Consider the following 55,709-nt stretch of genomic DNA (forward strand, 5'->3'; position numbering starts at 1 on the left):
TGAAAACAAGGACTTTAAAGAATAAGATAATATATCCACTCTGACAGTGATAGAATTGAACAGTACTATCAGTTCCTGTGTGACAGGAAGTGTTCTGGTGGTGGTGTGTTTGGCAAATGGCTGTGGGAAAAGATTTGAGTCCCCATGCATCACCTGCTATCTGATCCAAAACAAAAACAACATGTCCAAAAGCAGGAAAAATAGACTTCACTATGGTGCGTTGTGCAATATCGGTCGGAGGTAACGGTTTAAACTTGGTGTGTTAATATTTATAAACTGCTCTACTGATTTTATCAGAGTGATGAAAAGTACCGGTTAATATTTATGCCTTGTTTGAACTAAAAAGAGAAAATAAAGAGGGTTGTAAAAGACCTCAGATTACAATAAGAAGCAGTAATATAGTGTTTCCTCACATTACTGAAGATAACTTTTTTTGATGTTGTTGAGAATTTCATACTTCCTCCTATTATTTCCCTATGCTTCTGTTTTGAAACAGTAAAATTTTTACATAAGAAATCAGGCAAGTTTAGTGGAAATGCATGTGAAAGAAAAGTGTTTTGTATAAAATGACATGAGCCCTGGTAAATATTTTACAAAGCCTTTGAGGTTATATGGTGATTATTTTGTAATAAGGAATGACCATGAATTAATATACTGAAACCATGAGAAAATACAGTATATCTAGGCCACAAACTAAGGTCACCAATTGTGTAATTTAAGCCCACGACTTAATATGTTATGGAAAGTTACACTTAATTACTTAGCATGAAAAATCTGTTTGCTTTGAGAATTTGCTTAAGATGATGCAGGTTAATGGTATAACCATCTTGCAATGCCAGTAATGCCACTGTTACTTTATGAACCGTTCCAAGATTGAAGTATAACAGAATAATATCAGTCATCTCTTGATTTCTTGGTCTGGCGCATTTCAAAATACCAAAAACTGTTATCATGGGTTAAATTACAACTTCCAGAAAGTTAATTCGTGGCCTCAATGTGTAATCTGTTGCCACAACTATTTAACAAAAATAAACACCATGTCACCTCAGTGGCTCCAAAAGAATCTGATTTCTAATACTGTATCTTAATTTAGAAATTTAGATTTAAAGAATTATGATTTCAAACTGCATTTTAACTTTGAAAAAAAAAAAATCCTGATAAGTAAAAAAAAACTATATGTTTGATTTAGAGCTGAATTCTGATCAGAGATATATTTAGGTTTTAATGAACAAATATAAAAATCTGATTCATAGCTGTTAAAGCTGTTCTGAATCAGTAAAGAAACAATAAATCACTGTTAACTAGTCACATATATTAGAGAAAATGTGCTGTTTAGAGTTAATGAGGTTTACAAGCAAAGCAGTAGTTGTTTTAGTAGGTTAAACACTAAAGAACAGAGCGGTAGTACATACTATCTAATAATTTTTTTATTAACTTAGAGAAAAAAAAAGGCTGGTTAGAGGAATGATGTATATAGCTGCTATAACAAAAGTGATAACAGGAAATGAATTGTTTTGCGGTTCCACAACATTAGAAGAAACTATAAACGAATAAAAATACAACATACGGTCAAAAGATTGTAATCGTTGTTGTCATGTAAGAGGAATAAAACACTTTAAAACACATTACCATGTGTTTTATTCCTTACTTAAATAGTCTGATCTTTTGCTATTTACTCGTCCTTCTTTATTGGTTATGCATTGTCTTTTGTACTGCTGCCAAATAATAAGCATTATCTTTAGTGGAAAACAATATATTCATTTCAAGGAATGTAGGGTTCCTGAAACAGTTCTTGGTAATGCACTTAAGCTCAGCTACATTAAGAATATGACCCAACATATCTCTGTTTCTCATTACAGATGACTCAGCATTATTTTGAGCAGTCAGCAGGCCTCACTGAACTTCTACCACTATTTTATATCAGGTAATGGTATTGCCTCAGGTATTTCTGACACACATTACATGGCTCATAGCTATGTAATGTGTGTCATTTTCCCATGATCTTCAGTTTTGTCATCTGTTTTAGTAGATGTCTGAGGGATTTCGAGGTCTGCGGCAAAAAGCAGTCATTTTCTGACTAATAAATGGACACGATGAGGAGATTTAATGGTTTCAACAGATGAAGGTCAACATCTCTTTCATTTCTTTCATCTCTACCCCACATATTCATAGACACCACTTTTCCAGTGAGCTATTTAAAAACTGTGCTCATAATTACAAAGAATGAGGTAACATTTCTACAATAATGCTTCAAAAATCAGCAAAGGATTGCAATAATGAATTTCTTAATAACTTGTGATTAAATGTAACTGTTTCAGTAATCTAAGACGGATTATTTAAAACGACTACTCATCTATATTTCGTCTGTTATCTCTGTAAATATCCCTTTCCCATTATTCGTTTCTTATTATATTTCTCTGATGCACTCTTTCTATCTTCATTTTTTTTCCTTTCTTTACACTGCTTTCATTTGTACAAGTCTACCATGGACTGAGATGGAATTCAGAGGGTGAGGGTTTATTTCAGTCTTTATTTCTACATCAGTTATTATTTACATAGTTAAACAAAATATAAACAATTGCTCACAATAAAACAAAACAAAACATGATTGACATACTATTAACTTCAACAGAAAAAAAAAGAGGCCGGCGAAGAAAAGACTGTTTATAGCTGCTATAATGCTAGTAACTGGAACTAACTTTTTCGTTAAGTTATTTAATGTTCCACAGGATTAAATGTAACTATCAACAGTTAAAAGGATAAGAGTAAATCTGCTTCGATAAATCTGACCCCATTACACCACCCCATCGTTGAGTACTGTACTAGAAGAGCATTCTGTTAAATGTTTTATTTCTTACATAAGTGCTGGAATCAAAGCTTCTTGTTAGTAGATTCAGTCTTTTGGACACGCATTCATTTTTCACTTCCTAGTCTATTAATGGAACAGAGAAGAGAAATTGAGTCATCAGCATTATGAATTAAATGAATCATACGTTCATACATTGAATCATACAAGTTACAACCAAATCTAAATAGTGGAGTCATGTGCAATCATTTCCATATGTATAGGCTACTACAGAGTCACTGAGCTGAGGAGAAACAGAGTTTAGTGTGTGTGTGTGTGTGTGTGTGTGTGTGTGTGTGTGTGTTCAGAATTTACATCTTCCAACTGGTTGCTTGGTGAACTCATTACACCACCGCAGAATTCTTTTATGATGTGTGTATGTGTGTAAGAGAGAGAGAGAGAGAGAGAGAGAGAGAGAGAGAGAGAGAGAATAATAAATGGCTAAGTGATATACATATGCTTTACATTTAAGTAAAAAACATGTAGAATCAGCGACACAGACACAGACACACAACCAGACGTTCTATTAGTCATGGAAATCATCAATATGCACCAGTTCATTCCTAGACTTCCCACTCAAGAGTCATTAAAAGTGTTAGAACAGAGATGTCAGGAGGAATGTGCTGGAAGGTGGGATACAGAGGGACCACATATTACCAAGGCAAAGCAAGCTCACACACAAGTTATTTGTAAGACAAACCTAAATAATAATAATTTTAAAAAATTATCATTATTTGAAAAATAGTAAAGAATATTTCCCCCTCATTCTTAATATCTTAACTTATATGAACGTTTTATTTGTGATTGTAAAATTGTTTGTGATAATAAAGGAGCTATAAATAACCTATAAAAACTAACACTCTAACATAAATTTAATTATTGTTGTTCCTAATTTCATTCACAGGATACACAACTTTTGGAATTGACTATATATGAATTTATTACATTTGTAAAGTAGATCAACTTTCAGGGTGGATAGTAACAAAAAGACAGTACACTGATGATTGCAACGTAAATATTTATAATTGAACACATTTTTTAAGTATTATGTGAATATATATTTTAAAATCTCCAAGATGTTTGGATATCTGATTTGAAATGATGTATATACAGTAGCTTTTCTTTGTATTCAGGTTCATAATGAACAAAGTGAATTTAGTGTAAATGAATGAATACATACATTAATTAACTTGAAGAAGATTCCAGGAATCAACTGCAGTTTCTTCCTAAAAGTACTTTTTAAATGTACTTCTATTTTCTAGAACGTGTCCAGCGGAACAGGATGTTACAGCTGGACTTTTTCACTGAAATGTCCTGCTCCACTGGAAACTTGCACTATAAATATATATATAAATATAAATGTATATATAAATTACACTATGCATTGCACTACTTGCACTACACGTAAATTGTTTTGCTATATCCACTATCACTGCTGAGGTCCGAATCAAGTAGTAATATTTAAAGAATAAATTTGCAATATTTTGAGAAAACAAAAATCATAATATTGCAAAAAAAAGTTGCAATATTTTTGGGAATAATGTCCTAATGATATAACATAATGTTGCATAACAGAGCAACGAAAATAAAGAAATACTTCATTTAGAAATATTGGCACCAGATAATTATATTAGTATTTGAACTTTAAAACGACCATGCAAGAAATTGCATTTATTTAAAAGGAAGAACCACAGGAATCTTTAGGAAATTGTCTTTTTTGTTGAAGGAGAAATCACAGGCATTGGCCGTCTTCAAGGCTATCGATGGTAACATCTGCGGTATAACAGATAGAACTCCAGCACACCCAGTACAACAATTGAGTCCCCAATTTATCATACTAATCGTACATTGGGAGCTTGATACAGCGCACACCGGCATTCCTGCAGATGTATCTACCAAACCGTCTTGAAGGCGACCACTGCCTCAGATTTCTCCTTCAACAAAAGAAAAAATAACTTCACCAAATCCTCACCATACCTCATTTTAAGTCATGAACATTTTGCACATTTTATTGTATATCTTTATTGTATATTTATTTTATTGTATATCTTTATTGTATATCTTGGGTAAGTCTTTGAACACCTGGACTTGGGCAGTTTCTCCCATTCTGCCTTGCAGATCCTCTCAAACTCAATCAGAGGAGCATCTGTGAACTACCATCTTCGGGTGCCACAGATGTTCTATGGTGTTCAAGTCAGGGCTTTGGCTGGGCCGGTCAACGACATTCAGAGACTTGTCCCAAAGCCACTCCAGCAACGTCTTGGCTGCATGCTTCAGTTTGCTGTCATACTGAAAATTGAAACATCGCCCCAGTTATGAGGTTGTGTGGACTCTGGAGCAGATTTTCTTCAAAGGTCTCTCAGAATTTGAGTGCATTCATAAATTCCTCAATTCTGACCAATCTCCCCATCCCTCGTCCATAGCATGATGCTGCCACCACTATGCTTCACCATAGGCATGGTAGTAGTCAGCACCCGGTTTTAACTAGATATGGTGCTTGGTGTTCTGCCCCAAATGTTACTTTTCTGTCTCATCAGACCAGAGATTTTTTTTTCATGCTCTCAGAGTCCTGTAAATGCCTGCCATATGCCTTTTTCTCAGGAGTGGCTTCTGACTAGCTACTTTACTTTAGAAATGATTGATGCAGTATTTCTGAGAAGGTTGTCCTTCCAGACATATTCTCACATTGCTGCTAAGGTCTTCTGAAGGCTTTTGGGTTCTTGGTCACCTCCCTGGCCAAGGCCCTTCTAGCCCAGTTACTGAGTTTGGCCAGATGACTAGCTCTAGGAAGACTCTTCATGGTTCCAAACAGCTACCATTTCACAATGACGGAGCCCACTGTGCTTCTGGGAACATTCAAAGCATTAGAAATGGTTAGATACCCTTGCACAGATCCATGTCTTGATACAATTTGATCATGGAGGTTCCTACGGAAATTTCCTTGGACATTTTGGCTTGGTTTTTGGTCTGACATGCACTGTGAATTGTGGGATCTTATACACACAGATGTGTCTTTCTAAACCATGCCCAGTCTATTGAATTTGCCACAGGTGGACTCCATTGAAGTTCTAGAGACTATTGCAAGATAATCAAACCAAACAGGGTGCACCTGAACTCAATTTGGTGTGCCTTAGCCAAGGGACTGAATACTTTTATAAATTCAATTTAAAAATAATTTTTTCATAAACTCTGAAAAATTAAAAGCATGTTTTTGCATGTCATATTATATACAATAAAGTGTGCAAAAAAGGGTCTGGTTATTTTCTGAACCTAATGTTATATATTATATTTATATAATGTATTTTCTATCCCATATGACGCACACAGACAGTGTTTTTGCCTGTTGACGTTTAAGACAGTGCAAAGTCGCCCTCTGGTGTCACACTGCTGCCCTGTGCAAGGAACTAACAGAATTAAATACAGGAGGGGGAAAAACAGTCCTGTGGAGTTTATTGCATGTTTAATATCAAATTTAAAAAAAAACAACAAAAAAAAAAAACAATTAGGTCCACTACAGATGAAAACTATTAATCACATGAAAACTAAATTACATTTATAAAGCTAGCAGCATAACTTTAGTCCTTTTAATTCACTGTTGTTTACACATAAAAGAAAAATAAGAAAAAATAATTGTGTAATAAGGTGATATTAAACATCGAAAATTAAACAAGGCAACATTTTAATGAAACCAGTACACAGCTGTAAATAACTTGTGTAGATTTATTTGAGTCTCCCTGGTGCATAAACAATTATCAGAAATTTTGTGTTATATGTTTACAATATTTTTTCTTATTTATTAATAGGCTTCTGAAGTTGTATCTCCAGACATAAGGGTTTTAATATATCCATAGACTCGTTGCATGTATATATAATATTTATTTATACAGGGAAAACTCCATGACAGTTCATGTAAAATGTTGCCCTAAACACAAAGCAGAAGCACAAGGTGCCAAAATAATACTTCCTATAAAAGTTTAAAGGTTAAACAGAAACATCTATAAACTCAGGTGCCAGGGTGGAACAATGCAAGAAATTCCCAGTATGATGGGTGCATCTTTGAGTGGAACAGTTGGGTGTGTCCTTAAGCCCATTTATGAATTCAAAGATATTTCACTCTCATTTCCATACAGGCTCAAGGACACACCCATAGGTATTTCCATGATCAACATGATACAGCATGACACTGATTTATTATCCTACCCCAGCTAAGTGCTATGAAAAGTGTGACCATTATTTCATTTTCATTAAAGAAGCAAAGTCATCGTGTTGTAGCTATATTGCATAATGATTGCAAAGTGATTAAAATACATGATGATGCTTTATATTAAGATTTCCTTAACTGACATGAACCAAACCCTGAACGTCAGCATTAATACACCTTCAATAACATTATCAAAGCAAAAACCAAATAAGTCAACTAATCAACACCTACATTAACCAATGTTCACGCCATCAGTAAATAAAATTAAGGTAACAAATACAGACATAAACCAACATCTTAATACAGAGCTGCCAACACTGTTGAAAAAAAAAATCCAAGCAAGCAGAAAGAATTTGTATCAAAAACTAAATTTTATCACAATGTTTGTTAAAATGGCTTTTTTTTCCCCCAAATGTATGCCAAGCAACAGGAAAAATCAATGCACAATTCCAGTGATTTTTTTTTTTAAACAAACATCTGTTTAAAGTAAACAAACAAATTAATACACATGTTTACTTACTTTGTTAATAATACTTGTGCTGTATTATTGCTGAAGTTCAGGGTTTGTTAAATAATGCAGTCAATGGAACTGAACTATAATGTAAAGTCTCACCAAATAATATATAAACACACAAAATTACAAGAAAAAAAATTATCATTTATATACATGTGCACTGCACTTTAAAAAAACAACAACAACAAAAACAGTACAATGCTACTATGAGGTTAACTAAATCAGTGTAAATGTAAATCATTCAATATCTGGGCCTTTTTAAAGCAGGCAGAAAATTTGTGCTCAACTTTACTGGCGAATCAATACTCAGCTTTTATGAGCTATTTACAAAGAGTTACAATGCAGCATGCTTTGTTTTACTGTAAAAAATAAAAAAGCTCAGCAATTTTAGTACTCAGTCACTAGAAGAAGATTAGAAGAAATCTGCATATTTGTAAAGCTTGGAACTGATTGCTCAGAAGCAGGAAGGCAAAAATGCAGAAACATGAGGTAACTGAGGTAATATTAGATTCTTATGATGTACAATTTTTTTTAACAAAGCCAGGAGAAAACTGAACAAAGGATGCGAATTAAGATTACACAACGTATTTAAAATATTCAGACCATAACTGTTTAAAAACACTGGAAAAAAGAGTAAGTATTCTGTCCACAAAACTTTTCAAACTTTCATGGAAGTGGCAACAGGTCAACAGAATGAATGTCCTATGTTAGTCCAAAGTAAGATAAATGTCCAATGTAATCTTGAGATAAACAGACACTACCTAAAACGTAAATGGTAAGGTGCTTGGTACACTTAAAAGCATCCATGATAGCAATACTGTATTAACGTATTTTGCCTAATCACAAACACCAAACTACATTCACAAAAATAGAAAGTTAAAAGTTATGTTAAATTTACAAAGTTGAGCTTTGTGGCCTGGGAAAACCCTTCACATGGCAAAATGTAGATATTTTCTACTATGTATAGTTCTGAAATAGTTCTCTAGCATTTCTAGTTTTAAAGGTTATCTCCAAAAGCAGAGAGAAAATTTTGCTTGTATTTTCTCATTTGTAAGTCACTTTGGATAAAAGCATCTGCTAAATGAATAAATGTAAATGTAAATGTAAAAAAAGTACGCAAACCAGCATTTACAGATTTCATTGAGTCCAGTGAAAAACATCAGCACACTGATTGTCTAGCATTTAATTTAATAAGCGGTCATTAAGATATGACAATAATAAATCATAGATCAATGACAATAAATCACAATAACTATGTCTATTATACCTGCCTTAATTCATAGCCTAGAACCATTTTACAGTTGTGTTTGTTCATCTAACTCCTTATCTACCTAATGTTATCTTTGCTAGGCAAGTTTAGAAAGTTAATAAAAACTTTTCTAAATTTTATTAAATCTTAATATATTTAGGATTTGTCAAAATTGAGGCACCAAAGTGATGCGTAGAAAAACCCGATTTTAGTCACAAACCCACTTTCTATATTTCGTCATCCACATTGGCATCTGAAGGGTTTTTCCCAGACCACCACACATTTAAATAGACTCTAAATATAAAATGCTAAAATGGTAAAATGCTGAACCAATTCTATGGCAGAAGTATTTAAAAATCTGTATTTTTAAAAGTATTTTAAAAGTCTGATTTGTCCTTTCCATATTTTCATAAAAAGAGAAATGTTTACCTTCGTTATTTTATTATATCTTGCAGATCTCTTGGTTAAAGGAATACCTCCGGAGCGAAACTAAGGAAAAAAATGCCAGACACCAACCATGTCTTCATTGATTGACCACATTTGCGCTAGGGAAACTGAGGGAATGATTAGGGACATTCTTGGACATTAAATTTTTTCCATTTAGCTTTGTCTTTACACATCTGCTGTACCATAACACATGCAGGAGAAACGTCTCACAACTGATGTGATGAGGTTTGGACATGAAATCCCTGAGATCTGGAGATACTACAAAGTGGGACACACACACACACACACACACACACACACACACACACACACAAAACCAGCACTACAAAAGGCTCTGACTCTGAAAAGGCTGTTAGTGGTTTAAAAAACAAAAAACCAAGGGCTGTCCATTAATTAGCACTGAGAGCAATACAAAAAAGATGAGAGAGAGACAGAGAGAACGAGAGAGAAAGAAAGAGAGACGCTTGAATTGAAGAGCATTAGCACTGAGGCTCACACTGCAATTAATTACAATTGTAAAATTAACAGTGTGTATCATTAACAGGTAGATTTTTGAGGTACGTGTGGCTTGTTCCTACCAGGCATGGCCGATATAAAATGATCACAATATAAATTGTAACTGTTTTCCAATATGGTTTCCGATATCACAATTTTGTGGTTAAAAAAACGACTGCACGTTTACTTGTACCTGTTCTCATTGGGCAGCATTTTAATCAGCGCTATTGTCGCGTTCCCTTTAAGGCCCAGAGACACAATTTAAGCCGACGTGGTCTGCTCAGAGGGAGGCATGTAATGCTGCCTTCTAATCTAAAAATCTAAGCTTTATACAAATGTGTTAATACGTCTAAAACATTGTTTCTATTGTAACAATTTGCAAAATGGACTTGTATGATAGACGCTTCACATAAATGGATTTTAAAACGTGTAACTGTTGATAAGGTGAGGTTTTCTGTAAGGAGGAGCTTATTTAGCAGTTTGGAAGGAGTCTCCAGTGTAAGCGCTTTTGTAACAGTCCGAGGTAAAGCTGTAACTTTTCCAACAAGTCTTTAAGACATAAGGCTCTGCACTTTCTCTGTAATATGACAAGATGCATAAGTTTTAAAAAAAAAGGGAGGCTGGTAATGAGATGGCTGTTTATCGCTAGTATCTGTCAACTTGTTTCACTGACCTTACGCAACATGCAACATGTAACTATAAATGAAGAAGATGTAAGTCGCACCTTTCTTTTAAAAAAATAAACAATTGTCTCTGTCCGTTTGCCATCATATGGGCTGAAGTAATATTCCTCTAAGATAATTTTAGGTGTAATCCTTGCAAATACAAAAGTCTTCGCTACCTGTAGCTGTACTCTAACCAGCTGAGGCTAGTTCTGTTGTAAAGGATTGTACAAAATCCATCTGCACATCCAAAAATAAAAAAACCCACAACCGAACGATGCCTCGGTCTCCCCTTTAATCTAACGTCCACGTAGAACTGTGGGGGAGGTGATGGTGCAGTTTTCCCTCATTGTCTCACACATCAGGGATATTTGAAGCCTGCCTGAATGCTAAGGCCTGTAATAGATATTCTTATTTAAAAAAAAAACCCCAAAAAACCAATTGTTAGTATTGGCAAATTGTTGTGGTGTAAGACAAATAAAACACTTATATATTATCAGCACATGCCTGGTTTCTAATCGTGCTTAATTATTTTTTTTAATATAACAGTGTAGTGTAACAGTAGTTCACATTGGACGTCTTTAAAATAGGGCTGTACTAAGGATGAGTATTTCTATTAGCTGATATTGGACTAAACACTGTAATGATATAAAATTTTGCTCCAATTCACTAATCCATAGCAATGACCCAACACAAACAGTCTTAAAAAGACAGCTACATACTGCCTGTGATTTCCACATACAGATTGCAGGGAATTACAGTGTCCCTATTTATCGCTATTTATTTAAGTTCTAAGTTTCCTTAACATGATACTTTGCTATTAACTTTCTACTAATGCTGTGATTGTCTTTTGTTAGCAACAGTGGAGCCCTGGGTACACAATGCTTTGGGAACACAGGACTGACCTTTTAGTTACTGTATACAGTATCTGTATAATAACCTATGGTTGGTGCATTCCTACTTTAAACTTTCACCAACGCATATTTCAAAATTTCCAGATGTATGTGGGTCTGTGAGTGATCAACAGCAGTTTTCTAGTTAAACCTCAAGATAAAGCTTTTTATGAATGTTTTGAATCCTACAAACAAACCAAACTAAGGCCTGGTAGTGTCTCCATAGTGACAATACAGCAACCAGCAATCAATAAGGTAAAGGGTCTGAGAGAAAGCAACCAATTATATCAACTGCTCCTGTTTGCACTGGCCAATGAAAATGCTTCTTATCTGCCAGAGGAAATGTGTCTCCGTAGTAGTGTCTAACCTGGAGACCCATAGGAAGAAAGATTAGCCAATAAGCCAATTAGATGAGCCAATCACAGTGTGACTGGCCGAAATGACATGAAAGCCAAAATATATGAAGGCACCAAAAATAATTACTGAAATATTATAAGTACTGATAAACTGTCCAGAAAAATAAAATAACTACATAATTCTCTCTCTCTCTCTCTCTCACACACACACACACACTTGGATTGTCTTTGCAAAACTCATTGTTCTTCTACTAACTCCCCCCCCCCCCCCCCGAAGATCTACAACCTACCGTATCTATTTTTATCCATTATGAAATCCTAACTACATTCCTTCTGCAAACAAGAAAATAAAAAAGTCACCAAATACTAATAAAATAACCAATAACAAAATCAATCTTTAAAAAAAAGCATGCTTCATGAGAATATAATGATATTTTCCCTATGAATGTTACAGGCTATGTAGACAGCCTTGAGGAATGCAAGTTAGCAGGCTATGATAGCATAGCATGATAGCATAGCATACTGGCACCAAGTGTTCATTAACTGGCTCTAAAAATAGGTAAAATATTGGCACGGTTTTGTGTTTTGTTGCTGCATAGAATAAAACTGTGAGGTCTGCAGAAAATCACACAGTTCATACCTTTCTAATCCTGCGTTCACACTAGCAATGGTTCAACGCTCAATGGTTCGGATTTGTTTTATTCCGAACTCACACGGCGTAAGCGGCTCATCAGGACCTCACTCAATCCACACCTCAGCTGAGTAAAAACACTTATATTCCTGTACAGATGTCCTTCAGTTTGTATGATTGCTATACAGGATCATACAATATCATATAATAACAAAATGAGGGAATCTGCTCTATACATCACTGCTGTAGATACATAGCTACTTAAATATTTTTGCCACAGATGGCACTAATACAATGGACTATATTTAAAGTGTCCAAAAAACAAAAGAAGCAGACCTCACGATGCTAAGGAAGCGTAAAACAATGGCCACACAATGCAAAAGCTTGAGCTTGACACAACTTTAACGCACCTCTAGATTGAAACGCTGGCTAAAATAGAACTGAATGAGGTCTTGATGCGATGCTTGATGCAACACATGATGCAACATGTCAAGTGTGAAGGCAAACTAGTTCTGGCAATGGAAAACCAGAAATTCCAAATGACTGGTATGAGATATTTGCCACACATAATCATAGAGACAGTGTAGTCTGAATATCTTCTCAAATATCTACTTAGTCCCTATCTGCATTTCCTGTGAACCTCAGAGAAAGGTAAAGAAAAGAAAAAGGCAAAACATAAATTTGGAAAATTCACCAAAGAATTTGCCAAAAAGTCAACCAAACCCATCACTCATGTGTACCCCATATATATACATATTTAAAGTTTCTATTTAACACTAGTGAAGTTGGCTAGGCTCGTAAATGTTTTGTAAGTGTTGGGTTTGAGATTTTGTAGTATTATAAAAGGTCCTAATAATATCTGTCACATCTAGCTAGCATTTCTATTAAACAAAGTCTCAGAAAGAAAAGTTGATATTTTTAAAGATTTGATTAATAAGTGAGGAATACCTACAATGCACTACAACTGTGCATCAATTATAACACTGATTACAACAATGGCTTTGAGCAGAACCCACATTAGATGTTATGGAAGTCTGCATGAAAACCAGAAAGATTTAGAGAAAAGCCAGAGTAGGAAAAAACATTATTCCTTAAAATATATATATAAAAAGAGAGAAGGAAAACCTCTTCTGTTAAACGACAACTGTACTGTGGACACACTGGTTAAAAACCTAAAGCACACAATGTGGATACGTTGGATAAAAATTTAAAGGATTTTTCCTTTTACTCCAATTCAAAGGCAACTGCATTTCCTACTGACCAGTACTCGCTGTTCTTATGTGTGAGTCAGCGTTCCTTCTGGCTTCACCTGCGCGAAGCACATCGTTCAGATTTTCTTTCGGAGAAGCCATCAGGGACAAGTTCTAGACTGTCACAATCCCACAGCAAGCAGAGGGACGGGGGACTGTCGAGTCCAAGAGAGTGAAGTATCGACTCGCAGGTCTTTTCTATATAAGTGAAAGCACTGTGGTGATGAGCTTGGGCTGATTTTGATCCGGGGACGGGCACACACACACACACACACACACACACACACACTCTTCTGGTGAAGTGAATTCCTGCCGGGAGAGAGACAGAAAGAGACAGACAAATATAGAAAGAAAGAAATATTTACAGTATATCGGATGCAGCTACAATACAGATTAACATCAATTTTTGTAAAGGTAAATAATAAAAAACAGATAAAAAATTAGAGATGCATAGATGTATCGGTGCATCTCTAATATTTTATTTGTTTTTTACTATTTACAAGGCCATTTTAATAGCCAATTTTTCCCGCTATGGACCATCGTACAATAGTTTAAAAACATCCGATGATCAGGGCCGATAATATCCTGTCAATCAAAAGAACGCGGGAAAACACATCGATTTGGTGCTGTATGTAAAGATGATGTCTCTTGTGTGGAATGATGACAAAGCTGCAGTTTGTAAGCTCTGTAAGCTCTGCACTGCTAAAATTTTACACCGGACGCTGCAGCAGTGAAGCAGGAGTTTCGGCGTTGTGTCCGATTTTTTTTTTTTTGCCTAGCTGCTCACGCTGAATTAAAGGGCCAGTACACCGCTGAAAGCTTTAAATGAAGATGAGTTGACAAAAAAGTATATATTGCACAGAAAAATATATTTGTAGAGTAGTGTATTTCATATCCGGTTAATGTTAATATATAAAAAAGTTTATATTATATATTACCAGCTTGTTGTTCAATGATAAAGTAGAAATGCTTTTATTTGTGGTGAGTGAGTGTGAGACTAACAAGAGGTTTTTAAGAATTCAGTCAATTAATTCTGTTAATATGAATTAATAGCATTCAATAAGTTAAGAAATCTTCCTTTAATCTTCAGAATTTAGTTCATGTGTTAATGTTAATTAGAGTAATGTGTTTTCTGTTTGAGACCAGCTACTGTGAAACAACTTGTTGAAATGGAGAGAATAAAGTTTTTATTTGCATTTCTTTCAGAATTCTTTGAAATTAATTATTATTAATTTATAAGAAATCATAAAAGGCACAACTATCGGTATTGGCTGAGGAATTTAGTATCGTGCATCTCTAGAAAAAAATCTAAAGAAAGAGAGAAAGAGGTAAGGTTGGAAGGAGTGAGAAATAAATATGGAAGAATAAAAAAAACTGAAGTTAGAAATGTGAAAAAAGAGTAAACGAAAAGACAAAAATTGACAGAAGAGAAAGAAAGAAAGACAAGGAAAAGATAAAGACAGAAAGATACAGAAAGGAAAAAAAGGAAAATAGTATAAGAGATTCACATGGGAATGTGAAAAATCAGAAAGTGAATGCAACAAAAAAAAGAAAGAAAGAAAATGAGAGAAACAATTCTTGGTATTGGCCGAAAGAGAGAAATGAAAGAGTGAAAGAGGAAAGTGTGCACTTGCACTGTGTGTGTGAGCTGCTGATTAATCCTACTGTGACATCGCAATGGCAGATGGAATGCAAACTGACATTCTGTCACTGAAATGTATTTTTTTGCAAACTTGCTTAATTGTTTGTTTGTTTGTTGATTGGTTGGTTTACATACTTGCTTACTAATTTAGGGTCTGGCAGTAGCATTTATTTAACATTTATTGATGGAGTCTCCAGTGTCAGTGCTTTGTTGTAAAGCTGTAAATGTTGGCCTTACAAGTAAGTTTTCCACCACAGGAAAGTCTTCACAACAGATAATGTTTTTGCTTCATGTTTTCTCTGTAACAGGCTTTTTTTTTTTTTTTTTAATAACTTTAGAGTGCTATCAGTATCTCTGTTTCAGGTCAGGCCACATCACTCCACCCCATCTAATTAGTTTCCCACAGTATAATAACATACTCCCAAGTGTTTCATGTCTGGTTTAGTACATCTTCTATTTATCAGTATACCATCTGTTGTACCTTTGCTAAGTGTCTCTGCCCTCTCTCTCACCTTAGCGTGGTGCTTCTTGTGTTTCAGTGTCAGTGTATCCGGGCAGCACGTCTCCGTTGGTGCAGTTCTTCAGCATGCTGTGTGTGCTCGGGTCACATGTGTCGCTGTGTTTCCTATGAACACGCCTGAACACCAAGGGCACGAAGAACAGGACTATGCCCCCGACCAGAGGGGGAACACCAGCCAGGTAAAATGCCACGTTGTAATTCCCAAAGTGATCATGAAGAAGGCCTGAGAAAGAAAGAAGGGGGGTGGATTGGCAGAAAAGAAGAAAATTTGAGAGAAATTGGGAAATGATTCTAAATGTTTCTGAACATACTGCTTCACAATTGCCCAAACACAGGGTCTGGATCTATGTAGGAGTATTTATATACAGCCAATAGGAGATTCCTTGGATGGATGGATGGATGGAGAGATGGATGGATGGATGGATGGATGCATTGAAGGAAGGAAAGAAAGTCAAGGAAGGAAAAAAGAGAAAGGGAAGAAACAGAAAGAAAGATTGAGACAAGAAGAAGAAATGAGAAAAAACTGAGAAAATCACAAAAATGGGGAAAACAGAGAATGACAGAGCAAGATATAGTAAAGAAAGAAAGAAAGAGAAAAAGATTGAAAGACAGGAAAAGAAATGAGAAAGAAAACAGAAAAGCACCAAAAGGGGGAAAAAACAGAGAATGACAGAGCAAGAGATAGTGAAGAGGGAAAGAAAGACAGACAGAAAGAAAGATAGGCAGACAAGGAAAAGAAAGGAGAGTAAGAGATGAAAAAACAGAACATCAGAACATCAAATGCTCAAAGCCAAAAGATCGACAGCAGTGAAGAGAAAGAGTAGTTAAGAGTTATGAGGAGTGATGCTAATGGTTATTTAGGCTGAGTAAAGCTGCTAGTGTCAGTACTGTTAAAATGAGCACAACAACTCTCAACAGGGGGTGGAGCATCAACATGGAGAGGTGAGCTGATCTGTTAGCAGGGGGTTCAACTGGGCTGCCAAGTTTCGATAAACAACAACCAAACGAGAGCCAAACTAAATGAAAAACAAACTTTTCTCAGAAAGGTGACGCTTTGATCCATCCATCTGTTCATCTGTCTATTTATTTTTCCACCTGTCTGCCGGGCTGTCTATCCTCCTATCTATCAGTCTGTTAATCTGCCTATCTGTCTATCCATTCAGTTGTCTATTGTCTTTCACCCTTTTATCTATCTCTTTATCCTTCCAACTGTTCATCTGTCTAACTTTTCAACTTTTCATCCATCCTTTATCTTTATCCATCTGAGGATGTATTTTTCCATGTATATGTTCTTCTGTCTATCCGACATCTATCCACATTGTGCACACTATCCATCTGGCTGTCTTTCCATCTATTTATCCATCCATCCTTCTTTCTATGAATCTGTATATCCAACATTTTATCCATCTGTTTATTTATGTGTCTATTTTTCATCTATCCATTCTGTCTTTCTATGAATCTGGCTCTCCAACCTTTTAACCAGTTACCATTTCAAGTGTCTTTCCATCTTTCCTTCTACCTATGCATCCATCCTGTCTTTCCATGAATCTGTCTATTCACTAGTTTACAACTTTACCTGTTAATATGTTTGTCCATCCTGAATCTATCACTCTTTTATCCATCCCTTTATCCAGCTATCTGTTCATTTGTCTGTCTACCTTTTCCTCTTTCCATCCAAGTATTTTCTATCAATCTGTCTCTTTCTCCATTGTCTGTCCAACCATCAACTCACACATCTGTTCTATATGTTCACCACCTCTGATCATCTTCCAATTATCCACCAATCTTTCTTCCTATCTGTCAGAGCTCTCGTCTGGTTTCCCATTGAAGCTAAGCAGGGTTCAGCCTGGCCAGTACCTGGATGGGAGACCTCCTGGGGAAAACTTAGGTTGCTGCTGGAAGTGGTATTAGTGAGGGCCAAGCAGGGGGTGCTCACCCTGTGGTCTGTGTGGGGCCTAATGCCTCACTATAGTGACAGCAACACTATAATGTAAAAACAGCATGGCCTCTCAGATCAGACGTTAAAGGGAGGTCCTGACTCTCTGTGGTCATTAAAAATCCCAGGACACTTATCATAAAAGAGTAGGGGTATAACCCCGGTGTCCTGGTGAAATTCCCCCATAGGCCCGACCGCCTAATAATCCTCATCTCTGAATTGGCTACAATCACTCTCTCCTCTCCACTAATAGCTGGTGTGTGTTGGGCGTCCTGGTGCACTATAGCTGCGGTCGTATCATCCAGGTGGCTGCTGCACACTAGTGATGGTTGAGGAGATTCCCTCCCCCATACAATGTAAAGCTGCATTGAGTTTCTAGAAAAAAAATGCTATATAAATATAAGGAATTATTATTATTATCTGTCAATTCACCCAACTGTCCCTCATCTATACAGATACCTATCTGTCTGTCCAACCCACTGTCTATCTTTCTTATTGTGTAACATGCCATCTGCATATGCAGTGGGTCTAATAAGTTCTCAAATCAACTTTTTGATTTGAATCCTTGCGAGTCCTTGATTTGAGTCCTTTTTGACAAGTTGCCTCTCTGTTTGTTTTTTTGGCCAAACCAAACATAGAGCCAACTATTCACGGAAAAGCCACACAAAATTCCCAGAAGAGCCCTTACCGCTCCATATATTCTCCTAATGGTCCTGGAACTGGAGCAAATGTGATGCATAATGTTCTATAGCTGGCCAAAAGTGTGTATTTCCACACATGCTCTCTGTCTCTGTCTGTCTCTGTGTGTGTGTGTGTGTGTGTGTGTGTGTGTGTGTGTGTGGCCTGGCAACCAGAGGGTAACCGAGGACGGCACCACGTTGTGCCTGGATCTTAGCCTCAAACTAAAAATAAATAAATCTATGTCCTGTGAGCTGAAGACAGTGTGTGCATTAAGTTAATCTTTTGGGTCCACTCTTCATATGTGTAAAGGATACTTTAGGATCATCACAATTTATGTTTGGATAAATATGTACAAGAATTAAATTTTGCCACACACACACACACACACACACACACACACACACACACACACACACAAATAGACATTCCTTCCTACATGTCTGCTAATTGAATGTGTAATCCCTCCATTTTCTTGAAATGTTCAGTGACCTCAGCAACTATGTCATGTATGATCTCAAATGCATTGTAAAATCAAGGGCATTCAAGTTCCATGAATCTTATGAGCATATATAAGGGTTGAAATTATACCCCAATCTAAATGACCAGTTTGATTGGGGATAATCCATCCTAAGAGAGCACTAATGCAGCCTGAAGGTGGTGCATTTGTTAGTCAGCTCAAGTGGTAACCTTTCAACAGGCATATGATGTTTCTTCAAAAGAATCCATGGAGAAGCAACGGTGGACCTACTATTCTCCGAGCTCCCCAAGCCACCTCATATGGGGTCAGAAGGTAATATGAAAGATGTTAAGGATCCACTTGGGCCAAGCAGGTGGAGCAACTCAAGGAGATGTGCAAGTTAGACCAGGTTGATTCTCCTCAGATCTAGTTGCGGGAAGCTTTTGCAGCTGACAAAAAACACATTCAACCTCTGCACTGATCTGCATAATCTGTCCTGAACTTGAGGAAAGTGTCTTCTTCCCCAAATTAAGGCTGTTTAATCCTTCCACAAATGAAGGCAGTCCAAACTGTTGCTTTGAGACAGAAGCTTAAAAGCTGGATTTGAATTGGCCTTCTTCGCCTCCCAGACCAAAAACACCTCAAGATTCATGGGGGTTTCCTATCTCCAGGCCCAACACCAGTCAGATGCTCTGCCCATGCTTCCGGACTTCTTTGACAACACCCACTGCTGAAAGGTATTTTCTTGCCTATTCTAAGTGCTTCAGGGTGGATGAACTGGGACACAAGTGGACAAAGAAACTTTTATATTAATTATAGCGCCTCCAATATAACTAATCCTCCCCATATAGTAATGGCATCTGTCTCTCATACTAGTGAAACCATGGTATTTTTATATAATCTGTCTCCTAGCAGAAGAGCTGTGGACTCATGCAGTGGACCAAATGGTTCACGGCCACCCAGGGCCATGATGGCTGTAACCCTACGGATGAATGGACAAGGGGATGCCTGTAGCAGATATTTTCAAGGCTCTTTTGAAACATTATATTGCTTGGCTGTCAAGGCCTCATATGTGGCTTTGCCCCCTCTTTTGGGTCAGGGTTGTAATAGGACAATATGACCCCTAACCACCCCTTGGCTATGCAGAGCATGAATGCATCAAATAAATGGAAACGTTTGATTATGCATATAACCACCGCTCACTGAAGGATAGTAATAAGCAGTCATTGTTCACTAAACAGCAACCTGCTGAACTGATGAACAGTGGTGGAGATGGGGTATATAGTTGACACAACCCCTACATCACCTTATGTCATTTACCTTACAGGTGTGAATAGATGTGTTTTCAGCCAAACATGCAGAGATGTGCCATTCCATATCTTGTTCCTCTCCTTTACGAAACTGAGCTTAGATGCGTTACCAAAAGTATGTGAACACCTGACCCTAACACCCATATGAGGGTATTCCAGAAACTGTTGTCACAAAGTTGTAAGCATACAATTGTCTAGAATATCTCTGTATGCTGTGTCATAAAGATTTCCTTTCACTAAATCTAAGGGGCCCAAACCTGTTCCAGCATGACAATGGCTCAGTGAACAAAGTAAGGTCCATAAAGATATAGTTTACCAAGGCTGGAACTCGAGTGGCCTGCACAGAGACCTGAGCTCAACCCCACGGAACACCTTTGGGATAAATTGGAAAAGCAATTCTGCACCAGTGGACACATCTTGCTGGACATCATTGTCCAGCCTCTTGTGGTCTTGTGGCTGAATGGGCAAATCCCCACAGCCACAGTCAAAACTCTATGAGCCACAGTCCAAACCTAAGAATGGAGGCTCTTATAGCAGCAAAGGGGGAGCAACTCAATATTAATGCCCATGGTTTTGCAATGGGATGTTCAATACTCAGGTGTCCATATACTGTTCATATAGTTTATATTTCCCACATCTTGTTTCTAGAGTTTCTGATTTTGACCTAGTAACTTCATTCCATAGTCTTCCAGTACCATATTCCAAAGGCTTATTGCTAGTTTCTGGTTTTAACTGAGTGTCCGAATTCCTTAGTTGCTTGCTCAGCGGAGATTCCTAGATTTCTGGTTTCTAGTCCATATTTCACTAGTACCTAGGTTCCCCAGTCTTGTTTCTGGTCTTTCTGTCTTTGAACTACTGACCTTGTTACATACTTCCCTAGTACCTCGTTTCTCCAGTTTTGTAGTATTCTGGTTTTGACTGTATTCAGGTTAAACTAGTTTTTGACAGATTTGTTGGATTATCTTATTATACATCATTATAATTCTAGCTGAATGGATCTTTTTCTGTTGTGAAAATAAACCCATGACAAATTACGTATAATTATATACATTGCCAGCACTCACCTGCGATTGGTGGACCTGCTGTCATTGGAATAGCCATGAGGCCCAGCAGGTAACCAATGGCTTGCGAGGCCCGCATGGGCCCTACCAACTCAAAAGCAATAGGGGCCATTATGGTGATGAAGCAACCGTCACACAGTCCCATGAACACGCAAACCACCATCAGGCCCTCAAACACACGACACTGCGGGATCATCATGGACATTAGGCCCAGAGTCATGAACGAGGCCACCTACACACCCACACAAAAAGAGAAACATTAAGGGTGTTCACTGTCATTATTAGAAACTACCAGATACTGATTTAGCAATTAAAACCAACGTTTTTATGCCACTGTTGATATATCAGAGACATATCTCCTTGTAGTTCTTGCCTGGTTCCCTGCTGAAGCTAAGTAGGGTTGAGCCTTGCCAGTACCTGGATGGGAGACCTCCTGGGGTTGCTAAGGTTGCTGATGGAAATGGTATTAGTGAGGCCAGCAGGGGTACTCATCCTGTGGTCTGTGTGGGGCCTAATGCCCCAGTATAGTGACAGGGACACTATACTGCAAAAACAGCACCGCCTTTCGGATGAGAGGTTAAATGGAAGTCCTGACTCTCTCGTTTAAAAAAATCCAAGGACATTTATTGTAAAAGACCCAGTGTCCTGGTGAAATTCCCACATTGGCCCTTCTCTATCATGGCCCCATAATAATCCCCATTCCTGAATTGGTTACATAAATCTCTCCTCTCCACTAATAGCTGGTGTGTGGTGGGTGTTCTGGCACACTATGGCTGCAGTCGCATCATCCAGGTGGCTGCTACACACTAGTGGTGGTTGTGGAGATCACCGCCCCCAATACTACGTAAAGCACTTTGAGTGTCTAGAAAAGCACTATATAAATGTAACTAATGTTTGGATATTTTTTTTAAATAAATGATGAAATAAAAATTTTGCACACAACTGTATGAATGTAAAAATAGTAACAGCAATTAAATAAAAAATAAACAAGGCATATTGTACATACACACACTCCAGCTACTCCACAAATACCTGCAAGTATATTTTCTTGACTCCAGCAATGAGGTCTCCCACTTTGCCAAAAAGCAGACGTCCTGCTCCGGAGGATGCCCCAATACACACCAACAGCACCCACTCCTTCTGTGTCTCCCCAAACTCCTCCTTCACAAAGTTCATCTGTCACACACATACACACAAACTTATTTCTCTGTACTTAAATATTTAGACAGAATTGAAAAAAAGAAGAAAAAAAAAGAAAGCTGAATTCAGGAAAAAGAACAATGAATATACAGTTTATTAACCTTAGTGCTTTAATGCTGAATGCCTCATTCTGATTGGTCAGAAGGTGTTGATTAATTTTCTCTAACAGGAGCTCTGACAAATTTCCATTTATTTAGCATTTCCAGGGTCAGTGTTTCATAACCATCAGAAGTGAAATTGTACGTTTGTCGATATGGAAGAGGATGGAGAATTTTGCTGATCCAGGGTAACATGACAAGCTGTATTTGTTTGCCTTATTAACTTCAAGAGATCCGGCTTATCTAGCTATAGTTTTGCTTTTATTGGATATTGACTTTTGTGATGAGGTCACACATAAGGTTTCCTTCTGATGACTCTTCCATGCAGATAATTTTTGTTCAAGCAACACTGTAGGACACAGTAGAATGCTGCACCATTGCTCCTGTATCAGCTAAACCTAACTAAAACTAACTAACAAGTTAGTTAAGTGCTGGGTGGCAGGGTGTCCAAACTTTTGCCCATGCCATAATTACTATTTTATTTTTCTATTTTTTAAGTACATCAAATATAAAGTAACTATGCATTAACATTTGTTATTTAAAAAAATAGTTTTACTGCAATGGTTGTGTTTACTTCTTTACACTTCAGAAATCAACAGAATGTGTCATTTGGTTAGGGGTGCCCAAAGTTTGCATACAACTGTAAGTTTTTAAGAGTTTTTTGTGTGTTCAGATACACTGAAAAGTTGGGTTTCTGCAATCTGAATGGCACACACACACACACACACACACACACACAGGCTGTTGCTTTCAGACATACACATGTACAACAAAAGCCGGGGAAAATGTTTACATTTTGATCCAAAGCCTTCGAAAACATGACGACGGGTGGGAAGGGGAGGGGCTTCTCATCTTTATGACTTCATCCATACAGCACAGACACACCCACATCCGATACATACAAACACATGTGCACACACGCACAAACACAAACATTCACACACTGTCGAAATAAGCATACACCCCCAAACCCACATATACCACATACACATACATCCGGAACACACACTCCCACAACAAACTTCTACAACACACACCCACACATATCCGGAATGTGTACACACCTTCAGATACAGAACCCTAAAGACACAAACAACATATAAACACACATCTGGAATACATACACACTCTCACAACAAACATTTACAACACATGAACACACACACACACACACACACAATTGTCCTTCAGACCCACATCCCCAGAACATAGCAAAAAATGCTCATACACACATATTTAGACACATACTTCCAGACTCCTAGAGACCACACAAACACACACACAAACAAACACACACATACATACAAACACACACAAACATAAACATACAACCAAAAACTGTCTGATACATTTCCACTCACACAGACACACACACAGACACAAACATAAACATACAACCAAAAGCTGTCTGATACATTTCCACACACACAGACACACACACAGACACACCCACAAACACAAACTGTCTGATTCATTTCCACACACACACACACACACACACAAAATGTTCATTGCACAAATCTCACACTATTATAGCAGACCACATCTCCATCCGTGCTCCTTTCATTCAAGGAGAAACAGTGGGTTGTGATTACACACTAATGTAATACTAAGGGTACAGCAGTAACACACTGCTTATGTAAATATCTTTAATGGAAGTTTGATTACATTACAGTGTCCTGTTTACATCACTGAGAGTAACACACACATAAACAGTACAGTCATGAGTGGGAGGTGATAGATTACTATCACACAAGTGTAAAACACACACACACACGCACACAGTTCATAGTGTTATGAACTGGACAATTCATAGAAATGGATTCTAATACAGTTTTAGAATCTTGGACAAGATGGGAAAAGATTCTGTTCTAGGCAAAAAAGCAATCACACTGAGGGGAAATATGAAATGCAATACACAGTCAGGATTGTCACTTGTAACACGAGGACCACATGACACCCTGGGGATCGCTTTCTAAGAATTAAACAGGAAATGCATGTCAGAAATGAATTTTATCCACCATGCACCTGTGTTGCATTTCACTGTGTGATTATGTGGAATACTTACATATAACATTCTACACTGAAAAGTAAATCCTTCTTTTTTTAAAAAAAAAAAAAAAAATGAACTGCTGACTTTGCATCATTTTCTCTTCTTCTTCCTAAATTGCAAAAATGTGCTATCGGATTATATGTTGTATTATAATGAGTCTTTATTGATCACATATACATTACAGCAAGCTTGGCAGTACTGGGGCTTGAACCCCGACCTTCCGATCAGTAACCCAGAGTCTTAACCGTCAAGCCACCACAGCCCTGTATTACACTGCACTGTATTATACGTGTTGGTTGAGTTGCTCTCAAACAAAATTGTGTTATCTTATCTTACAAGATAATTTTTTAACACATACTGTGATGCGAAACAATGAAAGACTGAGCAACATGAAAAGATTAATAGAGAACAAGACTCTATTGTAGGCACTACAAGGCACTATGGTTGGCTGCAATAATAAACATCACGATACCACTTAGCAACTCATGGCTCTGTCGGTGACTTAAATGTGCGTCATTCATCAGTTGTTAATCAAATTAATACGTTAATTATAGCTAGTGATAATTACCACCAAAATGTTGAAGAAAATGTACTGACTCTGGTACTTAGATCAGTGATGTCAAACGTACATCCTAAGGACATGGGCCAGCCCGATAAAACGCCTAATCCGACACTTCAGATGAAATTAGAATCTGTATTCTAAATTACAGTTATCTCATGGACCGTAAATGAACTGAAATAATGAAAAAAAAGAGCCAGTTGCTGTTACTCCACTAGGGGGCAAAATAGAGCAATAAACTATAATGTGCTAATGATGTGTCATTCTTCATTAGCAAGCTGTGACACTGTAACCATGCCTCTTAGGGGTTTCATAGCAAAGGGAGTGGTTACTTATGCAATCACAACCTAAATCATTATTTTTTTCCCCTCACCAACATTATGGGATATTTTGTGTAGATTCATGACATACTAATCCTAATTAAGTAACAAATAAAGTTGTAACACAACAAAACGTAGGAAAGTTTATAATTTTTATTCAGAAGTGGGTAACTGGCTAAGTGTGTTGTGATTGGCCTGGGGCTCATTCTCAATTAAATACAAATCTGAACATGCCCCAGTACACATCCGCAACAGAGGGACGCATCAATCGTAAATCAACAGAAAAATAATCCTCTCACCAGGTGAATGTAGGGCACCATGTATCCCAGAACAGCTGTGGCCACCCCAAAAGCCCACACTCGGTATGTGGCCACTCTGAACACACGGGCGTTGAAATACTTCCTCACTTTCATCACACCCCTCCTCCAACGAGTTCCTGCTATAGATCCCTGATCTCCGGCAGGCCCCACAGAGCCCATCCCTGCTCCTGCTGAGGGAATCAGTGGCCGGAATGAGAGCGCCAGGAACGACTGGACCAGCATGAAAAGGCTGAGGATCTGGAAGGTTCTGGAGAGGCCCAGAGGACCTACGACCTTCTTGAGTAGCACGGGTAGTGCTATGGTGAAGAGGCTGCTTGCTGCCGTCACCACACCGTTCGCCAGACCTAGACGGCGACGAAAATAGTGCCCTAAAATGACCAGTGATGGCTGGAAGGCGAAGGACGAGCCACAGCCAAACAGCATGCCATAAGTGAAATAACGAAGTCCCAGTGTCCTGCAGCAGACAGAGAGCGAGAGAGAGCAAGAGAGAGAGAGGAAATTATACCACAGTGCTGCTGATTTCTTGGTTCTGATTAGTGAGAAAGTGTTGATTCATTTTCTATGACAGAAATACCTCCTGCAAAGCTTATAATAATCGCTTATTTTAATACATTATCGTTTCTAACAACACACAGCCATCAAGAAAGCAGATTAGAAAAATGTGTGCAGTTGTTTATACTGTTAAGCTTTCTGTGAGGAAACACTGTTTAACATTTTTGGAAGGAGTCTCCAGTGTCAGCGTTTTTGTAATAGTCAGAGATAAAAGGGATTTGCGGAGGGATTTGCGTTTTCTTGGTAACAGGACAATCTGAGATCCTTAAACTCAGGCAGCTGTCTCATTTGGCCTTTGACTTTTGTTCATTTTGACCTTTTATAGGATATCTATCAATAAAAAGCAGAAAACTTATCAACAAGTGTGTACTGATGTGGAGAGTGGCAGAAACTGAAAGAGAAACCTGATCACGATCATCCAGAGGTCCGTTTTTATGATGATGTTGTTGATTGTGATGATTTAAAAACAAACAGTGCGGTTGGTGATGGTCATGATGGCGGTTATGACTGTTATGATTAACCACTTTGATTTGTATTGTAAGCATATTAACGCTGACGATGCCTTACGTGGCAAATGAGCTGCTGAGGAGTCCAAGGAAGGCAACAAAGGCTCCGCCCACTGCCGTCTTCCTGCAGCCAAAGTGATCGGTGAACATGCTGACCACAGGGGAGCAGAAGAAGATCATCCCCATAGCCAAGGCACCGACCCATGCTACAGAGATAGGAGGAGGGAAGAAAGGAACGACAGTCTGTACATCTGTGAAATATTATTAATCACCATAATTAAAAAAGAAAGAAGAACAAGGCTTTAACAACAGTGACTGTTGGTAGAATCTTCTATTTGAAAGCAAGCCTGCAATTATGAGCTCCACCCCCAAACGAGCTGAGAACCGGTCCTGGGTGCGAAGTACGAAAAAGGTCTAAAAGTTGTTGTTTTTTTAGTACAAGCCACAAAGTGCCTGTTGGACAAACCAAACACACACACACACACACACACAAAAGTCCATGGTGTTTGTGTAAGGTGGATGGTGGGTTTAGATGTTCAAAGGTGATTTAATGTCTGTACAGTGTGTTCTGTGTTCTGAGTTCACTGGTTAAACATTGGAGACTGACCTCAGTGCGTGTGTTTGAGCATGCCCCACTTTGTATATATAGAGTTTAGGATTACATGTCTGACGTACATTGAAACTGCATTTTCATTTCATGTGTACACGTACCATGTGTGCCTGTGTATCAGGTAGCATATATCTGATATGTGTATGTATAGGAGTTGATTTGTCTATTGTGTGTGTGTGTGTGTGTGTGTGTGTGTGTGTGTGTGTGTGTGTGAATTTGACATTTTGCTTTTTCACAAACCCCTGGTGTTCCGTTAGCAGAAGAAAACACGCTTAAACAAACGCATGCTTACACGGGAGCAGGAGAAGGGCAAAAGTGTAAATTAAACACAGCTCTTACAACCTGGTAAGATGTTTTCCATTATTCCATAGGTGTTTGCAATCAGTAGTGCGCTCACACACATACACACACACACACACACACACACACACACACATTTTCAGTTGTTCTATGTTTGTTGACTTTGCAGTTTAGGAATCTCTGGTTGAGGTTCTTATGGGAATTTAGAACAATTGAGAAAAGGGAAAACATGAGGTGAGGTGATTGTGTGTGTGTGTGTGTGTGTGTGTGTGTGTGTGTGTGTGTTTGAAAGAAGATTTTGCCCTCCTAAATCCAGCAGGCATTAGACATTCCTCTGATTATTAACCCGCAGATTATTTTCGTTCCTCCAATAGTATCATTTCAGTTTTGGAAGGACGCACTGCTCGTGGCAGCCGATCCATCACATGATTAAAGTTTAATACTAAATACTAACAGTAAGCTCATTTTTGCTCAAGATATACTACAGTAAGAATAGGCCTATAAAGAACACTCCATTGCAAGCTGCTATTAAAGTGCTAAGCACTTTCTGGCATGTCCTCTAAGCAATAGAGGAAGACCAGGAGTCATTGGGACCATCAGCGTTGTTGCCAAAGAAATACACTAAATTTGATCCTTTTTTTAGTACCCCTGTCAAGCCACAAATGAACTCAAAACTTGCTTGTTTACATTAGTTCTTGTTGCTAAATATACGTGAAAAGTTTGGTGTCAATACATAAAAGCATCACTGAGGTATACCCTCACTTTAAATTTCATCAAATTCATTTTTTGCATGTTATGAACGAACTGTCCTACATATGAACATGTTCAAAGTTTTGTTTGGGTTGGTCTCATGATGCTGTGATCCAAATTTCTTAGTTAAATGAGATGAGACAAAATTTGTAGGAAAAGAAGCAAAAAATGTTTTTGTTAAACTTCAAAATGGCCGACTACCTGTTTGACAAATCACAAATTGGTTACAAAAGGAACACTTGGCACCTTCCAAGAAATCAAGAGGAGAATCTTGATATGATGTTCAAAAGCAGTTATACAAATTTATGAATTATATCGCCACCTAGAGGTGAATTCAGCAAGGAGGTGAAATCAGCTGCATAACCTCAGGTCATGGTCCTGAAGATTCCTGCCAAGTTTTGTGTCAGTGTGGAAAGTTTTTGCTGAGATACAGCTAACTTTTTGTTTTATGACTTTGCGGTCAGATTCGTTGGCCCATTATGTGCAAACCATTTGGAGTATTTAAAATTCTTTTGATAAATTTTGTGAGGCTTACTCTGAAGATGACATGTACCAAATTTGGTGATTGAAGAAGTGAAAAAACACTTTGTGACAAACTCCAAAATGGCAGAAAATCTAATACAGGGAAGCCTGGCTTTTAAGATTTGGACACACTGTTCAAAAGTTACCGTAAATGACCATAAATGTACTTCCAAATGAGGTAAAAATTTTACCCAATGGTGACGCTAGAGCGTCGGCAGCATTTGGCCCAAATTTGGTCAGAATGTTCTTTAGACCCTCCCCAATCTGTGTGCCAAATTTCACAACATTTTACCAGATGGTTCTATGGGCTGCCATAGACAAACTAGCCAGAAGAAGAAGAAAAGGTAGAATAGCAAAATTGTGACTACACACCCTCAGTGCTTGGCCCCTAATAATAATATTATTTATTTGTTTATTTATTTATTTATTTATTTATTGCCAGAGATCCAAAACAGCAACACGTTCTCTTGGCTATACAGAATTATTGGCACCCTGGATCAAACAAAGATCAAACAAAAAGGCTAACAACAGACTGGAGAACCAGTCATCTTAATTACAGCCCATCACTGCTAGCAACACGAATAAAAGGGTTTTAACACCCTTTTCTTTTTGTGAGTCACATTTTCTCACATTCTCTCATGATAACCCATAGTGACAGGTGAAGGATGATTTAGTGCATAAACACATCACTACACACAATTTCTCTCTTTTCTATTCTCTCTCTAATTCGTTACCTCGCATTGCCCCTTGCTCTCTCTCCCCCCTCTCGTTTCCTCTGTCACTCTTCTGTGGTTCACTATTATTTACTCCCCCACTTTTCATTCCCTCGTCCTTTCTCCTGTTATTTACTTCTCCATATCCACCCCACTTCCTCTCTGCTCCTCTTTCTCCATCACTAGCTCAAGGGCTTTAACACACAGCAGTCTCATTAGAGAGATTCAGGACCATATCCTTCTGAAAACAACTGCGCACACACAGAGAGAGAGAGAGAGAGAGAGAGAGAGAGAGACAGAGAGAGAGAGAGAGAAAGAGAGAGAGAGAAGAGCTGGAGGAAGGGACAGAGAGAATGACCCAATAAAACTGACTGATGCGCTCTGACAGATTTTCGACCAGACACACAGCCACAAGGGAGGCAAAGACAAACGCCTTCTGTTCCTCTATCTGTGCTAATAATAATAATTAATTAATTCTAATAAAAAATAATAGGTATTAATTATATTTTTTTTAACTAAACTTGTTTACTGCATTAATTATTATTACTTTAATAAAGTTTCATGTGTAATTGATATTTATTCATGTACTATTTTCCAATTATCCACAGGAATCATATGTTATGCAATTTTTTTTAATCAAAAATGAAATACACATTGATTTACTATAGGTGTTCTATTTATAACATATTTATATTTATAACAACAATTTGATTAGTTTAAAAGTATTGATTAGTTTACTAATTGATTAGTTTATTAATATTACTTATTGCTGTACATTCGGAATTTCATGTTTTACAGTATGTAATCTAATGATATGAATAAAATATTACATAATAGAATAATACAATATTAATAATGCTAATAGCATTTATCTATATTTTAAAAATATAGATAAGACACAATAAGACACAAGAAAGGGATTTTAAAAAAAAATTATTGGCTGGTTTATTGGACCGCCATCAACTGCACATTTACCATGCAAATGTAAACAATACAGGATCTCTGACAGGATGTTGGAATAGGATCAATTTTGTATATTTAGCTTTCCAGGAAAATAAAAAAAAAAGCTTCCTAGAAGCATTTGCCTAGAGGCCCGCAAGCTTGCAATATGAAATATGAGTGCACTGTGTATTTATGTAGCCTATATCCGACGTTTTTCTTTGTTTAATCACTCACTAAAAGAGGAAAGAGGAAAATGATGACCAAGTGAAGTGGAAAGCTATGCAAAGCTATTAGCTATATAAAATTATTAGAAATAAAGTTTCCTAAACTTTTGTTTACCTAACATTAAACATGGAATCTATCCTACTGTATTTATGGTGTTTGAGATCCATACGGTTGGTCGGCTATGTGTAATGTGTCTCTGTATGTTTGAAGCTTGCTATAGCTGAAGTGTGTGGGTGTGTATAAGGCTGGCCTTATATCATAAGTTTGTGTGAGAATGTATAAGCCTAGCAATTTTGTGTGTGTGTGTGTGTGTGTGTGTGTGTGTGTGTGTGTGTGTGTGTGTGTGTGTGTGTGTGTGTGTGTGTGTGCGTGCCTAAATTCAATTAGATCTATGTTACATTATTATGTATATTATAGCCAATGGGAAATGGGTAACATGTTGCTTTCTTGGCCAGGGCTAGCTGATTTTTTTATACTTGTGTAAACAATATTGTATGTTTTACAGAATTGTATTAGTATTCTTTGGATGACAGTGTAGAGACTTTTAGTGATTAAAAGCAGTACAACGACCCACAAAGCCAAAATTCCTGTCAGCGATTGCACACACCCCTACAACACCCCCTTTGTTCTTATATTTTGGAAGCCAAGAAAAAAAAGTTTTCGGTCAACCTTCTCCTGTACTGTAACCTGCCAGTACACTCCACTAGATCATCCTACCTCCACACTTATAACCTAATACATTTCTGGCAAATAATGCTGATTGTCATGTCGATTATCCATGTTAGTCTGTGTCTCTTCCCCGGAGGTAAAAGTCATTTGTGGCATTTGGCTGATGGAGCCTTATCTTTATTTCGAGTGATCTATGTCTGCGAGATCTGGGAAATAATCACTGATTCATTTGGTCAGTTTTTTTCTGTAGGCTAAATTTCTTGCTATTAATCTATAGCAAATACTAATACTAATACAATCCATGTGAAATCACTGGAGGCCTCCAGACCGACCATCACATTTGCTTCATAACTTCTGGAAATAATGCCACTATTCCTTATAAATAGTGTGCAAAATTTCAGGCTTGTATCTTTATTCAGTTTTGAGATATAGATGCTTTAAAAAGGGGGTGTGGCCTTAATTTTACTGTAAAAACTTGCGCTACAGAAAAAGTTCCACAGTTCCACGTGTCATTACTTTCACACTATTCCTGCTAGATGCATGAAATTTTCAGGAAGTGTTATGCGTTATAACCTGTTTTGATTTTGGGGTTTAAAAATTGGTAGAACCAGAGCCGGTAACATAAGCAAATGTGAAAATTAGTCATATCAATTTTATAATTAAATGCAATTAAGCTAATCCTAGACATGACTTGATAGTACAGCTTAACAACAGATGCGTGAACTTCACGTTCAGATTTGAGCACTAAAGCTGTTCTCGGTCTCTCTTCCTTTACATCATTCCAAAGAGGAACATGGAAAAATGTTTCAGCATTATTTCCGTTAATTTTATATAGCCCTTCAATGCTATGATTGTCATTTTCGAAAAGCTCACCTTAGATCCCATTTGGCCAGATTCCCCTCGAACACAAGCTGCCATTGTGCAGAGCTCAGCGTAGCAGAAAGGTGCAAGTCTAACACAGGGGCTAACATCACTGCACACACCCTTTAGTGGTATAAAGGGAACCATACAAATCTGGATTGTAGGGACCGTAATCTGCATATCTGCAAATGTTTCATTCATCTTATGCTGCAGCATCCTTCTAATGCTAATAACTTTCATCATTTCTAGCTACATTTCCTGCTTATTCATTGTAGATTTATTGCTCACCATTCTGTTTATACACCTGCCTTTGGCAGCTGTACAAGCAAAGTGCCTCTGCAACTGAAGTAGGTTAAAAAAAAAACACACACACAAACGTTAAAATAGCACACAAAATTTCTCTCTTCGCGCTTCCACACTTCACTGCTGCCATAGCAACAAGTAGCGACAATAAAACGCATCTTGTTAACTGGACGGTACAAAGGTGCTCAAGAAATGCCTTTAAATCTTCCCTGAAACTACACCTGACCTCCTCTCATGGAGAAGACAATAAGCAACTCTTTTAGTAATGCATTAACGGTAATGAGTAATTATTAAGTGTGCTTTAGCACATGGTGGCTGTGTTTAAAAAAAAAAAACTTCATGTAAAACATCATTTAATTCCTGCCTTTGATGTTTTCGACACGTTTAAGTATAATTTCAGGCCGTTTTATCTTAAATCCCTGACTTACCTCTACAGATCAAATGTTAATGTATAGTGTACTGAAACCAGATGTTGAAGCAAATCCACAATGGCACAGCATACTGGCTCAAGCAAATGATCTCGCCTTTCCAAACATACATAAAACACCCAAAGCCTATTGTTATATATCACCCTGGAGAGTTGACCTAAACATACTTAATGTGCATAAGCAACAGATGGAGAGTTCATCACAAGTTTATCGCAGGCAGTATTTCACTGAAAGGAGCAAAACTACAGCAAGACCAAAAAATAAATGGACTTCAAGGCTATTAAATATGAATTCGCTGCACTTTGGGTTTTTAACAGATTTAAAAATTTAAACTGCCAAAACCCTGAAATACAGCCTTTCTCACTCTTTTCTATACTCCTACATTTTACACTCATCTATATATTCATGTACACCCAGTAAGCAAACACATTATGACCACTCAGAGATTAAGCAAATATCCATCCAGATTTCATCCCATCTTTACATCTGAGAGACTCTGCCTCTCTAAGATACTCTTTTTATACCCAATCATGTTACTGACCTGTTACCAATTAACCCAATTAGTTACAAATGTTCCTCCAACTGTTTCTTTTTAGTAACACTTACTTTGCCTTTTGTTCCCCGTCCAAACTTTTTCAAAACTACTTAATTGTTTTCTTAAAATGGTACATTTACTCACTTTAAACATTTGATATGTTTTCCATGTTCTATTGTGAATAACAAATGGTTTATGAGATTTGCAAATCACTGAATTCTGTTTTTATTTACATTTTCCCAATTGTTTTTGTTATTGGGGTTGTATTACTAGAATAATCAACCGAAATATTTACGTCGTTTACATAATTGTGTGTAGTGATTTATATAACAAGCGTCTCCTAACTGTGGATATGTGTCTAAACACATCTGTCCTAATCCACATACTACCGTACTGAATAGTATCTTCAAAACAGTAATGGCACCACTGTTGGTGTAGTAATTTTGGGTATTTAGTTTAGTACAGTATATGTGGCCTGAGACATTGACGCTATACCAAGTGCTACCATAGAATAGAGTACCTGAAAGGACAAGGTACATTTCTGGGGTCCACTTTTTTATAATAAGGATCAACGGAATGCTAAGTGCTGCAGTGACGGATGCAAACACGAGGTACTAAGACAACAAAGAGGGGTGTTATGAGCAAAACAAAAGTGCAAACTAGACACCAAGTGCTCTGTCTGTGCACAAACCAGGGTATTTTTTTAAAAGCAATTTTCTCTCCTACTTGCTCAATGCACTGAACTTTGGACAACATGTTTAACTAAATCTGAAAACACACACACACACACACACACTTTTCAGCACTTAAACACACAGGGTTCTACAAAAACTAGTTTTAGGCCATTTTTTTGTCAAAACAAAAAAGTTTCATGATTTTTTTTTTTATAGTCAACTGAATTACGTGTTTGTCTTTGTCAAACCAAAAAACATGCTTTCCATATGATGCTCTCTAAATCTGACAGAAATGGGTAATGTGTTTCAGGATTAAAGCTGGACCGAGCAGTATTTATGCAACCGGGAGTTTCCACTTTAAGCCCCTGCTGAGATTAAACCTCCATGCTTCAGAGGATCTGGGGTCAGAGAGTGCTGAAAGGACAGGAGAGGCCTGGCAGACAAAGAACGAGAGAGAAAGAGATACTGTGTAAGAAGCAAAGAACGAAGAGTAAATTACAGGAGAGAGAAGGACAGAATTGAAGAGCAACGAAAAAGAAAGTTGGGAATTAAGAGAAAGAGCCTGAAAGAGGGACTGGCAGACATACAAGACAAAGTGAGGCACAGACAGAGGAAGAAAGCAACGGCAAAAAAAAAGTGTGAGACCATGAGAAACAGAAAAGTCAAAGAAAAAAGTAAAAAAAAAAAAAAAGAAAAAAAAAGAAGAGCAAATGACACAGATAAAAGGAGAAATTAAAGAGGAAGAGGAAAGGTAAAGTAAAGGAAGCAGTGAAAGAGAAATGAAAATAAAATTTAAAAAACAAAGTAAAAAGAGAGGGGAGGGATGGGGACTCAGCCGTTTAATGCCTTTATAGTCAATAAACTCTGCTTTCATGTAGCAAAATGGCAGCCATTTCCTCCACTGACTCAAAAGGAAAACTGAGTAAAGAAAGAGTAAGAAAGAGAGACACCTGGTTTTGTGAAACAGGTGTTGAGCCTAGAGGGAAGAGCAATGAACAATCACCCATAGAAACACTGACCACACAATACGACACACTTATCATCCTTTCTCTCAGCAGTTCAGTCATTGGCTCGGTCCCAAACTAGGGGCCGTGTTCAGATTTGGAGAAATAATGGACTCTGAACATTGAGAACATTGAGTCTGAGTGAAAATTCTGACAAACCACTTGAACCAGGCGATTACTGAAACTAATTGGGTACAGTTTCTGACTTTTAAAGTTTCCAGGTTTTTTCTTGCGCAACATTCTCTTGACAGGATTTTATTATTTAAATTTGTTTGATATTTTCTCAAAACATGTCTAGACCACATTCTTTAAAATCACACAGTTGTCCTTGAAACCAATAAAGTGAGGCACTGAGAGTGATAATGCAGATTTTTTTTACGGTTATAACAAGAAACAATAAAAACATTAGACTAATACGATGATAGACAAATACTAAGAAATCAAATAAGCAACTGATAGGTTGCTTATACCATAAATATGTTGAAGTTGACTGTATCACATTAACTGAGATAGTCCTCGCTGCAGAACCAAACATCCAGGGGGTGGAGCTGGACCTGAGCCAACTCCTCCTACACTTTACTACACAGAACAACATACTTATTCAGCCTGAAGTTGTCTCCACCCCCTTGGACTTTCACCTTGACTCCACCCATGTAGGAGGAGTCCAACTCCACTCACTGGACTATTGGTTCTGCAGCAATTAAAACTAAGAGTTTGGCTAGAGTAACTGGCCACAAGGTCTAGATTAGATTTATTATTTATTTACTTATTTATATTTTCTTCATCAATATAACAAATTGTAGTTTAATGTAACCAATAGGCTATTCAGACAACCAGACATAAACAGAGAGATTAAAATAGACAGGCGCAGAGAAAACAAGATTAATGAACACAGAATGTCCATCTGGTGCTGTAGTCTATGCCTGGCCATGATATAACTCTACCTGTGAAAGTACAAGGTGTTTCTCTGCACGCTAGTCGGTGGTGACTTGATAGGTACAAGTAGTGAATTACTGTCTGTGTAGAAAGTTTTGCATGTTCTCCCTTTGTCTGTGTGGGTTTCCTCAGGTTTCTCTGGTTTCCCAAAAACATGGTGTATAGGCTACACTAAATTGCCCACTCGTTATTTTATTATGGAACACATACTGCACACCAGCAACAGCTTTCCATAAGTGTTTCCCCCCAATATTCTCCTTAAATTTGCCACCTACTGGCCATCCCTCCTCGATCATACGAAAGCTACCATCCGGGGAGGGTGAAGGATGACACGCGAAAGTGCCGATAAACCGTCTTCCGCATACATCAGCCCACAAACATCCATGATTGGCTAGTGTCACTGTCATTGACAGGGGAGAGAGAGTAGCCTATGCCATCCCTCACAATCAATTTTGCTCCATTGGCTCTTTAAACTTAAATTAAAAGTATAGTTTAAGTTAGCGGTTCTCAAACATTTTGCAGAGAAATTCAGATACATTTTATTTTGTAATCGAATTATTTGGCAAACAGCTACTCTCATATTCGTTTATTAAAGTCGTCACTGTCAACGTTTTGTGTCATATTTACAACAATCCTTACTCTTTTGAATAGGGAAACTCAAGTTGACATTAGGTACACCTGTTTTTTACACCAATGGTACAGCCCATTGTATTTAAGAGACTGGTCAATCAAGCGTAAACTCAGGAGAAAAACAGGGTAATGAACACTACCTTTCCTTGTCACTAGGGTGGTGTCCTCATGAGTGCATCTTTTGCACCTTTAGTGTGTATCAGTTCCCTGCTAGGGTTCATGAAGTGTACTTTCACAACCAAAACGTGCCTCAGTGGTCCTTAACTATATACTTTTTTGTAGACACATTACATTAGCATGTAAAAGCTACACTACAGGTACAAAAGATGTATTATATACTGCGTACCATTCCAGTGACAAGGAAATCTAGAGTTGAATAACAACCATAACAGTTGTTTATAAACATTGATGGAGACTTACACTTACAGTACTTACCCGCCAGTGCACTCAGTGCGCGTGCGACAAAAGCTACAAGCTCACTCACCTATTTTAAACTGGGACGCCTGGTCGTCGGGGTCCTCGTACTCCTGCGCGAGCATCACGTGCAGAATCCCGAACGAGTTCTGGATGCCAAAGATCGAGCCGTTGCACCAGGTAGCGGCGAACGCCACGAGCCAGCCGTAACCTCCCTCCGGCGGCACGAACTGCGATGGGCTCGCGGCGTCGTTCCCGCGCACCTGCTCCTCCTCCGCGTGCCCGAGCTGGCATCCCGGTTCCACCGCGGAAGGAGGCTCGCGCTTACCGGAAGCGTGCTCCAGTGACTCCGACGCCCCATCCTTTGACTCTGGCTCCCCGCGCGTCCCGTCACCGCTCTCGGTGATGCAGCTGCTGTTTGCTGGATGCATCATGCATGCGTGCGCGCGTACATCCACACCAGAGTCCTTAAAAGTCTTTATTGCACGAAACGCAGAAGAGCTCCGCGTGCAGCAAAGAGTAGGTACACCAACTCCGCGCGCGGTAACTCAGATAATAACTTTGGGTGGAAAAAAAAGGATATCTCAGTATATATATATATATATATATATATATATATATATATATATATATATATATATATTTTAAATGTGGTTGAAATACTAAACAGCAGAATAACAAAGGTTACATGTGGCGCGCATGCTGAAGTCTCGCAGCTCGCCACGAACTCCTCGTGATCCGATAGATGATCCAAACTTGCACCGAGAACTGCACCGGTATTAAAGTCTTAAAAGAGCAACAATAGCCAATGCGCTCGTGCTTCACTGACGACAAACAGCCCCGATCACGAGCCTCATGAGGTTGTCGAGACGCAGGTTCTCACGCGTGTCTAATGCGCGCGATCTGCACGACCTGCACCGGACACTGGGTCCCGTTATAAACTCTAAGGACCGTCTCCATTCAACAACTCGCTCTCTCTCTCTCTCTCTCTCTCTCTCTCTCTCACTCCATCTGTGTTTCCCCGCCTCTCCCTTACCTTCCTAAAAAAAAAAATCCACCAAAACGGGATCGGGTGGCAGAGAGCGGACCCGCCCCCTCGCCGGTCTCCCGGTTCTTCCGGGTATGCGTCTCAAACCGACTGCGAGTGGTACATAGTGTACACTACTATCACATTCTGTGAAACTAATTTTTAATCACCTAGAAACTCAATTAATGTAAATGTTTGGGTTCCACCCGCCAATTTTTGACCATCATCAATTGCAGTAGTATGAATATAAATTTTTATCTTCCAGTCAAAACACTGTCTGACTATTACTAAATATGTAACATTACGAGGTAGAAAATGTTATAATATTTGCTTCAAGTCTGCGATGGACTGGCACCCTGTCCAGGGTGTACCCCGCCTTGTGCCCGATGCTCCCTGGGATTGGCTCCAGGTTTCCCCGTGACCCTGAAGAAGGAGTAAGCGGTAGAAGATGGATGGATGGATGGATGGATTTGCTTCAAGTTGTCCTCCAAACTAACATAATGTAGTTTTCCTGTTGTTTTTATAATTGTCTTATACTGTTGATAAGAACTAAAGGCAAAACATTCATCTTAGATAAGCAATATTTGGCATTTTGGTCACTCAGAAACAACTTTGAAAGTCAATGCTAATTTTTAGCACATCTGCTTATAACATTAAATCGGATTAGATTAGACATTTTAATATTTAATAACGTGACATGAGGGCGAAGCCTAGAAGTCAGAATTTACCGTAATTCCAGTTCTCATGTTCACTCAGAGAGAGCGGCGCTAGCTACATCAGTTTCGCTACTTAGATATCATCAGTGAGGTGTGGTCATTTTATTCCACAAACGATGCTAGAGAATTATTGATCAAAACTCGTGACCATTTTGAGATGTTTCTCCTTTAACCTTTAACTCTTGTATATCTTGCTTCTAAACACAGGTCAATTTGGTTAGAACTTATGGAGCTATATTATGAAACAGTTATTAAATGTTATTAAAGTTATGAAACATAAAACTGAGTGATGTGAGAGACTAGCATTAGGCTACTGAAACATTAGGATACTCTTAGTGCACTATATTAGCTGTTATTAGGATTACTGATCAACTGAGGCCACATAGAATCTGAGATCTTGAAGAAGAAAAAAATGACCGTAGCAAAGACTATAAATGTATTAAAAACCTGTTGCTAGTTCAATGACTGTGCGGTTTATCCAGTACCAGATATTTGTTTAAATTATTATCTGACGGAAGCTAATCATACCAGAGACTAGCCACAGGGCTAAAAACATTAATCAGAAATAGATTTAAAAAAAAAAAAAAAAAATACATTCACTGGTTTGCTTAGCAAACTTACAAAGAAAGCAGGATGTTTAAATACAAATGTACAGAGAATTGTGTGATTATTGTCCTTGCGTCAAGTCTGTGATGCTAGTCAAACATGGTATTGTGAAGCGCTACTACGAAACAAAACATCTTATTTATGGCCCCAAACAAATTCATTAATGAATTCAAATTAAATGACACAAATTAATAATGGTTAAGGCTGAAAAGTTTACTGTTGTCACCACTGAGTCATGAATTTGGTAAGCAAGGAACTTTATGTACAGTATATGGACGTTTACAAATGCATTTGAAGACCCCTGAGCTGGCTTGCGAAACAAGACGTCGAATCGAGACATACCCGTGGAATAAGTGCTCAGCCAATGACGCAATCAGTGGCAGTCAAGGGAGCGAGCAGCGCGTGCTCGACACGGCGACAGGTTACCAATACAACGATAACGAAAGGAAATTAAAACCTCAGTTTACTGCCTCTGTTTTCACAGAAACTCGAGTCAGGGTTTTCTGTTGACTCATTAGCAGCAAGAACTAATAATAACTACATGCCGACATTGTAGCTTTGTTCGTTTTACGTTAAGCTTGTTTTTATTGTACAAGACGAGGTGTAAGTGCGTTTATAAAACGACAACATACCTTTAAACGCGCGATAAATCATTCCGAGGCATTATCTTCTTTTTGATATCTCCAGTCCGAGATTAGCCTAGCTTCAGCGGCGAGGAATCTCAGTGTATTTGTGTAGTCACGACAGGCTATCATATGGGCCGCGTCTCAAACCGCCATACTAAATGGTGTGTCAAAATTAAACCGACATTGGTAATACATAAAAACATTTTTTATTTGAGTATAGAGTTCTAGAAAATAAACTCATGTAATGCCTCATGGTGTTTGCGTACTCGTTAATGTGGTATTTATTTGAATACCATATAAGACGGTACTGTGCGGTTTGGAACGCACCCATGCGGTAAGGTTTACGTACTGTACCGTGCTGTAGGAGGATAGACTATAGCTCTGATTCTCAAAATGGGGTCCGGGAACCCCCTGGGGTCAATGAGGCATAGTTAGGGGTTCCATGAATTTAGTTACAGTGGTGGAAATAACAGCCCGCATTATCAAAGTTATTATATTTAGGGGTCCAAGCACCAAAGTCAACTCAGACCTGTGTTCTATCAGTGGAAACGTCAAGAATAAGCCCTATCCAGGTGGGATCAAATTTACATGGGGTCCTGGGGTAATTTCCTATTTCACAGGTGCTCCTCTGCGATCTTATTTACATCCAGAGCTGCCATGGCAGTGTTTTTGTTGTCCCTCCTCCAAGGATATTCTATGCAGAAATAAAGATGTTTGCCTTCTTCTTCTTGCCGTATTTAGTCTCATAGCATGTGTATCAGTGACCCTCCACCAGACTTCCTGACTCGCGAAATGAAAAACGGATACTTATATTCTTTGTGATTTCTGTTTTATTGCATTTTCACATTGTTGCTGGAATCTTGGTTCGCCCCAAACTGAAATAATAGCTAGCGTTTTTTTTTCTGTACTCCAGTGCCTCTTCGACTGCTTGGATGAAATGGGAATGGAGCGTGATCGTATGACCACGTGACGCAAACATCTGGTTGTGTAGAAAATACAACCCGCTAGGGCTTTTGGTCAGTATTGAGATCAAAATTATTAAACACGATTACTCATTGACTTTGGAAACATCATGCATTTATTGAACTTTTTTTAAAAAAAACCTTTTAATCGTATTTTTAACAGTGGATTAAACAAAATTATATACATACTTAAATAATGTAAAAATGAATTAGATCACTATGCCTGTACATGTACTTTCATTACTTAGTTGAGGTATGGATAGCTACTTCCATTCTTTTTTATGCTTTTGCGTGAAATTTCTGCGTTTTCCACACATATATAAATTCTCCCTCATTCAAGCCAACCGAGAGTGGCTCGACATGATGTACTCCATCATGGGGTATGTCAAGGAGGAGCCTTCCAACCAGGCTGGAACCATCTACCACCCTCCCTCCCCCACTGTGAATCTCGTCCAGCCTTCCGTGTCAACAGAGAATGTTGTTTAGCCTCCCTGCTCGTCTGAGGACGCCACACAGTGTCCCTGTTCAGCTGAAGACATTGCTCCGCCTCCCGGTGCAGCCAAGAGCTCCGCTTTTCTTCCCTGCTTCACTTCGGACATTGCGCCACCTTCCTACTCCACTGAGGATGTTGCTCTGCCTTCCTACTCGGCTGAGGACATCGCTCTGCTGTCCTGCTCCACTGAGGACGTCGCTCTGCCTCCATGCTTCGCTGAAGACGTTGCTCCTTTTCTTTGCTTTGTGCTGTATGTTGCTCTCCCTTCCTGCTTCACAGAGAGCATCGCTCCCCCCTCATGCTTCACGGGGAGCTCCCCCCACTGGCCTCGTGGAGAACCTCACTCCCCTCTCTGGCCTCTCGGAGAGCGTCGCTACCCCCTCTATCTTCATGGGGAATGTCGCTTCCCACTCAGGCTCCGCCTTGAGCTTCGTTCCTCCCGCTGGCTGTGCAGGAGCATACCAAGTTCCAGTCTGAGGTCAACAAGACAGCCTCTCAAGTCAAGTTCCTGCTAGAGGACAACGAGGTGACCTCCTATGCCCATTTCCAGTCTGAGGTCAAAGAGATGGCCTCCCAAACTCTGTTCCTGTCTGAGGTCAACATCACGACCAACCTCATGCCTACCCCTTGGTTCCTTGAGGAGCCTGCTATCTGTTGGGTAATGCCTGCCTCGGGACCTGAGGGGCTGTGAAGACATTTTGCCCAAAGGGCCAGGACCGGCAGGGGGAGAGAGTGTTTTCTGGCGATAAGGGAGTAGTACCTTTGGGGTGGGGTGGGGGGACTACAGCTCCCAGCAGCCACTGCACTACATCACGGTCACATGACCACCTGCACCTGAATCACATTCTAGTCAACACTATGTGTGTGTGTGTGTGTGTGTATATATATATATATATATATATATATATATATATATATATATATATATATATATATATATATATATATATTCCACTGTTTGCACTGCACTTTTGTCTTGCTTTAGTTGTCTCACTTTGCCGTTGTTTCTGTTCTGGTCCTTGTGTGATGTTTATTCTTTGCCTTAGTGTTTTTGCACGTGTTTATGGCTTCTTTTGTGTTTGTTTTGATTATTATTATAGCTTTATCTGCACTTGCATTTGTCTCCACCTGGAAATCGTGACAGTATGTTTGTGATATGGTTACCAGGTTAGCTAAAAATAAAGCGACCACAAGCAAGCTACACCTACTGACCGCTTTTTACCCTAATACATTTGTCATATATCATGTATCTAACGAACAAAGAATTTTTTTACAATGTCTGTTATAAAACAAGCTGAAAACCATAATGTACAATTTATGTAAAGACGTCATAACATTCCAGTTAGCACCAAATTTTTAATATTAAAGTATTCTGACTTGATCTTTTTTTATAGCATTTTTTAGCATTTAAAGGTTTTAAGCAAGAAAACCACTAACTCAACCACCCCCCAAAAAGCTTGAAAAATATCCACAGGTCAGATTTGCACTGTGCAGACCACCATGGGGCAGCACTGAGTCACAGCCTGACAAGTTAAAAAGGTTGACAGTGTGAGCTAAGTGAATTGAAAACTATGAACCAAACCGCAAGTCTGGATTGGGAGTTTATGATAAGAAAGGGGGTTTTGTTTTGTTTTCCAGGATGTTAGTACATGAAGGTTGTGTAGATGAAGGTTTGGGACATATCCATGAAGAGGGTGGAATATATGACGCACCTCCCTGGAAGATAAAGGCTGTGTCCCAGCGTGTTTAATTAAATTCCTGAATACAGTACAGCCTATTCATTCATTAAGAATTTAAAGCAGCAATCCCGTTGTGTTCCTCATTTAAAGGACAGGGAGATTTTGAAACATGTTCTCAAATGTAACAACTATTGCTAACTAGTTTCTAACTAGTCCCATTTCTGGGACTTTTAAATCACTTTGTACATACAGTCACGGTAAAATAAATGTTTCGAAGAGGTTTATTGCAAATGTCACTGTGGCTAAAAGTGAAACAGTGACAAAATTGCCACTTTTCTCCACCATATTGCTAATTATTTTGTAAATGTTAATCGATTCTTCATCACAAAACTAAATTAATAAAAAAAAAAAGGTCCATGGATAGATATTTCCAATAACATGTCCTGCAGTACTTTATTCATCTTATACCACAGAATTGTGTCAATGATTACAATTTTTAAATGTATTAATATTAATGAACAACACGTCATGATTTTTAACCAACACCTTTTGACCAATCAGAATCGAGAATTTAACAGCAGTGTTACATATATATACATTCATTTCTATGTAAACATTATCCATGTTTTAATTTTTTCACAGAATCATCATTTACCTTTAATAAATGTTAAAGAAAAGCAGAATCCTCACACAATTAGGAGGAATTTGAGATGGAGCCCATGAAAGTTAACACAGGAAAACACGGGATGGTTGCTGTGATTCCCCCCAGCCCACACACACACACACACACACACACACACACACACACACACACGTATTATTAGAGGAAACAGCAGATCACTTCCAGATGTTTTCCATTCTCCCACAATTCTTACAGAGAAATTATGCTTTATTATATTATTTTCACACACCCACATTACTCTAGAGACAGCCGCACCACCATGATAATGCCTCATTGCCTCCTATACCCCACATGACCAGACAAATATTTAAGGAGTGTTAGGGGAATTTAGAACTTTTGATTTTTGGTTTAAAAAAACAATAACATTTATTTATTTATCTATTTATCCAATTAAAGAGATCATCCGTTTATCCATTCAGATATCCATCATTAAATATATTATACTAGTTGAACTACATAAATTGCTCAGGTCAATAAGTGTGCCTGATGTTGGCTCATGCAATACAGAGTAAGTGTGACTATTGGGTACACCCCCAGTTCCACATAATAGGCAATAGTTTGGACTTCTCATAATTTTCCTGCATGTAGTATCTCCTTAGCTACAATCGACACTGCAGAATAATGGCATTCTTATTCTGTGAATGTTAATAGGATATGACTTTGAAAGGTATTTTTCATTTTGTTACACGACATACTCAAATTCTAAACCACATTTTTTAGTCATTTAGACCATGCAACTTGGGGAAATCAGGATTCCTTTTCCCCACAGTTAAGAAGTGGTTTCTTTATGATGGTCATTTGAGGTTTTACCTTTTAAGTCCTTGAATGTGCTTCGTCTCTTTGTTTCTCCTGAAATCAAAGGAACACAGGCACATTCTCAGGTGTCAGCACTTTGCAACAGTCATGGTGCTTTGCAACATTTCCTAGAACGGGAAAGCCTTCAGGACAGAGAGTTTACGCTTTCTGGTTTCTCTGTAAAAATCAAAAGCTGTGTTTTGTGTTTTGTCAAAAGCTTTGAGAGAAGGAGATGGTAAGGGAGTGACTGTTTATTGTGGCTAAAACATAAGTGATAATGTGTCTTGCAAACGTTGATCAGTATTAAACTATAAACCATTAATAAGTGACATGATCAACATGTCAAGTATATTTCTAATCAAATAAAAAAAAGATGGGACTTTTGGCATCCATAGTGCCCACTGAAAAACAAAAATCCTTTCTATAGTATAACTTGTCAATGATTATACATTTTTCTTTGTTAAATAACAATTGAAAATAAGAATTTTGTTGTAAGGTTTAAAACCACCATAAAAAGTTCCTTTGAATGAGTTGTTACCACTGTGTAGAGACACCTTGTTGAAAAAAACAATAAAAACCATCACAGAAACTCTAATGGTTTCCACTACAAATGCCATTACAAACCATCAGCTAACCTTTTTAAATCATTACCAGTCCTTAACGGTATCCACTAGACATAACATGCCACCAACAGAAAGCAACAAATTACCAGTAGAGACCCACAGGGACCATTACAGGTTCCATTAAAACCAATACAATTCCCATTATAACCATTATAAATTCTATGAGGGTCAATTGTTTTTTGGGGTTGTCATATCACAGTAAACCAGTGACTCCATTTCCCAGGATGCACCACCAACTACAAACATGGACTACACTTCCCACACACACGTTCACCTACTCCGTAGTTCTAATCACACTCACTCCACAGTATATATAGACTGTTAGAACACAATGTCTTTGCGAATTTTATGCTCAGTTGCTATTGTCTCTGTCATTACCAAGCCTTTCTAAGTGTTGATATTCTGGTTTTGACTTTGTTTACTCCATTGACCTTGATTGTCTGCCTTGCCTGTTTTGACCTGTTTGCCTGATCGTATGATCCTTGCCTGTTTAACATTGTGGACTTTTGAATTACCCTTTGGACTTGTTGTTTTTGGATTAAACTGCATAACCTGCACTTGCTTCTGTCCACGCCTCCTTTACGTGACATAATCTATCACGATTTGGAGACGGATGCAAGTGCAGATAATAAGTTTAATAAAGACCATAAAAAAAACATAAAAGACACTAAGATCTTGTGGCAAAACACTATGGCAAAGACAAACGTACACCAAAGACCTAAACACAGCAACAAAGACAATGGCAAAGAAAAACGTAAGACCAGGAATGCAGTGCAATCTGTGGCTATATACACGTGTGCTTGTTAAAAGAATGTGATTCAGGTGTAGGTGGTCATGTGACTGTGATGTAGTAAGGTGTAGTGGTTGCTGGGAACTGTTGTCCAGAGTTCCTTCTCTGATACATGACAAGAATGAGCGCATTAACATATACCTGTTATTTGCCTTGCAGTCAGAACTACTGTCAGAGCTGCTGTTATAGAAAATCAATTCCCATACCCCCTGGCCAGTCAGAATCGAGAATTTAAAAGCACCATGGTATAAAAATGTGGACGTTCCCTCATCCACTATTTCCTTAAAGAAACACATATTGAGTCAATTTTAGCAATATATAGTCAATAAAAGAAATATTTAATATGAACCTTGGTCATGTTTGTATTACTCATCATATCAGTAATATAACTAATACTTTTGGGACTGGTGGAATCTGACTGTGGGTGGATGTGTGACGAAACAGTTCAACAGTTCAAATCTTTTGTCACATCTTCCAAGATATCTTTGCATTATGTCCTCAGTTGTGGGCTGCACTTTATAAATAGCTTTTCTGTTTAACCCATCCTCAAGCACTTGCTTTTCATCAGTTAGGGTGTTGGAGCATGGAAATCCAGGACTACTACAAATCCAAGATCTTGGAATCGATTCTAAGGCTTCTGATCGTTTATAAAGCATTTCTGAAATGTCAGGAACTATTAAAGAAAGAAAAAAGAAAAAAAAATTGTATTTAGTAAATTGCATGTTATGAAGGGAATACAAGACTTTGGGATATGCTGATATAGGAAAAACGATAGTTTTGTTTCTCATGGGGCTGCATTACACCACCTCGATGTTGATTATTTGACTTTATACCACAGCACGGTTGAATGCTTGAATCTGGCTGTAACATGGTTAATTAATGATTGGTTAATAGTAACGCACTCGTTCTAATATATTGTTTCTATGGTAACCGCTTATACAGAGGAACTTGCAAGGCAGATGCTCCGCATAATCTAAGACTAATAATAAAGAAATTTAAAAAAATATGTTAATACGTATAATCAATAATGTGATGATGTTTTCTTTTAGAAGAAATTTATTTAACATTTATGGAAGGTGTCTCAGTTGTAAGAGCTTTGTAACAATCACGGTGCTTTGCGACGTTTATGAGCACAGGAAAGTCTTCAGGACAGAGGAGTTCATGCTTTTCAGTTTCTCGATGAGAAGCAGTGTTGTTTAAAAAGAGAGAGAGAGAGAGAGAGAGAGAGGTTTCCAATCAAGTGAGAGTTGAAAGAGAGAGAAAAGAGCCAGGCTAGTGAGGGAGTAAGAACAGGAACTACCTTGTCTCTCGGATGTTCCACAACATTAAATCTAACTATGTGACATTTTGTACATTAATAAATGAATAACATGTTAAATAATGCTTGGTGGGGGGTTGGCGGCGGAGGAAGTAGCACTCCACTTGCCTGTTGTGCCACATCACCAACCTCCTGAAGTGAATTATACCTCTTATACAACCGCAATTTGCCAAGGATTACAATCTTTTATTAATTTTATATATACTTTTTTTTCAGTTTAGAGGTACATATAATGTTGTGTAATGTCCACAAAAGTTGGTTCCTGTTATCATGAACATTATAGCAGCTATGTTAATGAGACAGCAGTATTTCACTAAAAATGCTGCATGTTACTGACAAACCGCAACATGCAAAGACTTTACTGTGGCTGAAAAACAAAAGTTACAGCTTTATTTCTGTCTGTGACAAAGCGCTGACACTGGAGACTCCTTCCATAAATGTTAAATAAACTTCTCCTTACAGAAAACTTCACCATGTCAATTATTATACATTATAACACATATTTAAAAACACATTGAATATCAGCCCTAGATTATGTGGAGCATCTTCCTGTGAATTCGTGGTTACTATAGAAACAACACACAATAGAAAAAGAGCATTCATATAAACATGTGATTTGGCTTGCAGCCAGAACTACTGTCAGAGCTGCTGTTATAGGAAATTAATCAACACCTTCTGACCAATCAGATTTGAGAATTCAACAGAACAAAGGCATAAACCATGTTTAATTTATGCAAATCTATCATTCGCCTGAGCGTTATCCGGTGATGTGCCCCAAATTCTTTTCGAGTTAATCATGAGTCGGGTAATACTTTTCTAAAATAGTCAACCAAATAGCATTATGGGATTGTGGAATTATGCACATACTTGGTTGATGATTATGGCCTGGATGAATTCTTCAATTCTTAAAAAGGATTTCTGGTAGTCCAATCTCAATAGCACCTGATGAGAATCACTTTTTTTTTGACAAGCTACTAATAACGACACTTAATACCTGATTTGATCATGATCAAATAAAATTCATATAGGTATAGATGTCTTATAAGCTGTATTATATGATAAAATGTTATCCAGTATGTACTTTTACTTAAAGCCATTAGGTCAAGATAGACAAGATTTCTCATCAGTTCTTAAAATGGGATCTTGGCATGTGCGTAAGACAAAGTTGAAAAAGTCAGGAGGAAGGCTATTTCTGGCCCTGTGACATCTTCTAATCCTAGTCAAAGACAGAGAGGAGTGTTGAGACAGAGAGAGAGAGAGAGAGAGAGAGAGAGGAGAAAGAGAGACAAGTGAAGGAAGTCAGACATTATGCAACATGTGTAGCAACAGGAAGCAAAGAGGAACACCAGGCATCTTTTATGTGCATGTGTCTCAGATAGAGCAGACATGAGAATGCGGGTAGTCTGATGCCTGTTCTGACATGAAGGTCAACCCACATGCTGCCTCAGCCCGTGGATACAAATGTCTTTATTATCCCAGTTAACCATAACACACAATAACTACAGCATTCCTGCTACAGCTATATCATCAGTACATGACAATAAAATCAAGGATCTCAAAGCAAAGTCTGTGAAAATCTCAAAGTCTATGATGTTCTAATTTCATTACAGTGGTGGAAACCACCATTATCTAATGGGTTCTATGGGTTCTAACTCTTAGGCTCCAATTAACAACCAAAATATTGTTGAACACATTTAAATAAATGTTTGTTTCTTTGTAAAATAAATCTGTACTGGGATGATTTTTTTTTTTTTTAATTATTGTTTAAAAGGATCCCTCACTGTAAAATGTTTGAGAACCCCACAAAACATATGCAAAAAATAAAAATAAAAATAAATAAATACATAATAAAAAATAAAAACATACAGACACAGTTGCAATCAAAATTATTCAACCCACATTGCAAATCAGGTTTATTGTCAAAATTTACAGACTTTCAGCTGTTTGCAATGAACAACTCAAACAAAAGCAATTGAAATTGTTCAACACAACAAATGCTTCAAGTGGTTTCCCCAAATTCAACTGAAAATGCAACTTTCTCCAGTTTCAAAATTATTCAACCCCCTGAATAGAATCCCTCACAACAGCACAAATATGCAAAGCAGGTGTCTCAAGCACACCTGATGCAACTAATCAAGGGCTTCATTAGCAATAGTTTTGATTGCAACTATATCATTTACCATCTACATATTGACACTGTGTCTGTATACATATTTCATATTTGTAATTTATTAAGCACAGTGATCTAGATCTACTGTATGCTAGAGGATAATTAGCATTTTATGTAACTATAAAAAGCGTAACATCTTTGTTTAATGAGTAAAAAATGTAATCTTTGGGAAATTACTGGAATAAAAGTTAAACAGGAATAAAAAGTACTCTTATTGGAAAATAATTAACTTTGGCCCGGTAGCATAAACTCTGCTTTGTGTTGGACTGCATCACGTTGGCCCATCATGGATTGTTTTCTGATAACAGCACGCCTCCCCCAAGTGGACTATTCCATACTTAGTGCTCTGTGTAATAGATATTTGAGATTAGTAAACTACTATTTTTAGTATAACATGAATATCATGAATGAGTTTTAGTACACTGTATAGTGTATAACAGATGCATTGAGGGGAAATAAGTATTCTGACACTATTGGCTTTGTTATTTGATATACGTCCAATGCATATATCTATGTGAAGTCTTTTGACTTTGTATTTATTATAATATGAACGCAAAAAGTATATATACACTTCAGCAAATATACAATTAGTTGAATAATATGCAGGTTTCTCCCAGGCTAAGCATGAGGAAGGTAAGAGAGAAATCAACTGTCACTGGAAAAGAGTTGCAGGATGATCTGAAAGCAGCAGGAACAACAGTTACACAGAGAACAATAAGCAATGAAGTGCACAGCAGTCATCTCCATTCTTGCACCTCATGCAAAATTCCTTTGCTAAAAAAATGCATTCAGACAAATCAGAACACTTGGAAGATTATGCTCAGATCAGTTTGGACAAAAATAGAACTATTTGGCAATAATTCAGCTTGTCATATTTGGAAATGGTTGTATGTATGATCTCAATAACACCACACCCACAGTTATGTATGGAGGTGGAAGCATCATGATATGGGCCTGCTTCTCTGTAAACAGTACTGGGACATTACGCATCTTTTTTTGTGGTAATGAAAGTGTTGCTTTTGTAAAAGACTAAGGGTGCATCTCAATCAGCTCCCTAGTTCAGTAGTCAGGGCCATTTTAAGGGCTGTCTCAATTGTAAAAAATCCTTCCAGTGCACTGGAACATTCGCTCCCAAAAAGAATCCCACAATGCACTGCAAAAACCAGGGACCTAAAAAAAAAAAATGGCGGACAAACTCTCAGCCAACTTCGTCTACAAGTGTAAGTAACTTGTTATTGTTTTGAATGATTACTTATGTTAGCGATTTTTTACTTTATTTGAAGTTCTATATATGGTTTGCTTGAGTCTAATGACTTAAGTGTTAAATGGTTTTTAAAATTCCACTAGCTAGCCTATGATCCTGCTTGAAGTACCATGACTGAAATGCATGTGAATAAGCTAGCAAATTTATATGACATATAAAGTCAGAAAGATATCAGCCCTGCCTGTTGTTGATAAATGCCATTGGTGACATTTTACAACACAAGTATGTATGTCAATGGAAATTGAGTCATCAGTGTCCTTACCAGTGCCCGAACTCATGGACACAATATACTGATTCACAACCTAGGGGGCTGGGGAGCTGATTAAGATGCATCTTAAGACTGTCCTAATCAATTTCATCCATTTTGTCCAGCTATAACACAAGATACAATTTAAACAGCCATACTGTGTATTTCTCTGAACTGCTTCCGTCAGTTGTCGCCAACCCACCATCACCCATATAAGCTGTAGAAATACCAGGGACTGAAAGAGGAAATGAAGAAAATGTGGAAGATTAATGTGGGCACACACATTTAATCTACCTCTTACACACCATGTCAAATCTCAGAGCATATAATAAGTACAATAACTATAAAAGAGAAATAAAGAATTAACTTTATGAATGGTTTTATCTTTATAATTATTTAACATTATCACTGAAGCAATATCACTTGTGAGTTTGGGTTATGCTGAGGGCAGCTACAGTCCAAAAGTCAATCATACTTTAGCCAATTCACAAAAGAAACAAAACCTGATTCATACACACAATATACAAAAGTGAAATCGCATTTCAAGCATTTTATAGCCTTAGGCTCTTTACAATGGCCTTATACAAATACAGTAGATACTAGCATGGAGGAACAATGTGTCTGAAGCCTTGGATGAATTTGCATGTGCATAAGCTTGCAATGATGTTCGTGTTCAGAACATATTGTGAAAATAAAATAGATCAAGCTCTGTCATGTCAGTGGTATCACTCTCTAATAAACATGGCTCTGGAAATGAGATTACTGGAAAATTGTGTGAGAGAGATGGCACGTATATAGAGGACAATGCCTAGCCTGACTCTCTCACTGCCATAAACAAACCCAATCAAATATCCAGCTAACCATTTCTTCTAATAGATTAATTCCATGCTACAGTACATAGGCAAAAGGGGTTACATTTATTGTAACAGTTTTGATAAATAATTCTTTAACCAAGTTCCTAAAATGGTACAATGTTGTGATAAATAAAGTGTAGCTATTAAAATAAGTAAACCTACTATATACTGTATTGTATGAACTAGTGGTTTTAGTCAATATTGTGGAAAAGCATAAAAAATTATTATTATTATTATTATTAATTATTACTAATTATTATTAGCATCCCAAATGCCATGTACCAATAGGGTTGTCTTCATCTTTCTACTTCTATAAAACCATATACCTATAACAAGTGGACTTCCCTTAAGTTCTTAGAATGTTCCACAGACCAGTTATCATAAAATGTTCTGCTACTTAGAAGTATTGTTTAATCATAGATTTAATGTCACAGGGACCATGTGTGCCTATAACAGCACTGTGAAGACCACACAGGCCCAAATGTCTCATGTTATCATCTTGTCTAGTGTAATAGCTGTCATGGCATCCATTTTTGCCTTGCTCTTTTGGTGTACTCTAAAATCCTGATTGGAACAACTAAACACTTTTACAGAAAACAATGTAGAGCTCATCCATAGAAGAACGAGTTTACATGGAGCTGGTGCCGAGAACTACAGCATATTTGCATTCAACATAGAATGGTTTATCTCGACTGATGTGAATATACCGGAGATATTGTGAACGAAAGAACAAATGCAGCTGTGAAAGCTGGAATGATATTATGTCCAAGATGTCACTTTCTTCTCTCCTCTAATTTCTCTCTAGAACTTACTATGCTAAAATTATATGTACATTTGTGAATGATGACAGCCGTGTTGGCAATTGAAATTTGGGGTGCATATAGTAATAGGATAATAGTTTATGTATGCACAAATTCAGATCCCTAGCTTGTCAACATTGGATTTTATGCCTCTAAAATGTCTTTTTTTCCCCCTCCAATTTTAGCAATACTTGCATGCCTGTATCTCTAAACCTAATGGTCATTTCCAAATGATACTTGGTAGTTATATTCCACAAGTGGTATAATACAAGGTACAAAAAAATGGAGGTATATAGAATAGGGAATTTTCTATAATGTTTCAATATATTAGTCATGAGTAGTAAAATGACTGATTTTCTTAAATTTGAAAGCTTATAACCAAAGATAGAAGCATTATTAGGTATCCATAAAGCTAACAGTGCCATCAGAACCAAGTAGTATAAATGTACAGTAAACTTTAAGTCTGTATCTACATTGCTAGCCTATCTGTGAGCATCATAAAAGTGCTTCAGTATGACTTTTTAATGTGATTATTGCAATTTTCTGCTCTCACCAGAAATGTTTACAAAAGCAAAGCTTTGTTGGATTGTTGATATAAAAGTCAACAAAAAGTGAAGAAAGCTTAATTTGTACAAGAAATATGACACCCCTCCAATATAAAACCAGCTATATTTTGTGAAGTATCAATATCTGATCAGTAGTAGTTAGAAATAAATTTGAAGACATTGATGAAACAAACTTTTGAACTTTTTCCTACATATGTAAATAGTCAACACCTTGAAAATGTCAGAAATGTATTGTGTCGTGGGGATTTTGTTTAACTCATAGTAGGAAAACTTGGAAATGTAAAAAAAAAACAAAACAACTTGTGGGATCCACAATGTGGAAATGAAAAAAACTGTCCCAATATATTTGAATTTATTAATTTTTCTAAAGAGAGAGACACACACTCTATATATATTATATTACACACACACACACACTAATATATATATATATATATATATATATATATATATATATATATATATATATATATATATATGCATGAATGTACAGTATACTTTCATATATTATTTTATAATTTCAAAAATAATATATTTTTGTACCATGTTTTGTGATCTCATGAGTATAAAATTGTGATTCCAGGTGAAATGAGTACAGAAACTATGAATGGAAATGAGTTTGGTCAGCAGAAATGTTCTACAGAAATGTTCAGCAGAAATGTTCAGCAGAAATGTTCAATAAAAATGAAACTGGAAAAAAAAAAAAAGGAAATGAGTTTGGTCTTTTCACTGTTTCTTCATTGTACTGTTCTGAGTTATACTTTTTGCTTTTCTAGTTGTTACATTGAGTTTGATTTTTGAAAACTCCCACAAACAACAACCAAGTTGACATAAATACTGTATACTTCGTAGCAAATTAGCTAGATAGAATACTAGCTTTTAGCAATTATTTCCCCTTCTTCCTAATCTTTAATGGATTTATTTTTTTCTAGTTCAGGCAATATAATTAGAGATTTTTAAAAAATATAAAAAATTAAACCTTTTTTTTTACCTTGGCACACTAGTCTCTTGCATTGTTGACATGCAGACTTAGTCAAGTCAAGTCAAGTCAAGTGGGTTTTTATTGTCATTCCTCTATATAGCGTGTGTACTGTACATTGGAACAAAATGTTGTTTCTTCAGGACCATGGTGCAACACAGAACAGTACGCTAGACTACATAAAGTGCAAATACACAAGAGTGTGAGATGAGTGCAAAACAATAAATACACAGAACAAAACTGGAAATTAGACGAGAATGACATACGTGCAATACGTGTTCTGGATGTTGATGTTGAAATTTTGATGAGCATGTATGTTTTGTCTTTCGGTTATCACGGTATTACATCAACTTGGTTTGACTGCATGATGAATGACTCAAGCATACAGATGTGTAGGAACCTTTTCTGAACCATGAGGAACTACAAGTAACCACAAGCTGCCAACACGTCCCAAAAATAAAATGAAATCTGCTTCATGAATGACCTGAACATGACGATGGCCTTTAAGCCACAGTGCTGTTGAATTTGCGATTGTGATTGGTCAGAATAGCAGCATTGACATAATTCCAGCTCTAATTCAAATCAGTTTTTTTTTTATTAATGTGCTTGTTCTAATATGTTATTGTTTTTATAGTAACAGCTCATTCACAGGGACACTCCATATAATCTGAGCCTGATAATAAACTGATTTTAAAATCATATTGTTAACAAAAAACAATATCAATGTTGATAATCTTCGATATTGTAAATCTGTAAGGAGGCATTTATTTAAACTTTATGGAAAGAATCTCCAGTGTTGGAAAAACTTTGACGCAGGAAAGTTTTCAGGTGTTAGCATTTTGTAACCACTTTGTTTTGGAAAAACTTTGACGTGGGAAAGTTTTCAGGACAGAAGGCTTTGTGACTTCGGTTTTCTCTGTAGCATGTCTAAGCTGTGTCTATTTATTTTCCTAGAACAGCACACGTGCAAGTATTTTATACATTATGTAATTGATTCCTAAGGCAGCTGGACAGGTTAGTAAAAAATATGTTTGTTTACACAACAAAAGAAAACTTGCCTCACAGCAGCAAGTGCTCTTGTAATAATGTCTTTGTTTATTTGATTTGTCAAGCTAACCATGCTGACAAAATAATGAGAACTCGAGTTTTAACTCGTGTGCCAGCAGATTCATATGTCCAACCTTTTATCTTCACAGTGAAGCAGACAAAACAGTGCGTCAGTGACGCGTCAGACTCAC

At 37.5% G+C, this 55,709-nt stretch overlaps 1 protein-coding gene and 1 long non-coding RNA gene across 2 annotated transcripts; one reads left to right on the plus strand and one right to left on the minus strand.

Annotated features, from left to right (window-relative positions):
- Window positions 1-11,957: 11,957 nt before the first annotated feature.
- slc16a2 (solute carrier family 16 member 2) lies at window positions 11,958-40,337 on the minus strand. Its single transcript, XM_053650180.1, has 8 exons — window positions 40,256-40,337; window positions 37,345-37,833; window positions 26,820-26,964; window positions 25,680-26,154; window positions 22,183-22,326; window positions 21,154-21,382; window positions 15,698-15,928; window positions 11,958-13,852 (listed from the first exon to the last, which is right to left on the minus strand). Exons 2-7 carry the CDS (start codon window positions 37,706-37,708, stop codon window positions 15,699-15,701), a joined length of 1,587 nt encoding a protein of 528 aa, XP_053506155.1. The 5' UTR covers window positions 37,709-37,833; window positions 40,256-40,337; the 3' UTR covers window positions 11,958-13,852; window position 15,698.
- LOC128623261 (uncharacterized) lies at window positions 39,868-42,555 on the plus strand. Its single transcript, XR_008388550.1, has 3 exons — window positions 39,868-40,821; window positions 41,163-41,265; window positions 41,552-42,555. It is a non-coding gene; the product is annotated as an uncharacterized LOC128623261 (long non-coding RNA).
- Window positions 42,556-55,709: the final 13,154 nt, after the last annotated feature.

Source organism: Ictalurus furcatus, chromosome 2, assembly GCF_023375685.1.
Source record: "Ictalurus furcatus strain D&B chromosome 2, Billie_1.0, whole genome shotgun sequence".
NCBI lineage: Eukaryota > Metazoa > Chordata > Actinopteri > Siluriformes > Ictaluridae > Ictalurus > Ictalurus furcatus.

Coding starts and splice junctions, on each gene's coding strand:
- slc16a2 (XM_053650180.1), bottom strand. CDS start 37,708: ATGATGCATCCAGCAAACAGCAGCTGCATCACCGAGAGCGGTGACGGG. Junction 22,327..25,679: donor TGGTGCCCTACATTCACCTG/GTGAGAGGATTA, acceptor TGTGTGTGACAG/ATGAACTTTGTGAAGGAGGA. Junction 15,929..21,153: donor AGCAGGTCCACCAATCGCAG/GTGAGTGCTGGC, acceptor TTTCTTTCTCAG/GCCTTCTTCATGATCACTTT.